The 56,716-nt window shown below is 34.6% G+C and overlaps 7 protein-coding genes and 1 pseudogene across 8 annotated transcripts in view; 5 read left to right on the top strand and 3 right to left on the bottom strand.

Moving 5' to 3' along the window:
• Positions 1–9,820: 9,820 nt before the first annotated feature.
• Positions 9,821–12,935, top strand: LOC143544248 (uncharacterized). The gene is made up of 5 exons (XM_077036391.1): positions 9,821–9,999; positions 10,575–10,660; positions 10,905–11,078; positions 11,846–11,956; positions 12,166–12,935. The coding sequence occupies exons 1-5, from the start codon at positions 9,821–9,823 to the stop codon at positions 12,933–12,935; spliced, it is 1,320 nt and encodes a 439-aa protein (XP_076892506.1).
• A 3,653-nt stretch (positions 12,936–16,588) lies between these two features.
• Positions 16,589–18,968, top strand: LOC143544269 (uncharacterized; the record flags this gene model as incomplete). The annotated part of the gene is made up of 8 exons (XM_077036405.1): positions 16,589–16,677; positions 17,263–17,372; positions 17,457–17,575; positions 17,660–17,757; positions 18,431–18,518; positions 18,595–18,714; positions 18,793–18,886; positions 18,955–18,968. Coding segments are annotated over exons 1-8 (705 nt in total), but the record flags the coding sequence as incomplete, so codon positions are not given.
• A 2,030-nt stretch (positions 18,969–20,998) lies between these two features.
• Positions 20,999–23,378, top strand: LOC143544267 (plant intracellular Ras-group-related LRR protein 3-like). The gene is made up of 3 exons (XM_077036403.1): positions 20,999–21,190; positions 22,330–22,496; positions 22,760–23,378. The coding sequence occupies exons 1-3, from the start codon at positions 20,999–21,001 to the stop codon at positions 23,376–23,378; spliced, it is 978 nt and encodes a 325-aa protein (XP_076892518.1).
• Positions 23,379–26,334: 2,956 nt separating this feature from the next.
• Positions 26,335–28,926, top strand: LOC143544247 (putative glucose-6-phosphate 1-epimerase). Its single transcript, XM_077036389.1, has 9 exons — positions 26,335–26,485; positions 26,661–26,818; positions 27,308–27,382; positions 27,560–27,607; positions 27,765–27,922; positions 28,012–28,143; positions 28,223–28,325; positions 28,398–28,497; positions 28,697–28,926. Exons 1-9 carry the CDS (start codon positions 26,335–26,337, stop codon positions 28,924–28,926), a joined length of 1,155 nt encoding a protein of 384 aa, XP_076892504.1.
• Positions 28,927–36,045: 7,119 nt separating this feature from the next.
• Positions 36,046–38,344, top strand: LOC143544266 (uncharacterized). Its single transcript, XM_077036402.1, has 2 exons — positions 36,046–36,174; positions 36,813–38,344. The coding sequence occupies exons 1-2, from the start codon at positions 36,061–36,063 to the stop codon at positions 37,911–37,913; spliced, it is 1,215 nt and encodes a 404-aa protein (XP_076892517.1). The 5' UTR covers positions 36,046–36,060; the 3' UTR covers positions 37,914–38,344.
• A 987-nt stretch (positions 38,345–39,331) lies between these two features.
• On the bottom strand, positions 39,332–43,974 carry LOC143544292 (uncharacterized). Its single transcript, XM_077036427.1, has 15 exons — positions 43,745–43,974; positions 42,722–42,804; positions 42,532–42,631; positions 42,269–42,406; positions 42,088–42,192; positions 41,901–41,984; positions 41,713–41,828; positions 41,125–41,226; positions 40,929–41,045; positions 40,795–40,851; positions 40,228–40,294; positions 40,082–40,135; positions 39,874–39,948; positions 39,749–39,778; positions 39,332–39,660 (listed from the first exon to the last, which is right to left on the bottom strand). Exons 2-15 carry the CDS (start codon positions 42,763–42,765, stop codon positions 39,520–39,522), a joined length of 1,230 nt encoding a protein of 409 aa, XP_076892542.1. The 5' UTR covers positions 42,766–42,804; positions 43,745–43,974; the 3' UTR covers positions 39,332–39,519.
• Positions 43,975–45,794: 1,820 nt separating this feature from the next.
• On the bottom strand, positions 45,795–50,685 carry LOC143544246 (GDSL esterase/lipase At3g26430-like). Its single transcript, XM_077036388.1, has 5 exons — positions 50,463–50,685; positions 47,959–48,168; positions 47,661–47,830; positions 46,684–46,954; positions 45,795–46,060 (listed from the first exon to the last, which is right to left on the bottom strand). The coding sequence occupies exons 1-5, from the start codon at positions 50,683–50,685 to the stop codon at positions 45,795–45,797; spliced, it is 1,140 nt and encodes a 379-aa protein (XP_076892503.1).
• Positions 50,686–56,056: 5,371 nt separating this feature from the next.
• The window catches only part of LOC143544291 (alpha-L-fucosidase 3-like), a 1,941-nt pseudogene continuing 1,281 nt past the window's right edge, over positions 56,057–56,716 (bottom strand). Inside the window, exons 4-5 of the transcript XR_013137224.1 lie at positions 56,617–56,716; positions 56,057–56,319 (exon numbers count right to left, since the gene is read on the bottom strand). The exon at positions 56,617–56,716 is cut by the window's right edge and continues 171 nt beyond it. The product of XR_013137224.1 is annotated as an alpha-L-fucosidase 3-like (transcript). The remainder of the gene's footprint in view (positions 56,320–56,616) is intronic.

Here is a 56,716-nt window from a genome sequence, read left to right as displayed (position 1 = left end):
TCCAAGGTTCGATGGTTCACTTTGATAATATCTCTTCATATTCAAAATACCTACAAATCAACAATTTCAAACTAACAAATTTAAAACTAAGAAACTAACAAAAACTAACAAACTAACAAATTAAAACCAATAATCATTAAGGCTTTATTTGAAATAAATAAAAAAAATAAAGGTATTCACATAAGTTTATTTAGTGAAATAAATAAAAAATAAAGTTACAATTACAAATATCAAAACAAATTTTCACTCAGACAAATCGTCGAACAGGTGGAGGGCATCCCTGGATTCGGGAATCGTCATAACTCATAAGAATTAAGAAGGACTGGGTTGGATCAATATGAATCGGATAACTAGAATACAACACTCTCTTTCAAAAAGATTTTCACAAAGCAAACTACTTTCAATAATCATTTCGAATGGATTAAATAAAATGAATCATACAAGAAGCAAAAAAATACCTAACAGGAGGCGGACGGCGGTGTGCCACTGCCGGACTAGTGAGCAGAGCAAGCAAAAAAAGGTTTTTGTTGGAATTGATTTTTATGGGGGCAAGGATTGGTTCAGGGGTTTGAAACCAGTGACTGATTCAATCAGAGGCGGAGGCGGACGGCGGTGTGCCACTGCCGGAGTGGCTGAGCTGAGCCTGAGGGTGGAGCGGTGGACAGAGGACAGAGGCGGCTGCAGCTGCTGAGGACCATGAGGACACGGATTGGTTCAGGGGTTTGCCTGCTTTGCTTATCAGCTTATGTTATAAAAAACCCTAACAGGACTTAGGGTAACTTAGTAAAAAAAAAAAAAAAAAAACTGTTAAAAACGGGAATAGAACCTGCGACCTCCGGGTTACAAAACCCACAAACTACCATCCGGGCAAGCACTTTACATGTTTTTAAGATGGTTCCTGTATAATTTATAGGGTGGTTCCTTTATTATTTTCTATATATAAATACACTATAATTTCGAAACTCGGGTGGTTCCGCGGAACCACCCGTTACTACCGTAGATCCGCCCATGCTACAAAGTCCAGTCTTCTACGCATGTTGCATGACTTGATCTAATTGGCATCGAGTTTTCTCTCTTTCTACACATCATTGGTTTTGAAAGACTTCGGCGAGATGTTTTCATCATGTCACATTTTAATACTTGATGTAGCCTTCGTTGAGTTGGGTTATGTAAGTTGCATTTTATTTATAGATAATTGTTGTGTCCTTTTTGATTTGTTTAGGGTTGAATGTTTCTTGTATGTGTTGGACCATGGACCTTTGCCGTATGGGTTAGAGTTGTGTTTTAACACGAATAAATTCAGATATGTTTAAACACAAATAAATTAAGATATGTTTTGACACGCATGTATCTTGTGTAGATCACCATTCCGCCTACTCAACACGATTGAAACCTCCAACTCCATTATAATGCGTGTGCTAGTTATGGAATACGAATTGTTGTCATTCCTGAGCTACAAGAAATAAGGTTTGTTATTGGGCTTGTTGACGAATGAGAACGAGACAATACATGTGTTCATGTTCGTTCGTTTAACTAAATGAAAAAAAAAACCTAAATAAATACCCATGTCTATTCATTTATTAAATAAACAAACATAAACGAATTTCCCGTCAAACATATTATAAGCAACTCCCAAAACGTTTAGTTCGCTTGCATACATATTTGTTATAACTAATAACATATAGCATTTGACGTTCTAAACTCATCCTACTGATTTTGTTTTATTTTTATTTTTTTAACGGCCCAAGCTTTTTATTTTACTTACATGAGTAAATATTCAAGTATAGCACCTTAATATACCGTAATTATTAAATGCATGTGCTGCTATTCCTTTTTATGCTGATATATATCGACATCTTTCTATAGGTTGAAAAACTGTTACCACCGTGATTGGAAAGAACAAATACATAAACAATTAAACATCCAATTTAAACGTTCTCTTTTCTTTTTTGCTCTTGTCTTTGACTTATGTGGCTGTCACGTTGTTTTGGTGAATGAAACCAGATCAATATTGAATGAATTGACATCCGAACCTTTTATAAATTGACAACTTAATTGTTGTTTAAAAAATGTGTCAAAATTAGCAATGCATGTAACATATGTTTTATTAATACAAGTTATCTTGTTCTCATTATCATGTTCATTCCCGTGTTAATACACCCTTACGATAGAAGACGTCTTACTGAATTGGTATTGAAGAGATATGAACCCTGACCTGGGTCAGGTGCGTTGAATATAAGACAAGAGCAACGCCCAATCACCGGACATAAAGGACGAACAACACCATGAAAAGCTAACAAGGAGACAATATGAATCCATAAAGGTATAGACAGGGACCACCATGACAGCTGCGGGGCAAATATATAAATCTAGTTTACGAGTCAATATTATATTAATTTAATGCATATCGGTAAATAAGGTGGAAGTTTATACATGTAAAAAAAACATTACTATGGTGCTTGATATGTCAAAGATTTTTTTAAATAAAAAATAAAAAATGCATTCCATAACACTAGTTATTTTTTATTTTTATTTTTTTATATTAGTTCATCAACTCTTTTTTTTACATTGAAAACGGGTAACAAGCTACATTGCTAGGCTTTTTTAAAACGCAAACCGAGTCTTTTAAAGATGGACGGTGTTATGAACACTATGGATGTAAGTGCGCCTAATGTCATTAGCTCAACACCGCCATACCAAATAAGGCAGCCCACTTCAACAGTTCGTCAAAAGTCCCAAACAAGTTGAAAGGAATCAAGAACGACCATCACAAAAGATATGAATATAGAGTAGAAGGATAGTGTAGGTATGAATGTGTAGCACGAACGTTATCGTTTCTCGTCTCAAGTCTCTCTCTACAATTCTCATCCTCCTCCTTGGTTAATAATCCGTGATATCTTCTTAGTTCAATCTCCGTGCTTGTTGCTTAATTGAAAACCAGTCCATTTCAGACTGAAAGCTATCTTTTTTTGTCTGTCTTCAACTATGCATGATTTGATACCTCGATTTCAAATATGGATTAAAAGATATCTTTTAGGTAGCCTTGTTTGCTTCAAATGCTCAGTCATAACTCAAGGCACATAATCGATCAAAACTTTATTATTGCAAGAGAAAACTGTCTCAAAAGCTCGTTACAATAATTCTCTATCGATCACATAGCTAAAGCCTCTAACCAAACCCTATATTAATCTAACCTTAACTTGGTGACGAAGACAATACCATAATAATCATATACAATTAGGAAAGTAAACCAACTTGTCAACTTAGGTCCTTTCATATTCACCGACTTGTGAATACGGTCCGGAAATTACCAACAATAACGATATGGAGTCCACATGACCTACGAAGAACAAGAAGATCAACTTTTGTCACATGGATTTTGGGTTTGAGGCAAGCAGATCACCGGTGTGGCTTTGGAATGCCATTAACTAGCAACTAATGAGATTAAGTAAAATACATTTTGTACTAGAGTTTTAACAAGGTAAAAATTTAAAGACAGTAAACAAGTCGACTATGATCCGAATCTAATACATCTTATCGAGAGAATTAAGCGGTTAATACTATTTTAATTATATTTATTGCTTACTTAAATTTATTTTTCATCACAAATTCATCGTTAAGAATGAATATTGAAATTTTGTAACAAAATCCCAATGAGATGATAAATTTGTGATGAACATGATGATAAAAGAAAAGGCTATAAAATGATTGGAGTCAAAAGACAAAAGATAAAGCCATTTGAGTATAATACACTAAAGGCCCGAATAGAACTAGGATGACCAAAGGCCCACATTTGAAGAAAGGAATTTTAATTGATCAAGATTTGATCTAGAGGTTCAAAAATCGGGTACTTTCAGGAATCAAAATCGGGTAGGAGCTGGTTTCGGGTATAGTCAACAAAATTCAAGAATCGGTCCGGGTTGAAACCGGTTCCGAGTATGGTTGGGTTTTTGATTAGGTAGAGGCGGAACTGGTTCCAGCAGGTCCGAGTACAGTTTTTCTCATAAACCAAAACCTGATTCGTACCTCCTTTTGGGTCGGGTACACTGTGTCGGGTCCGACGTTTCCCTAGCCTCCTCCTTCGGTGTTCTTTTGCTTATAGATATATGTGTCTGTATGTATATGTAGACATTGAATTCTTCTTGATTATTATTTTTTTCTTTTGCTTGTTTCCTTTATTCCTTATGCTTTCTTCAAGTTACCTTTAAATGTAATTAAATTTTTTAAATAAAGTAATTAGGAAAAGTCAATGTAATTTATTAACCTGAACAAGTGCCCCCATATCATAGAAAAAGAACCAACAATTAAGGTTTTTAAGACTCATCATATGTTTAAAACATCAATGTTGAAGTCCAAGAAAAAGTTTCACTTGACAATATCAATACTGATGCTTTATAAATTATAATCAAAGGGAGTTCTATTAGGGGTGTTAAGTCCCTTAGGTTATGATGTGATATTTGAGTAATCAAAGTTTATTTAAATGTATTAAAACAATCGAATTTCAAGTTACTTAATCGATTCAGTTTGTTTGAATTTTATAATTTTGAAATTTAAATTAACAGTCTAACCGCTCCTGTTTTAATTTAGTCGAACCACACACAACCTAGTCCAAATAGCGACCGATCCAAAAATTCTAACGTTTGATAGTGAAAAGTCTTAACACCAAGAAAAGGGGCCCCATTAGAAAAATAATCATGGGTCAACCACTGGCCGAACTCGAGCTTTGTGTAACCTACAAACAACGTTAAAAGAATTCTGGCGTCTTATACATTATTTTTAGTAAATTCAATAATATTTCTTGAACTTATAGTCATTTGCATGAGCCTTCCTTATTGTTCACAAAAGTAAGTCATTGCTTTCCACTCAATTACTCCCAAGAATCCCTTTACAACCCAAATTCCTTTAGTGTAATCAACAATATTCTTAATCACCACTATTTATTCATGCATTTGGTTCTCATATTCATTCGCTAAACATTGATCTATCAGTCTCTTCTTTATATAATTTCTACATCCAATTTGCTAAAGACTCCTTTTCTGCAATATCTCCACCAGGTATGTCTCTTTTTTTTCGAGTTTATTCGTTTGGATGATTAATATTTACACCAATTTTCAAAGTACTAGTAAGAAAACATCTTTAAATTATTTTAAATTTTTTTAGTTCCAGCATGATTTAGACATAGTAAACATCCCTGCTTTTGGGAAATATATGGTGTTTCTCTTGACATGATTAACTTTAGAAAATTATTTAATATAAATAGATATGTGAGGGGTGATTGTGAGTGCCAAGAATTATAATAAACATAAAGAGTTGACCTTTATATTTTTGCTATGCTTATTGTTATAACGTTAATCGTTATTTAAAAAAAGTAGCTTATAAATTTGGTTACTCAGTAGGGCCTACACGTCTTTTTATTTCGGCTTGGCGGAGGTATCTAAATCATCGGAGACGACCCTAGTCAAACTCCCTTTAGTTATGAAGTTATTTGAGCAGTTAAAGTTTATTTAATTGTATTAAAACAATCAAGTTTCAAGTTACTTGAGTTAATCGATTCATTTATTTGAATTTTGTAACTTTGAAGTTTAAATTAACTGTTTAACCGTCCGTGTTTTAATTTAGCCGGACCGCACACAACCTGAGTCAAACGGCGACCAATCCAAAAATTCTAAAGTTTGGTGGTGAAAACTCTTAATACCAAAAAATCTCAAGTCGCCACTGGGCGAGCTCGAGCTTTGTGTTACCTTAAAAACTGTATTAAAGGAATTTAGGCATTTTATACATTATTTCTAGTAATAATCTCAATAATATATGAAATTTTAGTCATTTGAATGAGCCTTCCTTATTATTCACAAAAGTGAGTTATTGCTTTCCATTCAATTACTCAAATAATCTGAATCAAATCAACAATATTCTAAATGGTATTTTTCCCGTCGCCTTGCGCCGGGCAGGTTGGTAAAAAAAACCCCCCAAGTGTTGTTGGTCCCAAGCGTTGGCGCGGTAAGTTGACGTGAATTCGGTCGGTTTTAGTTACGAGTGTTATTGTACGGAACTAAGACAAAAAATAAAACAAAAAAACTATAAAAATTGGGTGGACCAATGGCGCAACGTCGGTCGGTAAAACTCGCTCAAAGGTAAATAACCGACTGCTATCGATCTTGGGCTTTGAGGCGGTGAGTCTACGCGAATACGGTCAGTTGTCGTCATGTTCGTTATGGTACCGGAACTAAAAAAAATCAGCATTCGATCGGTTTTCGTTACGGTACTGAAACTAAAACAAAATTCGGCGAGTCTACGCAAATTCGGTCGGTTTCCGTCACGTTCCGTAACTAAAACAAAATAATAAAAAAAGAACAAAAACAAAATTGGCATTCGGTCTGTTTTTGATAAGTTCATTACGGACCAAAACTAAAATAAAACAAAAACAAAAAAAATTACCACCAATGCGGTTCCGCAAAGTGGCCAAAAGGGGCTTTGCGGCACCAAACATCTAAATTATTATATATAATAATAATGATCACCACTATTTATTCATGCATTCCATTCTCGTCTTCATTCGCTAAACATCGATCTATTTGTCTCTTCTTTTTACAGTTTCATTATCCAATTTACTGAAGACTCAGCTGCTACCTTTCTGCAATACTACTCTTAGGTATGTATCTCGTGTTTTGAAGTTTTATTCATTTGGATGATTAATATTTAGACAAGGGAGTTAAATTGGAAAGTATACTGTTACACCTATTTTCCAAAGAAGCAAATAAAAATCAAAGTACTAATAAGAAAAATAGTTTACAATATTATTTTAAACTTTTTTGGCTCCAGCACAAGGTGTTCAGTATTCGGATTCGATTAAGCTAAAACATCAGATAATTTGTTACAGAAGTTTAGATTTTGTTTTCTGCATTACTGGTATTACTCATATTCTAATTGTCTGATTTTTTTTAATGATATTTCATAATTGTTCTATGAAGAAATCTTAGAAATTTAATAAGAGATTAATGTAATTTGCTTTATGAATCAATTTTTGATTTTTTATAGAAATAATATTGTCGAAGCATGAAATGAATCTGACCTGATCCATGACGATGTTTCCACGGATTTCGAGATGAAACGAACCACGTCTTGATCTTCTTCTCCGGTTGCTTGAGACCTGCAATGGCTTTTCGGGGGCGTGGAGGTGACTGCTAAGAAATCTCAAGGATCTCTTGTTTACAGACACAAAAAAGTGGTGGTGGCTCTTATTCAGCATGACCCCTTAATAAGGAGGTGGAGACCTCCTTATATAGAGAGCCTCATGGCCACCATCATGGTACCCTAATGGGCCTAGCCCAGTTAGGGTTACCTCCACAAAACCCCCTCAGCCCAATAACATTGTATTAGTCCATATAATAAAATAAGCCAATATAATAAATTTAGGGTCGTAAAACCGGGTTTAGTACCATACCCCTACAAGCCCCCCAAGTCCAGCGTTGCTCCTGGGCGCGCAAGCGTCTAGGTGGAGCGCTGGACTTTATGAGGTGTGTTAGGCCATGAGGCGGTTTTTTCCCTTTTCTTCGGCCTTGTCTTTATTGTCTTTGAGTTTTGGGAGGTTTTCTTCATGATAGTGACATGTTGTGGTCTTTATGATAATGATGGTGCCCTGGCATGAATAAGATATAGCACGCATCATAACAATAGTGGCGCGAGGCCTGATAAAAGGTAGAGCGCGCATCTCGATAATAATGTAACATAACTTGCGCGCGAGGAAGCTTACGAGTTATGAGAATAATAAAGCCTGCGCGCGAGGCGACTTACGGATCTATGAGAATAATAAAGCCTGCGCGCGTGGCGACTTACGAGCTATAAGAATAATAAAGCCTGCGCGCGTGGCGACTTACGAGCTATAAGAATAATAAAGCCTGCGCGCGAGGCGACTTACGAGCTATAAGAATAATAAAGCCTGCGCGCGTGGCGACTTACGAGCTATAAGAATAATAAAGCCTGCGCGAGTTGCGGCTTACGAGCTATAATAATAATAAAGCCTGCGCGCGAGGCGGCTTACGAGCTATAAGAATAATGAAGCTTGCACGCGAGGCGACTTATGAGCTATAAGAGTAATGAAGCTTGCGCGAGTTGCGGCTTACGAGCTATAATAATAATGATAATGACTGGTCCACAAGGGCCTCTTCTACGCAGGATGACTATCCCAGCTTGTCTTCAAAATAATAATGGAGGCACAAACGGCCATAGTAATAATGTTATGGGTGCTTGTGCGACTCGTAGCCGAACATTGGCGCGTGGCCGTTTGGGATATTGTTAGGCTCCCGCCCTAAGATTCGGATGTCTTCCATCGTGATAATGCAGTGGTGGTATACCACGATAGTCCCCTAGTTCATTGCTGCTAAATGAGGATTCCCAACCTTTAAGTATGGCGTGTAGCCATATGGGATATTATGAGGATTCCCAACCTTTAAGTATGGCGCGTAGCCATATGGGATATTATGAGGATTCCCGACCTTTAAGTATGGCGCGTAGCCATATGGGATATTATGAGGATTCCCAACCTTTAAGTTTGGCGCGTGGCCTGATGCGCGCATGCACGGCGATGGAGTGGTGACTCGCGAGCGCGCGTGCGTGGCGGAGGTCTCTTGCGCAAAACCCACATGGTGGTTTCCGCGGTGGTTTCCACGGGCGTTCACGCATGTCGGCGGAATGGTGACCCGCTGGCGAGAATGCGTGGTGGCAGTCTTCTGCGCAAAACCCACATGGTGGAGGTCTTTTGCGCGAAACCCACATGGTGGTTCCCGCGGCGGCACATGCATGGCTGCGGAGTGAGAATCCGCGGGCGCGCGTACATGGCGGCGGAAGTCTGGTAATTTTTGGATCTGCAATTTAAGAGTTAGATCTGCAATTTTAAACCTAAAATCCAGGTCTGTAATCTAGATCTAGATCTGTAAATCAGATCTAGATAGATCTGAGGCTCGGAGCGGATTTAAAACCATCGCAGATCCGGAGACTTGATCATTCGAATCAGGCAGTTTCTTTTTGCACAGATCTGGAAGCCTCCTTTAGATCTATGGATCTTTTTGAGCTTTAATAGAACAAGCCTTGAAGCCTTTTTCTGTAAACTTCCAGATCTGGGTTTTTCCTGGGAGAGATCTGACAGCCGAGAGGAAGATCGAAGGGTAGTTCGTTGCCGTCCCACGGATGGCGCCAATGTCGAAGCATGAAATGAATCTGACCTGATCCATGACGATGTTTCCACGGATTTCGAGATGAAACGAACCACGTCTTGATCTTCTTCTCCGGTTGCTTGAGACCTGCAATGGCTTTTCGGGGGCGTGGAGGTGACTGCTAAGAAATCTCAAGGATCTCTTGTTTACAGACACAAAAAAGTGGTGGTGGCTCTTATTCAGCATGACCCCTTAATAAGGAGGTGGAGACCTCCTTATATAGAGAGCCTCATGGCCACCATCATGGTACCCTAATGGGCCTAGCCCAGTTAGGGTTACCTCCACAAAACCCCCTCAGCCCAATAACATTGTATTAGTCCATATAATAAAATAAGCCAATATAATAAATTTAGGGTCGTAAAACCGGGTTTAGTACCATACCCCTACAAATATATCCATCAATATATTTGTATTTTTATTGGAAGTTAATCCAAATTAGTCATTGTGTGAAAGTCTAGGGAGTTATAGACTACAAGTAATATAAAAAATACATGTTTGTGTTTTTGGGTTTGATTTCCAACATGTTTTTTTAAATACTTATTATTATACGAGGGTATTTGTGGTTATGTGAGTTTTGTAACACATGTATTTTTTTATATAATGTAGTTGCAATGGAACAACTTGAGCATTTCAGTCACGAGCATATGCTACACCTTGTTCAATTGCAGCCGGTCCAAGGCAATAAAAACTCCGACGCAAAAGTTAATGATAACGGAGATGAAGATGAAAATGAAAATAAAGATAAAGATCGTATTGTGGTGGAAGAGGGCCATTTTGGCATATGCAAGATGTGCGAGGAAGAGATCTATTCATTTCATCTATGTTACTACACCTGCAATGATTGTGACTACTCCTGCCTAAAATCCAACACAACCACCCACTACATTTCGACCATAGTCTTATATTATGCAAGTATTCTGACGCACGGAGGTGTGATGTTTGTAAACTTGACCGAGAAAAGGTCTACATGTACGATTGTTTCAACTGTGAATTCATCATGGACATAATCTGTGCAACCATGTATGTACAAAAGATGGACCACCCAAGTCACCCTCACCAACTGCAACGTTGTTTCGGTCAGATGATATCTCATTGTAATGCTTGTGGTGATGAACATAACGGGACCTTCTACCATTGTACCACACGTTCTGGGTTCAGGATCCATTTGAGTTGCGCTTTGCTTCCAACCAAGTTACTTATCCAACAATCCACAAATGAGAATTTCAGCCATTCTCATTTACTTACCCTTTACTATACCTTTCCTCGTATTGAGTTAAGGGCTAAGTTTTCTCCCCGTTGCAGAGTTTGTCAGAAAGGTTTTGATTCCTACAAATGGGAAGACAAATATTACTTATGGCATTACAGCTGCAATAAATGTCAATATTACGTTCATGTTGATTGTGCGACTTCAAAAAAAGATGCGTTTATGTCTCCTCTCTTGATGCCAGCAGGTTATTATTTGTTCTATTCTTTCTAATAGTATGTATTGTTCTTGTCAATTTGAACTTAACTTACGACACATATTCGTTAATCATGCTATGAAAAAACTTACAAAAATTTCTCAGACGATGATCATCTCACCCTCTCAAATACAACATATGGTTTCTTTTTCTTAAAAAAAAAAAAACTTATTATTTAATGAGGATATTTGTTGTTATATGAGTTTTGTATACATGTATTTTTTATATAATGTAGTATCAAAGGAGCAGCTTAACCATTTTAGTCACAAGCATATGCTACTCCTTGTTCAGTTGCAGCCTGTCCACGGCAATAAAAACTCAAACGAAGAAGATAATGATGATGTAGATGAAGACGAATATAAAGATCGTATTGTGGTGGAAGATGTCCATTTTGGTGAATGCAAGATGTGTGAGGAAGAGATCTATTCATTTCATCTATGTTACTACACCTGCAATGATTGCGACTACTCTCTACACAAATTCTGTGCCGAACTACCTGAAACCCAACAAAACCACCCATTACATCCCGACCACAACGTTAAATTGAACCGGTATTCTTAAGCATGGAGGTGCGGTATTTGTAATAAGCGAAAAAAGGGCTACATGTACAATTGTTCCACTTGCGAATTCATCATGGACATAATCTGTGCAACCATGTCTGTACAGAAGATGGACCACCCAGGTCACCCTCACCAACTACAACGTAGTAATTTCGGTCCGATGATATCTTGTTGTAATGCTTGTGGTGATGAACATAGTGGGACCTTTTACCATTGTACCACATGTACTTGGTTCAGGATTCATTTGAGTTGCGCTCTGCTTCCAACCAAGTTACTTATCCAACAGTCCACAAATGAGAATTTCAGCCATTCTCATTTACTTACCCTCTCCTATTGCTTTCCTTATATTGACTTGGAGGCTAAGATTTTCCCACGTTGCAGAGTTTGTGAGAAAGATTCTGATCCTCGCAAATTGGAACACCGTCCTTACCTATGCATTACAGATGCGATAAATGCCAATATTATGTCCATGTTGATTGTGCGACGTTAAGGAAAGATGCGTTTATGTCTTCTATCTTAATGCCTGCAGGTTATTATTCATTCTTTTCTTTTTTTATTGTAGATTTTGTGTTTGCCAGTTTAAACTTAAACTTACGATACATCATTCGTTAATCAGGCCATGGCAAAACTTACAAAAATTTCAGAGACGATGATCATCCTAATCTAATTCACTGTCCGTTTGATGATGAAAATGCCAACATTCTCACACACCTTTTTGAGAACAAAGGTGAATTAGTTATTAAAAGGAAGATTGATGGTGAAATGTTTTGTCACCCGCACCCCCTGATTCTTTTTGACACATTTCTTAACGGGTCAGTTTCACTTCATGATCCCATAAAAAAAGTGGAACTACTTTGTAACGGATGTGTGAGACCAATCACCAATATGCCCTTTTATAAGTGTTCCCAAGATGATTGTGATTATGTTCTTCATGAGTGGTACCCTCTCAAATACGAGACCACCCACACCATCCACAACATACGCTTGCTTTCATGCCAAAGACCCCTACAAACTTCTTAGGTTTGTTTGACTGTAAGATTTGTAGGTTACCTTGCAGTGGTTTTGCATATGGATGCACGCAATGTGAATATTATGTGGATGTCCATTGTGGCTTCATACCTGATGAAATCACACATGAAGCCCACCCTAACCATCTCCTATTAAGATTTAAAGCTTCACGCGTATTTAAGGATTGTAAGGCATGTGGATTGGATATGAAAGGAATCGGATTTCATTGTCCCACCTGTGATCTCTATTTGCATGCAAATTGTGCTTTGTTATTACCTAGAACGATAAGGCACAAGTATGATAAACATCCATTGACTCTGAGATACCATTCTGCTGAGAACCATAGTGGCGAATACTTTTGTGAGATTTGTGAGGATCAGTTTGACCCGGAAGCGTGGTTCTATCATTGCAGCGCGTGTGCCTTCTCTGTGGACACTGCTTGTGCCCCCATAAAGCTTCAGTGCGAGCGGTCTACATTTTCCTATCACGAGGGTCCCGTCTTTCAGTTTCTAAATGTCAAGTTTGGAAGAAGAACTACGCTAAGAGATCACCCGCATCCTTTAACCTTTGTACAAGGTATTAAGGATGACGGCCAGTGCATTAGGTGTCATAAAGATTTGCAGTATCAGATGATCTTTAAGTGCTTCGAGTGCAAGTTTGCACTTGATTATTGGTGTGGGTTATTCCTCTTAGAATAACCAGCAATCAATATGTAATTGCAAATCTATGTCATAATTTGTTTTATTATTCACATGAGCTGATTTTAATGTAACACTTACTATATTAATCGTAATCTTAATGGTCTATAATGTCCAATTAATATATATAAATATAATTCAATTTATTTTTAATCTTCGCCACCGGTACTCACAATAGTAATATGGTTTAGTTAAGCTAAAAAAGAGAGCCAAATTTTTAGCAATGAAGTTTCTCTAAAATTGTTAGACGTTAAAAATGAAGAATCGGGTAAGCTCGACAACTCTAAAATGGACTACCCATAAAACCCGCAACTAGATGGTAAATTGCTAAAATGGACTACCCGTGCACCCGTGACCGAAGATCCGCCATTGAAGAACAAGCCGGTGAGTCGGCTCATTCGTTTACTCCTACCTGACGATTCGCCATGACCCGGTCATAGCCACGTCTTCTGTCCATGCAACATTTGTTTATGTGTTTATTTTATTTTGTCACGTATTTTTAGTTTATTATTTTAGTTACTTTACGTTTCCATTTTGTATCACTTTACTAGCTTATTTCATGGGGCCATGTTTTAGTTAGTTTCTTTTTTCTTTATTTCCTATATGTATTGTATAATGTAGTAATGAAAAGACAACAGTGTATCATTATGATAAAGTTTCTTTGTTAATTTTATCTCAATAGATTTTGAGTTAAAGTTGATTTGTTTTTGCTAGCTTGATTTTGGCATCTTGAGTGGTGATCTTAGCCACGATTTCTTAGCCGGTGTGGTGAATTGGTATCACGTGTTAGTGGGCAGACAAAAACCTTCAACTGAAGAAAACAATTTATAAATGGCATAACACGCGTTTGGAATTGTTGAAGATTTAATGACGTGTTCTGAGGGTGAGAAAGTTTTGAAGTTGAAATTTGATCGGTAATTTAATGAGATGATGAAATATGTGGTTAAAATTTGATATTTTGATGAACTATTATTATGTGAGTGATGGAATTTTTGCCTTTTGAAATGTAATTATATATACAATTATCTTATAAATAAAATTATAATAGAAAAAATATATAAAAATAATTATAATCATGTAAAAATTATTGATAAATAGTAAACGAGCCGAGCCCAAGCTAAGCTTAACCTTTGAAAATAGAGTTCGAAAAGTTCTGTGTGAGGTAAACGAGCCGAGCTCGAGCCTACTCGACTAACCTTATCCAAGTCAATTATTACTGTATATATTTTAGAACTTTGGTGCAGCAAGGACCCTATTATGCCCCTTTGCGGCACCTTAGCGGTGGAAAATTTTTTTTGTTTTTCTTATTTTTGTTTTGATTTTTTTTGTTATTGTTTTGGTTTAATTCCACTACCGTAACTAGAACCAACCGAATGTTGATTATTTTGTTTTAGTTTCGGTACCGTAAAGAACGTGACGGAAACTGCCCAAATTTGCATAGACTGATCGCCTAACGTCCGGGATCAACAACGCTTGAGTTCTACTGACCGACGCTGCTTTATTGTCCACCTTAATTTTTTAAAATTTTGTTTTATTTTTGGTTTTTGTACCGACACAAAAACGAGCGTAACCAAAACCGACCTAATGCGCATTGACTTACCGCCTCAATGCTTAGGTTTTATCAACGCACGAGTTTTACCAATCTGCGTAGAAAACTAGTTTAAATATATCTGAGTGTTGAAAATAAACATACACTTTTGTGTTGTGTTGATATATGAAATTATCAAACCTTAGGGGGTGTTTTCAAAAGAGGCAAATTGGATTGTTATTATTAAGCAAGGTTCATGTGTATTTTTAGTTTTAACATGAGAACGTAGAAAATAATACTAATTTATAAAAAAATAAAAACGTAAGAATCAATATCAACTACATTACCAATCTACATAAACAATTATTTATAATAACAAAGAGAAAAACCTAAAAATTACAACAAAAGAATCAAAATCAAGAACAAAATAATAACAGCAAATACTTATATCAGCAAAAGAAAAAATCTAATAATAACAACAAAATATAAATAAGCAAATACTTATAATGTCTTATAATCGAAAATTAACAAATATGAACAAAATATAACAGCAAACACTTATAAAAATAAACATAATAATAACAGCAAATTGGTTTTAACTATTTTAAAATGTACTCAATCTCATTACTTTATTGTTATTATTATTATTATTATTATAAAAGAAACTAAAACCATAAAAGAAACTAAAACCCTAACCGCCATTCTCTCCCGTTTCCACCATTCATTCTGTCACTCCGCCGTGCCGGCGCCGGTCAAACAAAACTATCCGGTAAACATATTGATATTATATTAATTAACCACTAACATAATCAAGTTTAATTGTTCAATTAGTTTTTAAATTTAGGGTTTATCGATTACGGCTATATAGTTGCTTATGATCAATGTTTACGCAGTGTTTGTGTTGATATTATATCTATTTTGTTTGTCTGATTGTTTAATTTTGAATCGGATGAAATAGCCTAGGGTTTCTTCAATTAGGTTAAATGTGTTTTGTCTGTGTAAATAACTTAGAGGTGTGCGCGGTTCGGTTTGGGTCGGTTTTGGGCTAAAACTGAATCAAAAACTCAACTTTAAAGCTTTTGAATTTTTTAAAATCTTTCGGTTTCGGTTGTTTTGGTTTGCCATTTGAGTTTGAAAATTTTGGGTCTTTGGGTTTAAATAAACTATTTTGTTAATTGATAATTAATTGATTATTATACATTTATATTACTTAAAATAAAATAAAAATTGAAACTTTATAAATTTGGTTAGGTTCGGTTTTGTTGGTTACTATTTCATTCAAGCGAAGACCGAACCGTAAGTTTGGTTTTTACAAAAGCATAAAGCCAAACCGTTGGTTTTTGTTTTGCTACGTGTAATTAGTGTGTATTATTCTCTGTTGAAAAATTATAACAAATTGGTTATTATACATTTTGCCTAAAATATTTGAGTTATATGCTTATTAAATTATTATGAATTACTTCAAATAAAAATTGAGAATTTATAAATTTGGTTCGGTTCAGGATTTTGTTGGTTTGCAATTTTGTTCAAAACGAAAAATGAGTCGTAAGTTTGGTTTTTACATAAACATATAACCAAACTGTTGGTTTTTGTTCGCTTCGCTTTTCTCTGTTTCATGCACACCGCTACATGTGATTAGATTAAAAATTTTGAATGTTGTGTATTATTCATCATCATCATCATCGTACTCAGTATATCCCACCAATAGCAAAGCTATGGTAGGGTCTGAGGAGGGTAAGATGTAGGCAGCCTTACCTCTACCCCATAGGGATAGAGAGGCTGCTTCCGGTGAGACCCCTGGCTCGATAGTAGTTTTGCATCAAGCCTTGGACATAAGGCACATAGCACTCAATCATCGGGACACCAGCTGATCGGTGCATGTACCCTTATCTTTCAGCTATCAACGCCACTACATGATGCCCGATTAACCGTCCGTCACTTTTAACGTTATTTTCACGAGATTAGTAAAATAACGTCAAAATTAGTGCAATTTCACTTTTGCCCACCCGAGGGTTCACACATATATACATCATATGTGCGCACCGCAAGCAGGGCTATGTTGTGTATTATTCTCTGTTGAAATTTTGTTTTTGAAGTGCAATGATTTTAAGTTTTGACTTTCTGAACAGGTGAATTTTAAAGTCAGTTCAAAATGCAGAATGATGAGGTTATATGGCAAGTTCTCAGGCACAAGCACTGCAGTTATATGGCAAAGTGAGTGTTTCAGCTATGGTTATCGACTCATTTTATGTATTACTTGATACGTTTTATTGTATTTTAGGAGGAAAACTGCATAACAAAAATACTGAACCAGTTGAGAAACTGATGGTTCAGTTATGACTATGTTGGTTTAATTATGATTATGCATGTGTAAATTTTCGAGGTTTTTCGACTGGACTGACATTAAACAAGCCGTTAACAATATGTTATATGTCATATATTTTTTCTTATAAATAACATATTAGTCGCCGATAATTTTTCTTCATAAATTTAAAGGAGTGCTAATATTTAATATGAATATTTGGATTTTTTATTTTTAATTTTCTAGAAACTACACTCATTCAAATCCGGATGTTAGTTGATGGTTAATTTTAATTGAAATAAACAAACCGTCTTTACAATAACCAAAGTAACTGAACCAGTTATAACCTAAACGATCGTTTATGAAATTTTAAATCCAAAACTGATAGGTTATAAGTTTGGTTTTAGTTTGTAACTGAGTAATGCTCAACAGTGTTTTGTCCCAATCTTAGGGGTGTAAGTGTGTAATATTTTGTGGTGTTAATGATTTATTAACAGGATTACAGCTGGAATTTTTTGTCGGAACCCGTACAATATAACTGGAGTTTGTAATCGGAGCTCATGCCCACTTGCTAACAGTCGTTATGCTACCATACGGGATCATGAAGGTACTGTTTATAACATAGTTACAGACTTCTGTTTTGTCTTTAATGTATTTTTGTATAATTGATTGCTTAACTTTTTTGTTGCAGGAGTCTTTTACTTGTACATGAAAACCATAGAGAGGGCACATATGCCAAATAAGTTATGGGAAAGAATTAAATTGCCTCGCAATTATGAACAAGCCCTTGAAATTGTTGACAATAATCTGGTATATATAATATAAATTCAGAATGTTATTTTTTAGATATTTTATTTCATATTGTAAATTGTAATCACTTTCATGAATTAACAGAAGTTCTGGCCTAAGTTTCTTGTGCACAAGGCAAAGCAACGGTTGACCAAAATGACACAAATGCGCATACGCATGAGGAAACTTGCTCTTAAAACAAGGTCGGTTGATATCTCATCTTTCTATATTTCAAAATGATAATTATACAACATAGCACTTGGACTTCTACCTTTTATTTATACTATTGAGTTAAGGAGAAACTTCATATATATCTTTCTAAAAAGCTCAAAGTTTTATAATATTATATTTATAGTTTAAAAACATGAAAATGCCAATTTACTCATTTAATAGTTAATAAAATACATATAACAGCTATACATTCTATCTATTATACCATTATTAAGGGACAATTTCATGTATATTTTTCTAAAAACTTGTTTATACTTTATATTCATCTTTTTAAAATTGTTAAAAGTATCATTATTACGAGTTTCATAGCTCACAAGATAAACCAAATACTTAACGATTCGTTTCACCAAGTAACTGTAGAAGATGATAATCACAATATGCACTGAGACGATCCACTCTTTACAGAAACAATGGTTTTCTATGTGTTTATTAAGTTAATCTGACTGTCATAAGTAACAAATTTTATAATTTTCTGTGTAATGAGTAAATATGATGGTTTTTTGAAAGAGTAAATTTGATATTCTTAAATTTTGAAGGATATATACGAGTTAGTCCTTGAGTTAATTATTTAACGAAAGTGAATCTGTTCTCTAATTCTAATAGCCTATATAAACTGTTTTTATATGGCTGTGTTTATTCATGTAGGGAAAAGATTATGACAACTCCTAGAAAAGAAATGAAGAGAGAATCTAGACGAGAGGAGAAGGCATTGAAGGCTGCACTTTTGGAAAAGGTTACAATTTTATAAAACTGTTTTTAGATTCTGGTAAAACATTTTTACAGCTTTTAACAATAATGTTGTTTTACAGGCTATCGAGAAGGAAGTGGTTGAGCGTTTAAAAAGAGGAACGTATGGTGATATAGTAAATATTAATCAAGATGAGTTCGATAAACTAATTGATCAAATTGACAAACAAGAAGGAGAACAGGTTGGATATGCACAGAAGCATTCAATGTTCTTGTTTTTGTTGTATAAAAATACATTCTAACCGTCGTTTGTTCGACAGGCTGAAATAGAATATGTTGAAGCGGACGACGAGGAGATGGAACTTGAAGATGATTTTGAGGATATTGGTTTTTCAAATGAAGTTTATGGAAGTGGTAAGATTCTTATAGTTGTGTGTGTAACCGAAAATAGTTTTTGTTAATAATATCTGGTTAAGTTACAGATGAGGAAGATGCTGAAGACGATGATGCTGAAGACGACGACAATGATGACGATGAGTTGGGAAAAGTGGTGGTGAATCGAAAGAGGGGGCGACCGGATTCCAAATATAATCTCAAGAAGCTGGAGAGAGATGCTAAAAGGAAAGGAAAAGTACTTGTTGAGGTATAAGTTACTGAAATTAGGATATTTTACTTTATATTTTGAATAATAAGTTGTAGAATGTAATTTGATTATGTGTTGTTTTGGTGTAGCTTGAGCATGAAGAGACAGATAGAAAGCAGAAGGCAATTGCATGAGTATGATGCTGATTTTTGGTTCATTAAAAAGACTTCAAATGGATGTTTTCATGTGGTGGATGATGTGTTGTAAAAGTTTTGATCTCTATTTAATAACTTTGATTTTGTTATTTTTGATTAGTTGCAGACATTTTGATTTAGAATCTGGTTTATTGAATTTTACCATTCAAATTTCAACATATATATGATCAATTTTTGAGCTAGTTTTGCTAAATATATTAACCTTTAGATTTTTTTTTTTATTGACAAAATTTGTAAATTTTTTTTAAAAGAATTTATATAAGGGGCTTTAAAGCCCCTCCACATCATCGTCATGTAAGAAATGAGGCTTCGAAGCCTTTATCTATAACGTCCCGCTGTAGTTTAAAGCTCCTTGAGCGTCTCGATATATATACACATATATATGTATGTGTGTATGAGAGGGAGGGAGAGAGAAAAACATATGGCCCACCATTTATACTCAAAGGCGCCAATCGTTCCAAAGCCACCCCCTTCGCCGCCCTCTTTCTTAGCGCCCCTCAGCGGTATGCCGCGCCTTCCACGCCCCAAGGCCACCCCCAAGGGCACCCCATAGCCGACCGCCTTATTGAAGAGTTGGAATCTTTCACTTAAACAAAGTTTTATGGAAGAATGTTTTGATTTGCGCTATGTGCGGCATGCCTGTGTGACTAGTCGTATACCTAGTATTCTTGTCTCTTGTAACAAAGAACTACAACGTGTATATCGCGAGACGTGTTCACGTGAATTTCTTCACATGCTTATCTTTCATGCCTAGTCGTGAGCTGATTTTCAACCAATTTGTCTCTTGTAAGTTGTAACTTCATATACTACCCTTTCATGTTTAGCCGTGAGCTGATTTTCAACCAATTCATCTCTTGTAAGTAGTTGTAAACGAAGAACTACATCGTGCATTTGTTTTGACTTGTTTACTCGTATTTACATTTATGTTCTTATTCATAAAGTGGGACTTCTATACATGTGAATCCCTAGTCATAAATCATGTTTTTAAGTATGAAATTATCTGTTATAATTAGAGGTGCACAAATCGGTTTTTTTAAAAAAACCGGTTCGGTTATTAACCGGACCGGTTTTTTTTGGCCCGGAAAAAAACCGGTTCGGTTAATAACCGGACCGGTTAATAACCGGTTTTGTATGTCAAAACCCTAACCGGTCTAACCGGTTAGGACCGGTTTAGAAACCGGTTAGAACCGGTTAATAACCGGTTAACCGGTTTTTTTTTTAAAATAACCGGTTAATAACCGGTTTTTTTCATAATAACCGGTTTTTCCATTAACCGGTTCGTTAACCGGTTTTGGATCTAAAACTTGTAACCGAAATACGAACCGACGGTTTGTAAACCGGTTTTTAAAAAACCGGTTTTCGTAAAAACCGGTTTCCGGTTTAAACCGGCAAACCGGTTCCCCAACCGGTTTTTTTGACCATCTCTAGTTATAATATATATTAAAAAGCAATGTCGGTGTCCTCACACAATTTCACTATTCATCATTTTCTTCAATTTCAGCCACACATTCTATATTAAAAACCATTGTCGGGCCGGCCCACCATTGATTTTCATATGGTTCTCCTAAACTTATATAAGTTCGGTTAACCGGTTTATTCGCCTACCTTCGAAACTTTTCTCCTCTTTTGAAATAAAAAACAACAGTCAAAAGTCAACATTTGACAAATTCAAGCATTCGACAAATCCCATAAAAGGTCTCAACTTATGACTGTGTTCACAACCAGAAAATGGCGGACATAACGAAGGTAGACGATGATTCAGACGAAGTCAACCTGGAAGTTATACAAGTACTCAACAAGGCATCTGATGAAGTCGTTGACCGGGTTGACCTTTCTGGCCAACAGCTAAAGTTAATCCCAGAACAATTTGGAAAACTAGCTGGTTTAGTTCATCTTAATCTGTCTAATAATCACTTACAGGTTTTGATTTCAGTTCCTTTATGGGTTGTTTATGCATTAAATGAATCAATTGTTACTGTTTTTAATACCCTGATCAATATTAGTTGATGCCCACCAAATGTTTGATAATATGCTCAAGAGAGGTTTCTTTAATTTTTATGATATCTTGCTTGCTTTTGTTATCGCTGCCAGGGGTGTAAACGAGCCGAGCGCGGCCTGTTTTGACTTATGATAGCTTGAGCTTGGCTTATTTCAAGCTTTTATTCTAAAGCTTGAGCTCGGCTTGTGAGCCGTTTCTTCAAGATCATGCTTGGTTCGTTTATTATTTGTTCGTTTCGAGTTTTTTTTCTAAAGCTTGAGCACGGGTCGTGGGTCGTTTAAAGCTCGAGCTTGGGTCATTTATCGTTTGTTAATTCAGTTGTATATATTTTAATGATTTTTATATGTTTAGAAAAACCTTAAACAAGGGTAAGCTCGAGCTCGTATGCAGTACCTTGAGTGACCCAAAGCTTGGCTGTGCAGTGTGAAATTAATAAAGAGAAGACCAAAATAGCTAAAACATAAAAATACACAAGGCTTGTTAATGCTTGACGGGCCTAAACTATCTTCCCATAGAAGGCATGAGCTCGGGCTCGATAAATAAACGAGCTTTATTTTAGGTTCGGGCTCAGCTCGTTTCAAACTTTTTATTGATCAGATCTCAAGTAGCTTGCGAACGAATCAGCTCGTTTGCACCCACTAGTTAGGCTGAATTTTACAATATTTTGCTTTTGTTGTAAATATTCTGATTAGTCACTGATTAATTTTGTGATTGCTAATAGATATGCTACCGATTCAATTTCACCTTATCGGACAAACAATTGGTAGTTGCTCAAATTCGGCCCAAATCGTTTGGTCAAAGTTGGTCAAAATCTTTGAAGTATTTAAAAAACTATACTTGTTAATCCAATCCGATTATTAAGTTTGAAAAATTACACATAAAATTCTGAAAATTTTTTGTGTGTGTGTGTGTGTGTTTGTGTGTACTTTGGAAATTTACATATAAAATTCCATTCCGATTAATATATATTAATCTCTAGTTGGTACCCCACTGTCCAACTAGTGCCTTGCGAGTTCTACAACACTAAAGATCACATGGTTTTATTTTTGTTGCAAAACAGGTGCTACCTGATTCAATTGCAGGGCTAGTGAAACTAGAGGAGCTTGATGTTTCATCAAATCTCTTAGAAGCTCTACCAGATTCCATTGGTTTGTTGACCACTCTCAGAATCTTGAATGTGTCCAGCAACAAGCTTAACACCCTTCCCGAAAGCATCGCCTTTTGCAAGTAATATTCCAAAAACTCTATACGGGTGTAAAGGAGCCGAGCCGAGCCCGAGCTTGTTAAAGCTCAAGCTCGACTCGTTTAACTTAAGAGAGCTTGGCTCGAGTTTGGCTTGTTTAGAGCTTTATCTCCAAAGCTCGAGCTCAGCTCGTTTATTATTTATTATATTATTTTATTCATATGTTTTATAATAATTTACATATATATATACATGTGATAATTTGTAACTTTATATACTCATCTCAACGTTAATTTTTTATCAACAGGTCATTGGTAGAACTGCATGCAAGCTTCAATAACATAAAGTTCTTGCCAACAAACTTCGGTTTCGGACTAGTAAACCTTAAAACACTCTCAATCAGCCTCAACGAGCTTCGTTTCCTTCCAAAAACCATTAGTGAACTTGAGTCTTTAACACACCTAGATGCTCATTTCAATAAGCTTCATGGCATTCCATCTTCCATTGGAAAGTTAACAAATCTCGAAACTTTAAACTTGAGCAGTAATTTCAGCAACTTGACCGAACTACCCGACATGATCACTGATCTTGCAAACCTCAAAGAGCTTGATATTAGTAACAATCAAATCCAGGCTCTTCCTGAATCATTTGGTCAACTTCAGAAGTTGACTAAATTAAACTTGGATCAGAATCCGCTTATAGTTCCTCCTAAGGAGATTGTAATGGAAGGAACCGAGGCTGTTAAACGCTTTATGATCAAGTGGCGGCTTGAGAACATTGCTGCGGAAGAACAGAGGCGGTTGGTTGAAGGGAATGATGGGAATCAGGGTGGATGGTTTACTTGGGGAACTAATATGGTTAGTTCATATTTTGGTCAAGGTAAATCTTCTGGTTCTAAAGATGCATATTTGGATCAGTTGCTGTAAGTTTGTAATATTTGAAGGTGAAAACTTTGAATTGGACTTAAAATGAGGTGAATGTGTGTATGTTGTAAACTTATGTTGCATAAGTGATGTTTAAAATCTTATTGCTACTACTTGTTACTTCAAGGCGAGTAATTGTCGTCTCTAAAGCAATTTCGTCCCTATAGTGTGTTTCGGGTGACTTCCGAATTGGCTCCAAAGATACAATGAAGCGACATGTGTAGGATGTTGAATAACTCACGCAAATGTGATAACTCGAATGAACTAGTGTGTTAGTGTGATGAATTATGGATACGAAAATTTTGTTTCATTTATAGTGAATTATGGATGCTAGAGTTTTGTGCCTTACGATATCAGGGTTGCGACCACAACTCTCGACTAGTAGGGCGTCGGATGTACAAGCACTTCTGGAGCATGTACACTTTCCATTTAGACTAGCCAGCTAACCCATACTTTCCAACACAAACAAGCAAATACAATCATCAAACATTTGGCACGTCACACTACTCCTTTTATTAGCATGCGTCGACCCAACAAGGTCAGAGGAACTGTTGCGCGGTTGATTGTTGTAACTTGTATCCTTCAAAACGTGCTACTACTCTCTGACCAAGTGACAAAGACAATGAACTCAACGTCACTCAATAGTTTTATCGACCATTACAAATTCTTAGTTTACAAAATAACGTCTCAAATATAATTTTTTTCGAACTATAAACTTTTATAAACAAACACCGCTAACCAAACATCAAGAACACCGACAACAAGCAACCTTCGCAACTCGGAGAGAAGCCTCAAAGAACAAAAAACAAATTACATGAAAACAAAATTACACCAATTCAACCCTATAATTTGACTTATTTTTGAACCAAAGAAAACCAATCGCCTTTATTTTCCCAATTATCTCTTCCACTTTGACCTTTTTACTCTCATATTGTCATTTCTCGCTTTTCAGATTCTCCAACAAGCAATAATAATAATAATAATCCCATAAAACCTTCTTTTCTAAATCTCCAAGGTTGAAGTTCTTCTGGAGCTCTAAAAGATCTCTAACCAAGAAACCAAGAATAGGGGAAACATTACACCACCGACTGACGTGCTTCCAAACAACTGCCACCACACCGCAGCCCGTGGTCCGTTGTCTCCCCCTCCACCTCACACAAGGCACACACATTATCCGAGACCATAATATTCCTTCATTCCAACTCCCATGGAGTAGGAATTCTATTCATCCACGCCCTCCAAATATGGATATAACACTTCGCCGGGCCCACTTACTTCACTTAAAAACGTCTCAAATATAATTTAACAAGCTTAATAATAATAATATGTTTGTATTATTATAAATCTAATCAAACATAATAATCTTGTGACTTAGACACATCATTTGGATAGAAAAACACACAACATCCAAAGCATATATAGGAATTTGGTTAAACATCTTTTGATTTAACATTTTGATAACTCATGAATATGGGTCCATTTCAATTGTTTAGGCTGAGGGGTGTGGGGCGCTAACCGGGGCGCTAGAGCCTCTCCGCTCGCGCCCCGGGGCGCTAACCCCACACCACCGGGGCGCGAGCGGGGCGCGAGCGGGGCGCGAGCGCGGAAATCCAGGCAGGCGTGAGGCTGGTCGCGGGAGAAGAGAGATAAAAGGTGTCTTGGAGTTCGAAAAAGAGCCGTTGAGGGGTGTGGAATTAATTAAAAAATATATATTAGCTGGAGCCCCTCCACACCAGGGCCAGGGGCTCCAACGGGGGCTCCAACACCCCCCTTATCCAGTTTCTCTCTCTGCCATACGTCATAATATTATTGGCTGGAGCCCCCTCTAGAGCCCCCATTAGAGCCCCCCACACCCCTTAGCCTTAGAAATCTAATCCAAGGGCGCTAAATTACTTGACGGCTTTGATTAAAGGTTTCCCACCGACCAATTAAACAAAATGAACGAATGAAGCAAAGCAGCCAAACAAACAAGATTCCCATTTGAAAAGAATGGACTCTCTTTCCATTTTTTTTAATTTGTATTTTTTTTAAATGTTTAATGTCTCTTTTTAGGAAAATTTGAAATAAATAATCTCAAATTTGGCCGAGAATAATCGCACTTTTAAAAATCACTACCAACGGTCCAACATTTCAACTATTTTTGTCTCAATGGTCCTTCGTTTAAAAGCACTTAGCGCCGTTATGTTTTTTTCCGAGTTTCAAACCAATGTTTTAGGACTTTTGATCGGAAGAATGATGCGTGTCAACTGATGTAAAACTTATCTCGAAACGATGCATCAAATAAATTGATTTTTATTAATTGGAAATTCAAACACCCGAATTGAAACACTGTTTCGTCGTTTGGATCACTGTTTCGAGATAAGTTTTACATCAATTGACTGGTATCCTTCTTCCGATCAAAATCCCTAAAACATCGGTTTGAAACTCGAAAAAAAACATAACGGTGTTAAGTGTTTTTTAACGGATGACCATTGAGACAAAAATAGTTGAAAGGTTGGACCGTTGGTAGTGATTTCTAAAGGTGAAATTATTATCGGCCAATACATAAAAGATGAGATTATTTATTTCCAATTTACCTTTTTTTATTATAAAAAGTATTCTTTAGTTTACGTTATTGGGGGAAGGTAACGTGCAAATTAAATTATGAGAATCAGGTAGTGCAATTATGTAATTACGTCGTAGTGTAAATACACTATACTGTAATTACACTACGTTTTATGTATAATTACAATACTTGATTCTTACAGTTAGCATATTAATTTAATTTGTATGCGATTCAAACGCTACAATACTGTTTAATATTTAAAAAAAAAAGAAGAAGAAAAATAATTAAAGTCACCGTTAGCTTACATGACACAATATTACGCGAAATGAATTCAACAAACAACCCCATCCCATAAAGAGAATGAATGAAGCAGCCAAACAAGATTCCTAATTGAAAAGAAGGCAAGCACCTACAATGGACTATCTTTCCTTCATTATTCTGCTAACTGTTACCTCATCTTTCATCTTTCTTGTTTATCCCCAAATGGGTATCATCACAAAAGCTCTTATTTCAATTGGGTGTCAATCAATTTCAATCAAGATCAAGAATTTTATAAGTAAAGGTACCAACTTTATCTTTCTTGGGTTTTTATAAATTGGAGTTTATGAGTTGTGAACATCTGGAGTGAATCTCTTAATAAAATCTTGATCAATTTTGAAATTTGGAAGTGTTAATTCCCAAGTTTGACTTTTAAGGTCAAAGTGGAGGGTTTTGATGTTGTTGTGTTTGAATGTTTGTGTAGCTGGAGTGGACAAAAGAGAACCCATTGGTGAAGAGAATAAGATTGTGGAGGTGGTTTGGTACATTTAATCAAATGGAAAGAAATGATTATGTGTTTAATGATTACAAAAGTTTGCCAAGAGTTTTGCTTTTTGAACCTGGTGGTTCTTCTGCAGAGGTATATTATGTTCCTGTATTTATGTTCCATTTTAGGGGGTGTTTGGTATTGAGTTTTGAAGTTATTATGCGACAACGAATAGTTAGAATCGGATAATCGACATCTCTAGGACATAGTGTTCCAATGGGCTTCTATTTGAAGGTGTGATAGATAATAAGAAGATATTTGAGTGTTTGGCAAGTTCTGATTGTTTAAGGATTCACAAGTGAAATGACCCTAAATAGTCAGATAAACACGCGCTTTCGATAGAAAATTGCTATATGTTTAGAGTATCTTCCGATGCATGCAATGAGTCATGGATTTAGGATGCTGCCAAGTCTGAAAATTTGACCAAAATTCAAAATTATGCCTAAATTACTGAATTTCTTGCATAAGTAGCTCGTTAATATCAGAAATCCTCTGTTTCAGAAGATTTAGGTTGAAAGAAATAAAAAGGACAAATTTTGAAATATTGGAGACCATTAAAAATTTGGGCCCTGATATCTGCAGGTGCTTCTTTATGGTGGGAAAGTGGTGTCATGGAAGAACAGTCAAGGCGAAGAATTGCTTTTTATGAGCAAAAAGGTCAGCATTTTGACCCGTTACACATACTACACACTAAACTATATCAGTACACATATCACATATATACGTGTTCTAAACTCTAATACATGAATATGCACATAAAATGTTCTTTTTTTTTTGTGATTTATAACTTTGTACCCAATTTTTTTAACAAATGAATTATGTCATGCTTCATAGGCTTTCGGAAGATCGCCTAAAGGAGGGATATCGCTTTGCTTTCCACAGGTACATGACATCAAAACACCATATTTAGTCAGCTTATTATTTATAAAATTTAAAAACATGGATAAAAAATGTTGACCGGTCTACCAACCCTACCCGTTTGCCACCCTTAATTTTCCATTTTTTTTTGTGTTATCATATTTTTTTCTAATCCTTGCAGTTAGGTAGTATGGCGATAACAAAGGACATTTGTTCATCAAAGAACCATGCAAAGTCTTTAGATAACATCCCCTTGCGTTTATCACCAACCGGGAACCCATCTTCTGTGGATCTAACCTTAAAAACATCACCAAATAATTTGAACACGTGGCCACGTAGGTAATAACATGCCCGCTAAAATATATGTTTTACTTTTATCCATTTTAATCATTGAACTTGAATATTGGGATGCTTATACTGTTATGCAGCTTTGAATTGCGCCTTCGTTTTTCTTTGGGTCCCGACAAGATGACCATAGCGTCTCGTATCAAGAATACCGATACCACATCCTTCCAGTTCACATTTTCTTTACAAAATCACTTTTTAGTATCCGATATAAGGTTGGTTTAGTGAAATTTAATTAAAGTTTTGAACTTTAATAGTTTTTATCGCGTATGTGACTTGGGCTTGTGTTTTTAGTGAAGTGAGAGTAGAAGGGTTAGAAACGCTTGATTTTCTTGATAATATGCAGCAGGGGAAGCGGTTCACAGAGCAACCGGATGCCATCACCTTTGACGGAGAGGTCAATGTTTACATAAATATTTATATATAATTGTGATTAATTTATTTTTGTTAATATGGTGTTCTTTGATAGGTCGATCGGGTTTATACAAGAACACCAGTTAATATAGCCATTATAGACCATCAGAAGAAGAGGACGATTGTGATCCGTAACGAAGGCCTCCCGGATGCTGGTATTCTCTAAAAATAATATAAAACTATATTTCCAATTTTGTTTTTCGAATCTTTAACTTCGAGAGTCATGTGAAAATGCATATTAATCAGGGGTGACAATTTCTGACATGACACGAAAATAATCAGGCTTTGTGTTGACTGATCCAACTTGCTCAATATATTTGTATTCCTTAATATCTTGATTATTATAAATCGCAGAGTTGTGGACTCCATGGGATAATGCATCGAAAGCAACGGTTTCCGGGTTTGCAGACAAAGATTACAAGACAATGTTATCAGTAGCTTCCGGTGTTCTTGAAAGCCCGATAAGTTTAAAACCGTTAGAAGAATGGAAAGGATATCAAGAGCTTTCGATAATCTCTTCAAGTTATTGTAGTGGTCAGTTGGATGCTAAAACTGTAGCATTTTATGCCAAATCATCAAAGTAGTATGCATCAAGTAGGTGATTAGTATTTGTATAATTGTTGATGTTCTTAATAAACTGCACCATGTGTTACAAATAATGTGCATGTATTTCAGTTAGTTGCATATAAATGTTTTTGTATTATTATTCATTTATCATAAGATGATTTATCAGAAAAAGAATTGCGTGCTGATTTGAGATGGTTTATGGAGGTGTAAATGAGGTGAACTACTTGAGACGGCTCACTAAAAGCTCAATCAAGTTGAACGTAAACAAGCGTACTATTTATAGAAATATGATAGATTTTAATATAAATAAATAATGTAATATTACATATTATGGCATATAAAGCTATAAATACATTAAACATATTTATATTTGTAACAAAATATAAATACGTAAAGAGTTAATAAATAATTAACGGGCCGAGCTCAAACTTGTAAACTTTCTTACGGTGAATTGAAATTTTGGTTGTAGAGCTAAAAAAGTCGAGCTCGAGCTCTATTAAACAGATAGTAGCGGGCTAAAGCTCTCTTCACGTTAGCCAAATCACGCTCGCCAAACCAATTCTCGGTGAAGTGAGGCGCCAAAAGGGCAGGTTGCCACCTTTGTGTTAAGTGTGTTAATGGGCAAGGGGCATAAAGGTGGGGTGGGGTCACAACGTTAATCTAACAAATCGTATTTACACTCACATCTTATATATTAGGCTGAGGGGTGTGGGGCGCTAACCGGGGCGCTAGAGCCCCTCCGCTCGCGCCTCGGGGCGCTAACCCCACACCACCGGGGCGCGAGCGCGGAAATCCAGGCAGGCGTGAGCCTGGTCGCGGGAGAAGAGAGAGAAAATGGACGTTGGGAATGGAGAAATAGCCGTTGGGACCCGGTTAAATTAAAAAAAAAATATTTTTTACCTAAATAATACCCCATTTCATCTATAAAATACCCCATTTCACCCATATCAATCACCACAACTTCAAAATAAAACCCAAAATCAACCCATCTTCCCAACTTTTTTTTTAAAAATAATGTCGTCGTACTCGTCTGATTCCGACTCCTCCGAAGAGGATGATTTGCTTCTTCATATAGGGGGAGTTTTGACCGCAACCGTGGTCGATCTCTTGCAAAATCAAGCCCATCAACCTCGACTCCCGAGGTTTTTTTAATAATACGTTGTTTGAATATATTTATAAAAAAATAAAAAAAAAATCGCTGTAGCCCCTCCACACCAGGGCCAGGGGCTCCAGCGGGGGCTCCAACACACCCCTTATCCAGTTTCTCTCTCTGCCACACGTCATAATATTATTGGCTGGAGCCCCCACTGGAGCCCCCATTAGAGCCCCCCACACCCCTTAGCCTTAAAAATATCAAATAATAATTGTGTTGGTTAAATAATTACACGTTTTTTCAGGACGGTCATACATGTCGAACACAACACGGTAAGACACAACACAATAAAATACGATGACCTGTGATACTAAACACGAACACGACACGATAACTAATCGTGTCATTTTTTTCCAAAAACGAAAACGAACCTTTTTAGTAACAGGATAACCTGTTAATGGACCTGTTTAAAGACACAATGAATAATGCATGTGTAATGAAACAAAAAAATTTAAAATGATCATAAAAGTCTTAATTAATATATAATCCATGACATATTTGAAACAAAATACCATAAATTAATAACATACTTGAAGCAAAAAACCACAAATCTATAACATACTTGAAACAAAAAACCATAGAAGAAAATCATAACATCCATTAAAAATGTAATACCCGGTTTTGATGGGCATGAGTGAAATGTTGTATGTAAATATGACTTTAGGAGTATATATAAATTTATTTTATAAATTAAAAATATACACAGGTTACTAACAAGTTAACAAGTCTTTAACCTGTTAAGACACGAATTTAAACATGTCTTAAACAGGTTGACCTGTTTAAGACACGAAATCTGTTAAGCTCAAACCCAAACCTGTTAAAACCTATGTCGTGTCGTGTCGTGTCGTGTTAACAGGTCCGTGTCATAAATTGACAGCCCTACGTTTTTTAGTGAAATGTTAGTGAGTGTATAGCTGGTCGTTCCATTAACGTACCTTCATAATCTTATCATTTATTAGGGGTGTTCACGGTTTGATTTTTACGGGTTTTATGTCAAACCAAAACCAAACCGTTAGTAACGATTATTAATTATTTAAAACCAAAACCAACCCGTTGAAAATTACAACCAAACCATTATTACATGCCTTATAATGGTTATCCAAGATGTTTAAGAAAAGTTCTCGTAACACTTTATTGTTACAAGGTACACTATACAAAATAATTATGTTTTTGTCATGTTTTGTTTTAGTTTCAGCTTTAACTAAAAAAGATTCTCCTTTGAGAGTTAAACGTTGTTGGGCTATAATTTATTGGTTTATTATATATATATTTTGGGCTAAACTATGTAAACCGGAATCAAGGGTTTTGGTGGGCTTTGTATGTATTTGGGCTTAGATTAGTATAACTATATAAATGATGTATGTAGTTTATGTTAGAGTTGTTCGTTAGTTGGTCGATCACCGTGTAAGTTTTGTTAAAGGGTTTAAGCACCCAGCGTAATATATACGTGTGTTTTGAAGCAAGATTAATCGTGTTTATTGTGATTACTTTGTTTGTTATTAAATCTGTTCTTTGTTAGATTCCGCCTATCAATAATTCATTGAAAGATCCTCCCACGGGACTTACAAACCTACAACAGATTCCTGTATACTTTCCTTTTACAATGTACGACCAATGTATGTTTTGGCCGGGTTCTCTTTTACTTTTAACGTTTATTAAAGGAAAAGGTTTTAAACTGTTGCTATTTTACACCATTGTTATACCTATATATCATCAACTTATTTCCTGAAAGCCTCCACCAAATACACTTCATTGTCTCAACTATCAAGTATCAAGGATACTTTGGAAAGATGAACATATTATTTCCTGACATAATTCGTTGGCTAAATCGATCGAAACAAAAAAGTTGGCTTCAACTGGAATCGATTGCTGTCAAAGCCAAAGGAGAAGATGGTATTAGGAGAATCGATTCTAGTACACTTTTAGTGTTTGGTTACAATTAAACCATCATGACAATGATGGCTAGTTCGTGCAGACTTTTGAGTCGAATACTATTTTATCAAATATCGTTTTTCTTGTATACTGATAATTTGATATTGTTTTATATGAACGAAAAAGAAGTATGAAACCTTCAAAATAATAATAAAAAATTATATCATCTAATCGAGTAATTAATTAACTTCAGTTAGGTTTTTTTTATTACAAGTTTGTCTTAAAAAAAAACAATAAAATAAGAGTTAAGCTTCCTACTTGAATCGTAAAATATTCTTTCATTGATTTTTTTAGAACGACGAGTTTCTTATATTTAGGCTACCGCACTCTTGAAATTTGGAGAGCCCCGATGCTCCATTCTGGCAAGACTATTTAGGGGTGTTAATCGGGTCAATCCGATCGGGTTTCGGGTTAATCGAGTCGGGTTAGTCGGGTTGTGAAAAAAATTAATCTAACCCGCGACCCGACCCTATTAAGGTTGGGTTTGTCGGGTTCGGGTTAATCGGGTTTCGGGTTATTCGGGTCGGGTTAATCGGGTTGTTATATATTTTTAAGTTGATTTTTGTGTTGGTAACCAGTAGACTACAATATTTATCTTATTATTGCATATAGGACTGTAGACAAACCAAACGATTAGGGATGTTCATGGTTCGATACTTCGGTTTGAAACCGTTTAAACCGATCATTTGTTTAGTTTCATGGTCGGGCTTTCTTATTAACTTTCGGTTGGTCGGTTTCAAAAATTTCAAACCGTAAAGAACGGTTTGGTTTACGGTTTTAAAATTTTCAAACCGTATAACCAGATCAGACCGTAAGATGAATATACTTTATTTATATATATATTATACTACATGTAGTTAGTTATTTATATTTTGTGTTAGGCGTAATAAAAGTAAAACTTGGCTATGACTATTAACTTGCTTAAACTGTACTACTATAATGAGACGTATTTATGGTATTAAAACTTTCAATTCTATTTGTTATTTCATTTCAGATTAAAATTGAAGCTGAGTTGTTGCATATCTATTATCAGTAGATCTAGTTGATTATTGTTAATTTTTAAGAACCTTACACATGTTCACCTTATACAACACCTCAAAACTTGAGCAGATCCTTTGTAGCATGATGGTATGCAATAAAGGAATTTTCGTAACTAATATAATTTGTTTCGTACCTTTTTTTATATATATACCCAAACCGTGAAACCAAAGGTTAGTAACGGTTCAGTTTGGTTTGGTTTCCTATCTTAACGGTTCAGTTTTTGTTTTTTATTAACGTTTGGCTTACGATTTGTCCTAAAAACCGTTAAAACCGGACCGTGAACACCCTTACAAACGATCACGTACAAGGGCATGTTTGTCTTCGTTCATTTAACTTTAAACGAACACGAACACTTAATCGAACAAATATTTGTGTTCATGTTCATTCGTTTAAAAAATGAACATGTTCATGTTCGTTTATATTCATTCATTTAAAATCTAAATGAACAGTTCATGAAACATAAACGAACGTAAATGAACATATATGTACATGCGTAAATGAACACAAACAAACATAAACGAACACAAATGAACATACTTAAATGAACACAAACAAACACCACTAATCGGGTTATTCGGGTTAACCCGAATTTTTTTCCAAAAACGAACCCGAAACCCCGACCCTATTAACAATTCAGGTTATTCGGGTCAACCCGAATAACCCGATTAATACTTTTTGACCATGTTTAACCCGACCCTAATAAGCTTATTAGGGTTCGGGTCGGGTTAATCGGGTTTGGGTATTTTGAACACCCCTAAGACTATGTTGTCTGTTGTGTCACCATAAGAGCAGAACTCTCTGGCCCCCAATGCTCATTATGGCCAGACTATGTTGTCTGTTGTGCCACCACAAGAGCAGAACTCTCTGGCGTAATACACGATGGGACGAAAACCCGGCTGGGCTTGGGATTCGAACTGACAACCTTTGTACAATGCCTAGCTCAAATCCTTCATTGCCAATATTCATCTAAATATTGCCAATATCCATCCAAATATGACATAAGCGGGATTTGAACTTGAGTCTCCACTGGAGAACCTAAGCCTCTTACCACTAGGCCACAAGCGGGATATTCTTTCATTGATTCTAATCCAAGATAATATTTTCTCATAATAAATTCAAATTTTTAAATTTGTTAACCAATTAAAACTTTCTATCATATGCAAGTAAGACCAATCATGATATCTTTTGGAATATAAATCAATATTCGTATAACTTAAATATAAAATAGGAAAAAAAATTAAAGACATATTGGATTTGGTAAAGCATGAAATCTTTATTCATATGATGCAATACAACTCTCTTAAATAAAGATTTACCCTTTATTTTTCTTCCTTAATATTCTATAAATTATGAATATTAAAATGGATAAAATTATACGCCCCTCTCATGTTCATAAGATTCTTCATTTCCTTTTATTTTATTCATAAATACACGAAAATAGTGGAATATTCCATAGTTTTTTATTATATCTAAGTAAGTTCAATCATTAATCTTTTAAAATATAAAGTAATATCCATATCTTTTAAAGCTAACATATATCCTTTTTAATAAAAAGATCTTGTAATTGAAAGTGAATTAACACAAACATTTCATCCTTGTTCTTTAGACTTGTTATTGATTATTGAAGATGGAAGATAAAAAGCTATTATATTTTAATATTAAGTTTGGATTATCATAAATACAGTGAAATGTTTCATTTTTGCAAGAGATTAATATATCTTTTCCTTTGAATTTAGATTATTATAATGATTAAAACACGCAAAAAGTGAGACAAAATAAGTAAACTACACCTATCGTTTTGTGGTACGTAAAGATTTCACTTTTCTTTTGCTGGATTTGAGAAATTAAGGATATTGTCCCTACCGCTTGTGAAGTCATCATGAGGGTGGGTTGAGTGGGTTTCTTAAGGGTAACCATGTAATTCGCATTTACGTATAGATAAAATACATTATTGACGGTATCTTTATTTTTTATAAACTATCAACAAAAATAATATATTAAAAACTCTAACAAGACGCTAGAAGCCACCAAACATAAACACCAAAACACGTTACATGAACCATTACAGTCCACCAAAAAAAAAAAAACAAATACACGAGCGTCTATTATCTCTACACCAATCGTCCCATGAGAGCCCATTTCTTTTAGATCTATTTTTGATCCAAAGAAACCCAGACGTTTTTATCTCTTCTAACATGCTACGGATCTGCACCAAAACACCCTCGTGTACCAAAGAGTTACGTTTCTTCCAAATACACCATACCGTAATCAAACACACCGCGTGAAACACTACGTAGTTTCTCAAATCTAGAAAGTTGGAATTTGACACGCCATTTACTCAAAACAAAAAAGGAAAAAAACCAAAACCAAAAATAATTCAATTCCAAAGCTTCCAAACCTTAAAAATATATACAAACAAATACAATATTTGTATACAAGAAAAACAGCTTACACACACATATATATATATATACATATATATAGAGAGAGAGAGAGTTGAAGAACACCAAAACACGTTACATGAACCATTATAGGCCACACCCAAAAACACAAAAACACTAGCGTCTATTATAGACGAAAACTACACCAATCTTCCCATGAGAGCCCATTTCTTTTAGATCTATTTTTTATTCAAAAAAACCCAAATGCTTTTATCTTTTCTCTTCTAACATGCTACGAATCTGCACCAAAACACCCTCGTGTACCAAAGAGTTACGTTTCTTTCAAATACACCATACCGTAATCAAACACACCACGTGAAACACTACCAAGTTTCTCCAATCTAGAAAGTTGGAATTTGACACGTCATTTCATCAAAACAAAAAAAGCAAAAAATCAAAGCCAAAAATAATTCAATTCCAAAGCTTCCAAACCTTAAAAATATATACAAACAAATAAGGATTTGTATACAAGAAAAACAGCTTCCACACACACAAAAACAGCTTCCACACACACAGAGACACGCATATATACATACAGAGAGAGAGAGAGAGAGAAAACTTGAATTGGATTTGATCTGGTTAAAATGTGGATGATGAATATATCAAAATTATCAAAGATTGTTGATAAGTTTTATCAATTGGCAGAAGGTGGTGGATCTCGTTCTTGTTCTAAGAAGTCTGACGATATTTGCGATCAGGTAAATTATTAAAAATAAAAAATAAAAACCCTTTTTGATATTGTTTTTGTTAGAACTGAAACTGACCCAGTTCGATTAACAGGTTGGTGGTTAAAATTAGGGTTTTGTATGTTCTAATTTTGTAGAAATTAGGGTTCTTTATGCTCAAGATTGTTGAAATTAGGGTTCTTTATGCTCTAATTTGTTCGAAATTGGTCTAAATTAGGGTTCTGTATGCTCTAATTTAGTCAAAATTAGGGTTCTTGGTGCTTTAATTTGGTTGAAATTAAGGTTCTCTATGCTCAACTTTGGGCGAAATTAGGGTTCTTTGTGCTCTAATTTGGACGAAATTAGTGATCTTTATGTTCTAATTTGGTTGGTCAAAATTAGGGATTTTTATGTCTTAATTTGGTTGAAGTTAGGGTTCTATATGCCCTAATTTTGTTGGAATTAGGGTTCTTTGTGCTCTAATTTGGTTGAATATAAGGTTGTTTATGCTCTAATTTTGGTTGAAATTAAGGTTCTTTATGCTCTAATTTGGTTGAAATTAGGGTTCTATAAGCAACGTATTTACCTTTATTAAGTGTTGTTGAAGAATATATAAATTTAAGAGCAAATTACAGTCATTTTGTAAATCAGATTATACAATTGGTTTGCAGGATTCAGGAAAATGCTCAACAATGTCAAGAATTCGTTACGTGCTTCGCGGGCTCGATTTAAAGACACTCTTTTTCCTTACCTTTTTGGTCCCAACCGTTATCCTCGGATTATACATTCATGGGCAAAAAGTCTCATACTTTCTTCGCCCGTTATGGGAGTCACCACCAAAACCGTTTGAAGAAATCCCGCATTATTATCACGAAAACGTGTCAATGCAGAATCTTTGCAAGCTTCACGGTTGGGGGACCCGCGAGTTTCCAAGGCGTGTTTTTGATGCTATTTTGTTTAGCAATGAAGTTGACCTTTTAACAATAAGATGGCATGAATTGTACCCTTATGTTTCCGAGTTTGTACTTCTTGAATCAAACTCAACTTTCACGGGGTTACCGAAGCCTTTGGTCTTTGAAAGTCAACGCGAGAAGTTCAAATTCGTGGAGCCGAGGTTGACTTATGGTAAGATTCCTGGAAAATTCCGGAAAGGGGAGAATCACCCGTTTGTTGAAGAAGCGTATCAAAGACTCGCGTTGGATTATCTTTTAAAGAAAGCCGGGATTCTTGATGATGATTTGTTAATCATGTCGGATATTGATGAGATACCGAGTAGGCACACGATTAATCTTTTAAGATGGTGTGATGACATACCCCTGATTCTTCATCTTCAGTTAAAGAATTATTTATATTCTTTTGAGTTTTTTCTTGATAATAATAGTTGGAGGGCTTCGGTTCATAGATATCAATCGGGAAAGACGCGGTACGCGCATTACCGCCAGTCGGATGTCCTATTGGCGGATGCAGGGTGGCATTGTAGCTTTTGCTTCCGCCACATCAGCGAATTTATTTTCAAGATGAAAGCTTATAGCCATTATGATAGAGTGAGATTTAACAAGTTCTTGAACCCGAAAAGGGTACAAAAGGTAATTTGCAAAGGCGCGGATTTGTTTGATATGTTACCCGAAGAATACACGTTTAAGGAAATTATCGCGAAGATGGGGCCCATCCCGCATTCATATTCGGCTGTTCATCTTCCGGTTCATCTTATACAAAACGCAGACGGGTACAGGTTTCTTTTACCAGGAAACTGTATTAGAGAAAGTGAATAAAATGCTAAAATCAATATCAAGAATCAAGAATCAAGAATGTTCTTTTTGGTGTAAAGTTTGGATCTTTGAGGTTTCCATACAAAACCCGTATCGGGTTTGACCAAAAGATAGTTGACCCAACCCGACCCAACCCGGGTTTCCATCTCGCGGTATCTGGGGCGATAGTGTACATAATCTTTTTGAGTTTCTTCTAATCAGGATACACGGTTTTCAAGATTTTTATCATCTATCTGGTGTTAGGAAGTTTTGAATCTTGACACAATTTGATTTTAAATATATGTTAATTCAAATTATGTTACATAATTAACTCATGATTTACTTTACTTAGGGTTTGTCTATTGATGATATCTTTGTAGAGGGTGGAAATTGTTTTTATATAATGTCAACCGTTTCTCTGTATACAGCTGTGAATATTAATAAGAAAACATTGGAACTTCAGAAGATAGAATAGAATGATTGTTGTGATGAAGAAGAATCTGATGCCTTTGAGGACAAAGATTCTTGTTTGAGGTTGACATGTTATACAGCTTGCTAAATTTGTTGCTAAACAAATATGAAATTGACAGCAAGGAATGTTATGTGCACCCTCACCCTTGCATCAAGATTTTTTTCTTTTTCTTTTTCTTTTTTCATGGTGAAACAATTTGTTTTTATTCTAATTTAAAAACTTTATATTTTTTAAATGGCCAACAGATAATTGCCTAGATACTCCGTCAGCAGGCCCAACCCAACCGTACAGAGCCCTTGAACGCCTCCAAGTTATCTCCAGTTCAGAGAAAACCTAATCGTCCGAATACCCACTTGTGGTAAACCTTAACGCCCTTAGAATTGAACCGTAAATCACAAAAATCCTAGTCTTTCTTCATTGAGTCACTCATGCCCTCCTCAAAGTGTTGTATGTGGAATTGAACCCGGGCCTCGAAGTTCCGACAAGGCTACAACTACACCATAGCGGAAAGGACAATTTAAAAAAATTATAAAACATTAGGGAGCATGTAAATTCTAATTAAAGGTGAAATTTAAAATTTTGTTTTAAATTAAATATGTAAATCATGATAACTAAATTAAACAAATTACATCATAAAAACAAGTTATTTTGTTTTTCTTTAATGTAGGCACCTCACTTTATATGCATTATGGTTTACACAATTGATTTTAAATAGATAAACTGCATAAGATGGTTATATACATAACATTCTTAACTTTTAGTATCTTCCTTAACATTCAAACGAATACGTGCACGTAAAATACTGAAATTCACTCATAGCAAGCTATAGATGGATCTACGGCTCTAAAAGGGTAAGATGGAGACAAACATTTCCGATGATGCTTTCAGTAAAACTTAAGGCTATAAAGATCTTTTACTTGACGCTTAAAAATCCACTAATAACATTGGACTAAAGACTAATTGCTCTTGGTCTAATTTAATTAAGATGATTACAATAGACGAAAATACGAACCTAGTAAATTACCTATTTACCCTTAAGAGAAGGTTTACCATGTTGTCATCAAACCGATAAACTTTGTATAAAGTAAAAACTTGCCTCTAAAAAACCATATACTACGTGATCTATAGAAATAAAACATATTAATACTCTCTAAAACGCTATTGAATTCTATCGGGTGTCACCCAATTCGCTTCATGACCCTCCGTAGATCCAATGCCAACCGACTTGTAATAATCCTTTTCTGCTTTTGATACACGATCTTGAAACATTTTCCACTCGTTTTTGCACCTCTCTCTCACCTGTCAACAAAAAGATTTGACCACCAAAAAGTCAACGTTTTTACAAATCGACGCGTGTTTGTTATAGAAAAAGATATCCATGGCATACCCCTGGAGTTTGTCCATTCTCTTCATTGCCCTATAAACAAAAATAAAAATTTAAAAAAATTAGAGCATGATAGTAACACCCTCGAAAAAAACTTACAAGGGCAATTTGGTAAATATGCTTATTACCTGGTTTCCGATCGAAGGTATGCCTTGATGAACAATCCATTGTGCATCTACAACTCCAATTCTTTCATATGCAGGCTATATTATTGGAAATGAAAATCTTATTAGTTATTAACATCTTGAGGTTCTTAAAAGACAAGCAACAATAAAAAGAATAAAAATGCCACCTTTAACATAATTTTTGATAAAAGATGACATGAAAATGGTTTACCTCGATACATTTTCGTAGGGCAAAGTCAAGACCCCATCCATGAACCAAATCGTTCTACATTTATAACCAATAAAAGCATTAAATTGTTGAAATAAAAAGGAAACTTTTTAAATAATTTAATCACAATATATGACAACATGCATTACCTGAATTAAATGCCACACACAACGCCAAGCGTCTCGAGAAAATACAGGGGCCATAATCTCCACAAATCTGTACCCATAACCGGCAATTAGTAAAGTCAAAAGTGTTAGCTAATACTCCAAGATTTCAAGGTCAATTTATTCTTCCTTTGACATTTAGTTCAGCTTTCACATGCGAAACACTTGTATAAAACTAAAGCCATGGTCAGATGTTGTAACGTTTAGTAAAGATTGGACCATGGGAAGATATAAGACAACCATACATGTGTCAAAAATGGCGTGTTGTGTGACGAGTCAAAATATGTCATTTTAACAAGGATCAACATATGCGTATGACCTTGAAATTACTCTCACTTCTTTGACTAAAATGATCAAGGAAGCTACAGGCATATTGATACGCTTCGTGTGACTTTTAAACCATTTGACCTTGTTGACCTTTTTCTAAATCTTTACTGTAAATGGGTTAATTGTCACCTCTAATCTCAAATTCCATTTTAGCCCGTTTGACTCCGAATCCAAAAAGTCAAAACATGTAAGATAAAATTATATATGATATTAATTTGTTCATACGCTGCGCATGGAGGCAGATGTTGATCATTGCACCAACCCGGCTTCTCCTCGGCTTCCCTAACAAATAGTAAGAAATGAAAAAAGATTCAGATACATTTTTAACGTGTAAGCAAATGGTCAAAGTGTTGACTTACTTATGAACTTCAAGATCTTCTTTTCTCATGGTCATCTGCCATGTCATACCCTTACTACTTGGATCCAAACCAGGCTGTGATATCTCCAATTTGTGCTTCCTCACAAGTTTAATGTATCTGAAACATAAACAGTCAGAATACATGAAAAAGTCAAAGTAAAAGAGTTGACTAAACGAAAAGGTTTGTAGACACGCACTCTTCAGCATCAAAATTCTCAACTCCTAGATCTTCGTCCCATATGAATATGTACTCGTAGGGCGCAATAATGTCAGGATGCAGAAATCTTTTTGCATACCACCTTTGAAAAGAATAGTCAAATATACGGCAAAGATACCATAGGAATAGGGCCGTAAACAAGGTGAACTGAGCTGACCCGGCTGGGATTGTTTATCTTAATGAGCTGAAATGTCGAGCTTGAGCTCAGCTCGTAAAATGGCTTGTAGAGCCAGCTTTCATTTTTTAAATATGTTATTATATATTTTTACACATAATGATATACATATTAAAAGAAAAAAAGTACTGTTTTTTACATAAACATAATGCATAAATTATAAACGCTAAATTTTATAAAGTATATATATTAAAATTTCGGTAACAAGCAAACAAGCCAAGCTTACTTTGGCTTGAGCTTGGCTCAGTTTGTAAACGAGCCGGCTTGGCTCATTTAGAAACGAGCTGATTTCAAGCAAGCTTTTTTTCGAGCGAGCCACGAGCTGTAAGGTTTTTGAACAGTCCTAACCGTAATCTACAAATAAAAAGCTATAAAGTGATTTGGTTTCTTTACCATTTTGTTTGCCTAGGAACACTTATGTGAATAGCTCGCTTTGACCATTCAAATTCATCCCATTCGGTTGTTCGGCCATCATAATGGAACAAAAGGATTGTAAAGTTGTCTGAAAACTGTAGAATCAACACAATTAGAGGCGGAGACAAAGGCGACAGAGTGACCAGTGATAAAGATAAAAGGCTTACCTTTTTGACTGTTTGGTCAATGTTCTCTTTCTGATTATAACCAACAGTGAATGTTGCAAGATACTTTGGTTTGAATGTTAGGTCCTGCAAAAAGGAAATTAGATGTTTAAAAAGTTTAACGAGTCTCCAAGAAAGTCAAAGTAAAACAGCAAGTTTGACTTTTGACTATAGATATGCATTTGCTGACCTCGCTAGGTCTTCCGTATAATTTTCTAGGATAAAAGTCTGATTCAGAAGCAATTATAGCCGGAGGTAATCTTTCGGCACCACGAGGGTTAGTTGAGACATAAATCTGCATAAAATTGATGAATTATTAGTAGACTTCATCTTATAGGTTATAAATTTATATTAAGTTAACAATTATTTACCTCTGAAGGATCATCAAGTTTTTGAGCTTCGGTTGAGACGTTGTCCCTCGTGACAGATATCACATTTAATATTGTTTGTGTAGATTGGCCCGAATATTTGTCACCAAGGAATGTATCAATTGAAGGTACAAGTTTGAACTATCAAAATTGAACCATGAAATCAATGGCATTAACATAATGATTGAATGAAAGTTAAACTATGAGTACTCGAACCATCAAAAGTAAGATGCATACTTTTATAGGATATATGTTGAAATGTGTACCTTTGATGGTGCAAAAGGAGGATAAGACACTCCAATGTAGAAGCCAAAAACAACACCGACTGTGATCGTTACAATAGCCCTCATAGATTCGTTTGGTTTTCTAAAAATTGCATCAAGAACATAGAAAGAACACATGATCATCTTTAACATGAACTGAAAGAACGAAAGGGGGGGGGGGGGAGAAACAAACCTGCGAATAGAGCTTCCTCTTCTTTTATATTCTTCAATTTTCATGGTAACAGGGCAAACTAAACTCCAAAATCCACTTGCATCCTACGGTAAAACCCAAGCTTTTAATCAAGAAATGACAAAAGGACGGCTCATATCAGCATAAAACAAGATTTGTGTATATAACTAAATAACACTCAAGAAACTGCTTTGACTGAAGATTTTCAACTCATACAATAAATCAACAACAAAAAGACAGTTAACAGTACTCGTAGGATCAACTTTGAGAATCAGATAAAAAAATTTACAACTTCCATTATTATTACTTTTGTATGGTTGCTTGATCTGGTTCTTTTAGTTACATTTTATGATATCTGAATTATATACGCTATACTACAAAAGAAAAAAGAAAAAAAAAGAGTTCTTCGATTCGGGGTCTCAGTGGAAGCAGCCTCTCTATCCCTCGGGATAGGGGTAAGGTTTGCCCATCACACCGCCCCTAGACTCTACTAATAGCTCTGCTATGAGTGGAATTATACCGGGTACGTCTGTTGTTGCCGGGATGAATAGAGTTTGGAACAAAGTTAATCACTTTTTCGCTGCAATTCTCTCATGTAAACACCATGAACTCAAGAACAAAGAATACAAAAACCTAACTGCAATCTTGGACTGAGTTCTTTGATCAAATTTCTCACCCAAAAAAAAAAAAAAAAACTTTAAGATGGCCACAAGACAAATACGTGATCACCCCTTAATTTCACCAAGGCCAACTCAAATACAATTTGCATATAAATATCAAAATGTTCCCCAAAACCGAAAAATTGCTAGAATTAAAAACCCCTCAAACCAAAAACCCTAAATGATTCAACCAAAACTAATCAACCACAAATACAAAAACACATCACAAACCCTAATTCCTGGATCAAACCCCCTAAAAAAGTCAATTTGCTACATTCAATTCAAATAACCACCCCCCAAAAACCTTCCCCGCACAAATTACATCAAGAAACACACAAAAGCAATCAACTTTATCATCAAAGAGTACCTGAAAAGTGGTTTTGAAGACAAACCCACAAATATTTAGAAGAATCCAAGGTGGGTTTAAGAGCTTTAATCTTAAAGATTCTTGAATCAAAAGGGTGTCTGAAAAATGTGATCTTGGGGGAGTATTAATATAAAGATAGATATTGTGGGTGTCAATGATCCTGGGTTTTAAGTGAAGAACCTGGGTGCAGCCTTGGTGGTGGTGAATGATTTCAAGTTGCTAATAATAATAATAATAATTATTATTATTATTATTTTTATTATTAATATTAATGATAAAGACAGTATGGTGTTTTTCCACACACTCTAGTATATGGATGCAATAATTTAGATGACTTGTTAATCAAAATCTATTTGTCGTTAAGATATTTGCAAGTTATTCGGCCTTCCGATCTAACTTTCTTTGTGGATCAGCTTGTTAGATTATGATTTTGTCAAATTAAAATGTATGGGACCTTCATTATATCTCTCTACTTGTTAGACTGGGCCGCATTCCGGACAATAAATGCATGGAACACCACCCCCTCAGTCATAAGGGAGGCGACAAGGGGGAGAGGGGTGGGTTTTTGTCACCTAGTTGTGTTTGTTGGTTTATTATTATTATTATAATAGTATGTGTGTAATACACACATATATATATATATATGATGTGATGGGGCTACAACACCACTACACCCCTAAAACGTCCCTCTGCTGATGTGGCGTCACGTGTCAAAAATCGCTCCATTTTGTAGCCCTCAACCACATATAACCTCGATAAAATTAATATGTCCAGTCCAACTTGGGACCGGTGCAACATTTGACCACAATCGATAAGATAATAAGATAACTTTTTTGAAATCTTAATGTATGTATATTGGTGCCAACAAAACTATAAAATAATAATTACTAAAAGATTTCAAAATTTAAAATTGTCTAGTAAAGATGAATCGATAGTGACTTATTTTTTTGTTGCACTTCAAATCTATATTGAGTACATCTGTAAATCTTCTCATTGCACTAAAGAGTCAGGACATTGTCTCTTTGTATTGCAACAAAATTATGAAAAGTTGTTGCAGCTTGCAATGCTTCTTTTCAAATGATCGGTTCTAAAGCTGTTGAATTATCCTCAACTTAGTCATCGATTGGATTTTGAATGGCACCCACAACAATTTGTTCAATACGTTGGACAACTACAAAAGGTAATACGTAAAACCTTTTAAATTATTAATTTATCGATATAATAATATCTCGCTAAATTAATAAAATATCTTGGTCCCAACATTATAATTTATAGAGGTTATACTATATTGCATACTCATTGCATGGCACTATCAGGGCCATTCGATATGGAGTATTAGAATGAATGAAGAAATGAAATGAATAAAATAAATGAAATTGATCATTACTATTCTATTCTTTTGATTGGTTACCATGTAATTAGGAACTAAGTGGATCACTACTATTTTGAAAAGTTCAATTGTTATTCACACTCTGGTCAGACTGTGTTATCTTAATCGAACACACACTAGCTTCAAAGTTTGGCTTGGCATTCTCTTAAAAAACCATACCGCCGAGTGCCATTTGAAAATCGTTCATAAACATGGGTGCTGAATAGGCATATTAAATGAATCTTTCAAGAGTGACAGATGTCATACACCTTGTGTCTTCATTTTGTCACACAAACATAGACCCCATGTGATATGTCCAAAAATAAAATTTGACTATCTTTGCAAGATTTTAATCATTGAAAGATGGAAAAAATGGATTCCTAATTACAATAAACAATCTCAAGTTTTATCCTCACAACTCTTTGGATTGATATTAGCACAAAGTTAGTGGTACATGAGTTTCAACATGGATCAAATGCAGTATCAGATAGTAAAATATAAGGCATGTCCAACATCATATGTTTCATTTAAAAGAGATCTTATCATTATCAGGGAAGAAACACTTATTTGTAAGAAACAAATGCAAATCATAACCGAAACCGCACAATTTGTGGTTACCCGGTTAATTGGTTCGGCTTAGTTAAGTTTTGTTGGTCCAAAACATTCAACTTACAAAAATTATTAACTCTTATGTATGTGACAAGCCATTTTTAACGGAACAGGTGGATCCGAGAATGCCCCGTCAGCAATCTGACTGTACATCCATCTGTTAGCAGCCTCGGTGAAGTGGATCCCGTCCCAGCTGATCCGTGATGACGGATCTTTGCAGGAATTTGCAATCAAGATTTCTTTACCTTTAACCATTTCTGTGGTCCCACACCTCCTTGCATTGTTGAAGTTGTACTTTCCTCCATGCCCGCAACACACCAAGAACGGATCACCGAATCCTTAAAACAGAGTTGACATGTTTGGCCCGTTTAGTTTTGAACTTATTGATTTGGGTTATGTTTTTATTCTAATAGGACAAATGGGTTGAAAGTCATTCAAAGTGTATTAAAACGTTTTATTATAACATACGGAAAATTACCATGACCCGTTTTGAGGTTAACCAGGCCCGTTCTGATATGTAATAAAAACTATAGCCACTCGCAGGCTACCTGATATTGGCTCGCTAAAAGCTCAAATCAAGCTAGGCTCAAGCTTAAAGCTTGTTTAATAAGCGAACTAGGGCCTAAGCTTCACTTATCGACTTCAAGCTGGCCCTAAAAAAGCCTATTATTTATATAACTTTTATTTAATATAATAAATATATATTTTTATAATAGCTATTATGTATAAAACTTTGACAAAAAATGACTAAACATCAATACATATTATGTTATACATAAAAATTATTACTACAGCATGCATATAAAATAATATAAATGTATATAAGTTAATTGATAAATAACAAATGAGCCGAACTTGAGCTTTAGAATAGAGCTCGAGCTCGAAACAAACCGAGCTTGAGCCTGGATGGGCTCGGGGTTGGCTCAGTCCATTTACACCCTTAGTTTAAGCAAAGACTTACCGAGCTTTTTTGCTTGCGCGATAAGTGAATATTTAACCGAATAGATATCCACATAGGTGATGGCGGCCAAATGAAGCTCCTTTCGGAGTTGTATTACAGCTTCCTTGAGTTTCTTGTTGAAATACTGTGAAACACCGTTAAACGGGCCGGCACAACCATGTGGATCCACCTGTGCTGCAGTGATCGGGCGCGTATCCATGATATAAGGCAAACAACCAACTGGCCCTGTGTTGTGTATCCAAAATGCTCTGCCACCTAGAGCAAACACATTCTGTTTACACATTGTGGCACAACAACACATTAACTGATCTTAGATACAGAATAGTCATAATCAAATAATTAACAAAATAGACAGCAGAATATAATATTTACGGGTGTTCACGGTGCAGTTTTGACGAAAATTCTAGGCTGAACTGCTAACTATGGTTTTGAAAAACAATAAACAAAACCAGTCCACTGTATGGGTACGTAGGACCAGCCAGTTTTACCGCTTTGACGGTTTAACATTCGGTTTTTGCTGTTTGAACCATTTTTTTTTAAATCTTAAAATCATTAGTTTGTATTAAAATTTTAAAATAATAATAATAATAATAATAATAATGCTTTATATAGTGATTACATATACATAACAACATATTTTAAAAGTATAAATAATAAAGGTTAGAATGCAGTTTCCAAGTCTCAAACCGAACAGTTAAACCATCAAACCAAGAAAAACAAACCGTCTGAATCTCAAGCTGGCCGACTTGCTTCAGTTTGGACAGTAACACCTTTGGTTTCTACAAGTTGACTTAATCAACTGTTTACTTTTTTGAAAAATAAATTGTAGTGAGATGAATGTATAAATGCCTCAAATTAGATTACAAGAAGTAACATATAATATAGGTCATGTTACTAAATATTTGAGTCCTAACATTCAAATTAATTTCTTTTATTGTAATTTAAACACAAATCCAAACGGAAAACTTGTCTCTCACCTTGATGACAGTCGTAAACTGCGATATAACGTCAGGAACATATAACTTTACTTGCTCAGTAGTCATATTAAGCTTGTAACCAGCGGTGAGATCGTTCTGGCCTATATCAAATGTGTACAATGCGCTAGAAAACTTGAACTTTTCTGGTAACAGGCTCTTAAAAACGTCTCCTGCGCCATGGTCATGCCACATTTTTAACGTGTGATGTACATAATATGATATAAGTGACGTGTCGCGTTTTTAATATTCACCAGTCTTAAATAACCCTATATCAAGGCAATATTAAGATATTAAGTACCTTTTTCACGGATTATTTGTGATCTTTTCAAGAAATCGGAGAATTCAGCGTACTGAACGTCTAAGGAAATCGGGCTATACCCGCTTTGGAAAATGGTAGTGTTTTGACGCCGGATTGTGGATCCTGATGTTGCATAATTGGCTCCATGGCTAAAATTTGTACCTATTGAGTCCAGAAACGGACTAAGATAAGGTAATCCTAAACCTTCAGCTGAAATTATAAATAACAAAACATTTAATAAAATTGTTATGAGAAATAATTATCCCTGATTCACTTTCTAGGTGTGGTGAGTAGCAGGTTTACCGTCTAAACCAACTTGGCCTGATTGGCCAGTTTGAGACCCAAACGGTTGGTTTAACGGTTCGGTCTAGTTTGAAACTAGGAACCTATATATATACATTTTTCATTTTTGATTTATCCTTATGCATATTATTAAATCATAACGGAAAATGGTTATAATAATTCAAACTATTATTTATTGATCCATAATAACTTATCATCGCAAATGACCAATGACACTGTTAACTTTCATTATGTTGTCAAGGAAAATCTCACTCTAACAAAGAAGTAACTCCGCCTACATCTAAGATTCATTTATGTTGTTCCAAAACAACTTACTATATTCTAATTTTATTAGAAAAAAAAATGTCATGTTTTTATGAGCAGAATATCAGGAAAATAAAAGTAAAAACTGTCACGCTGTCCTTATGATTATAAAAATACAATTTGTTTTATACTAAAAGTTAAACTAATCGTTGACTGAGGTTGTTGAAAAAGGTCTCCTTTAAATAATGTTATATTATTTTACGGAGAAAATAAAAATAAAGGTTAACCACCTAACCCAAACAAAAATGGTGAAATTAAGGACCAGGTTTTGGGGTGTAAACGAGTCGAGCTTGAGCTTGACTCATGAGCCGTTTTTCAAGCTCACGCTCTACTCGTTTATGATTTATTAATTAACTTTTGGTTCTCTCGCGCCTGAAGCTGTGGAGTTACTTACCCGTGTTAGACGGGTCATGCATAGTAATTTTATGACTCCAAGATCAGCAAATTTAGTTTTTAAAAGATTGGGTTTTACGATTCAAAAAGGGGTGGCGGCGCAGCTTGTTGCCCGCTTGCCTTCTGTTTCGATGTAATTTAATTTTTAAAAATCCGTTATTAATTTATATATGTTATGAATTATTATCATGTATTTCAAGAAAACCTTTAAACGAGCCTAATTTTACTGGCCAAATATTTGAAGATCCAGATGCTTGATTTGTGTTGAAACGCTTGGGTTTGTTGGCTCGTCCCCGACTTCATCAGGCACGGCCTCTGCGGAAAAGAAGGCATGCATGCCTAGTCATGCTTGCACGACGAAAGCTGTTGCCGCTTGGTCTAAGGAGGACGAAACCAACAGACCCTGATCATAAGCGGACCGACTGGCTAGCCTTCGGACGCCACACGGAGTCTTAGAATATAATTCCATGACACTAAGCTCACTAAGCTCGGATCGAGCTTGTGGAGTACCTAAAACGAGCCAAAAGTCCGACCCGAGCTCGTCCGTGCAATATGAAATCAGTTCAAAGTACATTAAACTAGGTAAAACTATAAAATTAAACAGCTTCCCATACAAGGCTAGAGTTCAAGTTCAATAACCAAACAAGTTTTATTTATGGCTCAAGCTCGGCTGTTTCGCGCATTTTATCAATCCAAGCTCGCGTAGCTCACGACCGGCTTGGCTCGTTTCCACCTAAGTTGCCGTTCCAATAATCAATCAATCAATCATGCCCAGTAAAATCCCACCGACAGCAAAGCTATAAGTAGGGTCTGGGGAGGGTGGGATGTAGGCACACCGTACCTCTATCCAAAGGAATAAAGAGGTGGCTTCCAGAGAGACCCTCGGCTCTAAGAACATGTGTATGAAGCAAAATAAAGGAAATCAAAGTTTAACAGTTATATAAAAACTACTACTAATTATAATAATATTAATAATAAGATCACAGTTTAACAGCTATAAAAAAAGCTAATAATAATTATAATAATAATAATAATATATGTAAGGGAAATACCATTATGGTATGTGACCTAAATAAGTTAAGTCTAAGCCCTAAGGTATTCAATTCTCTCTAAAAATCCTTAACTTTAATTCTACTTCTCCACGAATTCCTATCCTCAACCATGTCCTCGGAGAGGTTTAGGTCTATCAAATCATGCCTAATCCTCTCATCCCAAGTCAATTTCGGTCGTCCTCTACCCCTCCTCCCCTCTATAGTAATGTTTTCTACGGATCTAACAGGATTCATCGTCTGTCTTCTCTTTACATGTCCAAACCATCTCAATCTCCACTCTCTTATCTTGTCTGCTATGTTCGCCACCCCTAATCTCTCGCGAAACACAACGTTTCTTATTCGGTCCAGTCTTGTGTGCCCACACATCCCACGTAGCATTCTCTAGTCTTGTGTGCCGTTCCAATAATAATAATAATAATAATAATAATAATAATAATAATAATAATAATGTACCTATGAAATCGATAAGAAGACGGCCATCACTGTGGCGGCCGGCCGGAGAATGAAAGAAGGTATCGCCGTTAGGCGGAGGAAACTGTCCGAACACCGCCGATAAACCGCCGGTATCGGAATTTGAATCACCGAAGTTAAATACAGCCGGAAAGTTGCAGTCCGGTAAAGATAATATCGAAATTGGTAGTAATAATAATAACAATAACATGCAAACTGAAAGCATTTTCAGGCAGTGAGATCTTATGAGTTATAAGCCGTTGAGAAAGATAGTCGCTGTTTAAAGACAGGACAGTGGAGGTTCATATTATATCATGTTAAAAGAGTTTTTATATTTTAGAGGGTTATTCGATGTGAAAAGTAGTGAATTTCCTGTATATTTGAAAAGTTACTGTTCATCCTTTATAATTTTTTAATATATTTTGAAAGTGGTTGTGAGTGAATGAAAGAGAAAAAAAGTAATGATAAAAGGTATAAAAAGTATTATTTAATTGAAATGGAGAGAGAAAATAAAGTGAGTTTTAGTGTAATTTTTTATTTGGAGATAGGGAGTGGGATGCGAATGCTCTAGGAGCATTCCCAACCCATTCCTTAAAATTATGTGAGGAGGGTTTGTAAATTATAAGATGGGGTTGTGAGTGGTTGTGAGTGTAAATTATAGGGTGGAGAGAGAAAATGTAGTGATTTTTTGTATATTTGGGAAAAATGTAGTGATTTTTTTGTAAATTATAGGGTGGAGAGAGAAAATTGTAATGAAAAAGGTATAAAAAAATATTATTTAATTAAATAAGAGAGAGAAATATAATGTTTTTTAGTATAATTATATGATATATATGGATATAAGGATAGAGAACGGGATGAGAATGCTCTAAATAAACTTAATTCATTGTATTCATGTATCAGTCTCTATTTTGCTCTTCATATCTAAATTGTAGAGAAAATGCTAAAAATACCTCTACATCATATTCTCTAATTTTTTCTATATCTATAACTAGTTTTAGAACCTGAGTAATACACGGGATTTTTCAAATTTTAAAATCAATAAGATAAATCATTTGAAAGAAATAAACAACACTAATTAAAGGTAAAAGATAAGTCGAATATATAGATAAGAAGTTTAAAATATAAAATTTACAAATTCAAGAAAATCTCTTGCATAAAAATTTTGTATTAACCTATTTGTGAAGATGAACAAATTTGCATTGAATTAGGGATGAAATCATTTATTGAAGTTAACTAATATTGATTGGTGGATAATTTTGATATGAATTCAAATTTCGTGCACGATTTATAAATTTATTTTGATTGATTTATAAATTTAATTTAAGCAAGCCTACAAAAACGCCCACCACCTTATTTAACGACAACAAATTAAATTAATCATCAAGATAATTTTTTTCTTTAATAAATTAGTTCCATTATTAAGTTACAAATCTTATTCCTCGTTCAAAATGATATTGAAATTACCCGATAATTATAGAAAATTTTGTTATCTTTTTTCTTTAGCTGAGTTTCTTTTTTTTTTACTTAGCCGAAGATGTAAATTTATTGACAAGAAAGAAATTAGTGGGCTTCAAAAAAATCTCTTATTTTCAATATAATTTTAAGCTCATTTTAGAACAAAAATTAGAAATTTTTCTTCTATAATAAAGTATTTTATATATTTGTAAGCAGAATGTAAATATAAAAAAATGAAGAATATAAACTTTTTTCTTGTTTATGGATATTTCTACTCAGTCAATTATCCTTATCTACCTATTCTAATAAAGTAAAATAAATGTGAACACTTGTCATGTTTTTGTTAATTCTCACAGTTTTTTCCCTTCAAAACTAATATACCATAATATATGTAATAAATCAATAATGATTCACTTCCTTTTACACTATATTTATATAATATCTATATATTCTTGTCAATATAAATATTAACATATTATTTTACTATATATTTCAAAATACTCGGTGAATTTCAAAAATCAACAACAAATCATGTTTCTCAAATGAAAATTATTTCGGGTTTTTTGTGGAACTTAAATTTGATTTTATGAGTCAAACGTTGGTAAGTAGATTGTTTTGTACAAGTTAACTGAATTTAGGTCAAAATTTGTTACGGGTCAAAAATGAAAATTTTTAGTATTTTTAAAAGTCTGAGAATGCAAAATAGATTTATCGTCAAATTTATTATGGGTTCAAAGTGTTGAGTTTAAAATGTCAAAAGTATGAAAGTTAGAATTTTAAATTCGGGTTTCAAATTTATTCTTAAGCGCATTTTTTGAAACAATCAAAAGGTTCGGTATGTTGCAAACTGACTTTCCCTCAACTATTCAAATATAAGAAAAGATTGCAAACACTTTCGACGTGCCACCCCCATGCCTATCAATGCTTATAACCTTTATCAAATTTGAAATATTTATGTCAACATTATTTTTTCCTTCAATGGTGATCAGAACGTTGTTTGGGAAGCATGTAATGCAAAATCATGCTTTAATTAAACAAAATATTCACAAAATTGAATGGGTTAACATGTTATTTTTTATGCTGTCATTATGGCAAAGTCGAGAAGCCCTCTGAAACTTATCAAAATATTTTTCATGGTGTAGCTCAGAAAAACATAACTCTTGAAGAACATCCATTTTTACAATTTAATGTTCTACTTTCCTTTGAAGGGTGGTAAATTGATAAATATATCAATAAAGGTAACGCTCCTTTTGTATTTAGGTTGAGTGGTTAAAACTACTATCGTATGAGAAGCTTTATTTCAGAAATTGGTTTATAACCAAAAGTCTTTCAATTATACATATATGGCACTGAGAATGAATTTTTCAATATAAAGAAGCATTCTCGGGTATGTTTTTGCACAAACATTTTTTTATTAAGTTAATTTAAAAAAATCATTTTGTGATGTAAATAAAATCAATTTATGTACGCATTGTATAGGTACAAGCATAGATGTAATACTTTTTTTTTCATATACGTAATGTAATTATTTGTTTTACTTATAATTTTATAATTTGAATTATCCCGTGTGTGACGCGGGCTTTAAAACTAGTACTTTATATATACGTATAATTAAACACAGTAGATGGAGTTTTTATTAATTTAATTAAGTTTTTTTGTTTTCTGTCGGTAGTAGTTCTCAAATATTGTTTTATTCAACTTGTGTATGATATATAAAATTTTAAAACCATTTATATTTGATTTTGCTTTTTAATAGTTTCTTAAAATAAATAAGAATCTTAAATTGTCAAACATTAATATAATTACCATAAATATATAGAATTTAGGAGATTGGAGATTAGAATTTAAGAGGGAAAAAATGGTCAAGAATAAATATGAGACTGACATGTGACAACCACTATTTTCTTTTATTAATATAGTAAGATTCATATAAAAAAATTGACAGTCTTGCTTATGTGCCACACTCATGTTAATCATCCAAAATTATTTAATTAATAATTCGACTATTTAAATATGGTAATTCTTAATCCTCATAAATAAATAATTAATTATTAATTCAAGTATTTAAATATGGTAATTTATTATTAATACTATTTTTTTTATATTTAACTGTTGTATTTTACTAATTTCTTACCATTAACAACGCATGGTTAGTTATAATTGTAATTAAGTTAACAATTATTTGTCAATCAAATGAAAGTTTATTGATAAGACCACATTATTTTTAAAATTAATAATAATATTGAGTAAGCCACTTCTGAATATGACCCTTCAATGCATCGAAATAAAATCGAATAAAATCAAGATTTATTTATTTGCCTTACCTTTTCTTTTATATATCTCCTTTTTGTTTAATTTTTCTTAAAAATGTAAAGATATGCATATATACAAGTACGTACATGCACATATAATGTATGAACACATGTATAAACATGTACGTACGTATCTTGTATGCGGTAAATATGCATTCAGACAAAGTACATAAATATTTTAAGAAGCATGATCAAATACATTTTATTATTAACATGAAAATAGTGAGAACCAATTTGCTGTTATTATTAGGTTTATCTTTATAGGTATTTGTTGTTATTTTTTATTTGTATTTGCTAATTTTCAATTATGCGACGTTATAAGTATTTGCTGATTTTTATTTTGTTGTTATTAATAGATTTTTTCATTTGAGTTATAACTATTTGCTGGTATTTGTTGTTATTATTTTATTCTTGATTTTGATTCATTTGTTGTAATTTTTACGTTTTTTTCTTTGTTATTATAAATCATTGTTTATGTAGATTGGTATTGTTTCTTACGTTCTCATTTTTTTTATAAACTGGTATTATTTCCTATAGTCTCATGTTAAGATTAAAATATACATGAACCTTCCACAATATTTTAATTAAGTATATGATTTTGCATTAATATTTTAAATTAAGGTTTATTTTACTATTTTAAATGTAAAATATATTACTTTTATTATAAATTTACCAAATACGTTTCAATTATTTGTTTATTTGGTACTCAGGGGTGAAATCCTGCATTTAATCACAAGGTGAACATGAGTTATGCATGGAGGACAAGTAACTCATGTTGCATTTATGAATACAATATTTGTTTGATAAGTATGATTAGCATCAAACAGGCATCAAGAGTTGATAAACAATAAAAGAGTTGAACTCGTGACGGACTTGAACTTGAAAAACTACTCACAAGTCAAGTCGGCTTGTTTACACCCAATACCAATAAATTTGCCAACAAGTTTGGCTTATTGGTATCGGCAGGTTGGAGAATGACCTATTTATAACTTGATCAAATATCTGTTTAGCAATTGCTCGGGTGTAATGTACTCCATCCCAATTGATATTATCATTGGATCTTCGCATGCTTCGTGTTGCCCGCTAATCCAGTATGATATCTTTCCCTTTGATTTTGATGTTTCCACTGGACCACCACAACCAATATGCATACCGAAGTTATGACCACAAGAAGTCCTCAATGGATGTCCAAGTCCTACACTTTAAACAAAACTACAAATCTTTAAAACATAAGATTTGAATTTGCTATAACTGAACTTAGTATTTACTTCAACTGGGTTTACAAATAACGTTTAACCATCTAAGATGATCATAAACGATAATTCTCCATACCGTCGTAAAAACTAACTCAACTAGTAATTAGTATTCGGGTACCCATCGGGTATAGGGCCGAGTATAAGATTATTACATTCTCAAACTATTAACTAGACTTATGAATTGGAGGTCAAGAGTAACCTACTTATATTCAAAAAAAGACGTTCAATTATTCTCAAACAACACAGCAAAAGTGACAAAAATATTAAAAGATTTCAAATCAGTCGGATATCTATGTATAAAGAATATGTCGAAACAAAATTATATCATGTATTGTGGGGATTTCGTTTAAATTCCTAATCCTAATGTTTTACACAAACTTAGGAACATTTTGAGAAATTGTTAAAAAGGACCAAACACACATAAAAGACTTTATAAAACACAATTACCAAAACAAAATAAAAACTATTTGAATATTACCTTATTAAAACATCAAAATAATTAATAAACCCCCATATCAAAGTCAATTACTTAAAATTCAAAACCGAAAAACAAATCAAAACTAACTCCCATCTTAGTATTGCCTATGACAAGCCAAACTTATTGGCACTGATGGATCCGAAAACGACCCGTTTACTATATGATCAAATATCCATTTATTGGCTGCTTGGGTAAAGTGCACTCCATCCCAAATAACAGCGACCGTTGGATCTTCACATGCTTTGCCAACCAGTATATCTTTGCCGTTGACTTTGACTTTTCCACCACATCGAACATGCATATTGTAGTTGTACTTTCCTCCAGACCACAACAACTCCTAAATGGATGCTCAAACCCTGTATTTTAAACAAAAGCACAACTCTTTAAAGCACACAACAAATACACAGTTTTTAAACATAAATAAAAATAAACAAACAAATTTAAATAAATATAATCGAACGTGTAAATAATTTACATTATTTATTTATAATATACATCAACCTGCTTACGTTTAAATTTATATAAACATAACCACATATGTATTGATTAAAATTAAAACAAACATAAATGAACAAACACAAACCTACATTCACGAAAATAGATAAACGAACAAAACGTGTGTTCATGTTCGTTCGTTTATTAAAGTAACTAACCGTTACGGGTTGCTTTGGTAATGAGCGAATGCTTAACCGTATAGACATCAACATAAGTTATTGCTGCCTTCGGTAGCTCCTCTCGTAACTGATCAACGGC

This window comes from Bidens hawaiensis, unplaced genomic scaffold (genome assembly GCF_021521415.1).
Source record: "Bidens hawaiensis isolate Kalapana, Puna unplaced genomic scaffold, B.hawaiensis_p1.1 tig00013505_1, whole genome shotgun sequence".
In the NCBI taxonomy this organism is placed as follows: domain Eukaryota; kingdom Viridiplantae; phylum Streptophyta; class Magnoliopsida; order Asterales; family Asteraceae; genus Bidens; species Bidens hawaiensis.
The sequence above is the reverse complement of the archived record's forward strand: the minus strand, read 5'-3'. Positions and strand labels throughout refer to the sequence as shown.

Excerpts from the sequence above, each read along its gene's own strand:
- LOC143544248 (XM_077036391.1), top strand. The coding sequence starts at position 9,821 with ATGGAACAACTTGAGCATTTCAGTCACGAGCATATGCTACACCTTGTT. Across the intron at positions 10,661-10,904 it reads TCCTCTCTTGATGCCAGCAG|TATCAAAGGAGCAGCTTAAC; the intron begins GTTATTATTTGT and ends TATATAATGTAG. Across the intron at positions 11,957-12,165 it reads ACACCTTTTTGAGAACAAAG|TGGTACCCTCTCAAATACGA; the intron begins GTGAATTAGTTA and ends GTTCTTCATGAG.
- LOC143544267 (XM_077036403.1), top strand. The coding sequence starts at position 20,999 with ATGGCGGACATAACGAAGGTAGACGATGATTCAGACGAAGTCAACCTG. Across the intron at positions 21,191-22,329 it reads TGTCTAATAATCACTTACAG|GTGCTACCTGATTCAATTGC; the intron begins GTTTTGATTTCA and ends GTTGCAAAACAG. Across the intron at positions 22,497-22,759 it reads GAAAGCATCGCCTTTTGCAA|GTCATTGGTAGAACTGCATG; the intron begins GTAATATTCCAA and ends TTTTATCAACAG.
- LOC143544247 (XM_077036389.1), top strand. The coding sequence starts at position 26,335 with ATGGACTATCTTTCCTTCATTATTCTGCTAACTGTTACCTCATCTTTC. Across the intron at positions 26,486-26,660 it reads GAATTTTATAAGTAAAGGTA|AGCTGGAGTGGACAAAAGAG; the intron begins CCAACTTTATCT and ends GAATGTTTGTGT. Across the intron at positions 27,383-27,559 it reads TGCTTTTTATGAGCAAAAAG|GCTTTCGGAAGATCGCCTAA; the intron begins GTCAGCATTTTG and ends CATGCTTCATAG.
- LOC143544266 (XM_077036402.1), top strand. The coding sequence starts at position 36,061 with ATGTGGATGATGAATATATCAAAATTATCAAAGATTGTTGATAAGTTT. Across the intron at positions 36,175-36,812 it reads CTGACGATATTTGCGATCAG|GATTCAGGAAAATGCTCAAC; the intron begins GTAAATTATTAA and ends ATTGGTTTGCAG.
- LOC143544292 (XM_077036427.1), bottom strand. The coding sequence starts at position 42,765 with ATGAAAATTGAAGAATATAAAAGAAGAGGAAGCTCTATTCGCAG. Across the intron at positions 41,829-41,900 it reads TTGACCAAACAGTCAAAAAG|TTTTCAGACAACTTTACAAT; the intron begins GTAAGCCTTTTA and ends TTGATTCTACAG. Across the intron at positions 40,295-40,794 it reads CATCTGCCTCCATGCGCAGC|ATTTGTGGAGATTATGGCCC; the intron begins GTATGAACAAAT and ends TTATGGGTACAG.
- LOC143544246 (XM_077036388.1), bottom strand. The coding sequence starts at position 50,685 with ATGCTTTCAGTTTGCATGTTATTGTTATTATTATTACTACCAATTTCG. Across the intron at positions 48,169-50,462 it reads TCTTCTTATCGATTTCATAG|CTGAAGGTTTAGGATTACCT; the intron begins GTACATTATTAT and ends TTATAATTTCAG. Across the intron at positions 47,831-47,958 it reads ACAAATAATCCGTGAAAAAG|GAGACGTTTTTAAGAGCCTG; the intron begins GTACTTAATATC and ends ACCATGGCGCAG.